The 61,059-nt window shown below is 33.4% G+C and overlaps 6 protein-coding genes and 1 long non-coding RNA gene across 8 annotated transcripts; 2 read left to right on the top strand and 5 right to left on the bottom strand.

Annotated features, from left to right (window-relative positions):
* Window positions 1–9,931: 9,931 nt before the first annotated feature.
* LOC112748663 (uncharacterized) lies at window positions 9,932–12,028 on the bottom strand. Its single transcript, XR_003175033.3, has 2 exons — window positions 10,764–12,028; window positions 9,932–10,148 (listed from the first exon to the last, which is right to left on the bottom strand). It is a non-coding gene; the product is annotated as an uncharacterized lncRNA (long non-coding RNA).
* A 6,875-nt stretch (window positions 12,029–18,903) lies between these two features.
* On the bottom strand, window positions 18,904–19,857 carry LOC112747827 (uncharacterized). Its single transcript, XM_025796025.1, has one exon. The coding sequence runs from the start codon at window positions 19,855–19,857 to the stop codon at window positions 18,904–18,906; it is 954 nt and encodes a 317-aa protein (XP_025651810.1).
* A 5,999-nt stretch (window positions 19,858–25,856) lies between these two features.
* LOC112747826 (uncharacterized) lies at window positions 25,857–26,797 on the bottom strand. The gene is made up of 2 exons (XM_025796024.1): window positions 26,088–26,797; window positions 25,857–25,893 (listed from the first exon to the last, which is right to left on the bottom strand). Exons 1-2 carry the CDS (start codon window positions 26,795–26,797, stop codon window positions 25,857–25,859), a joined length of 747 nt encoding a protein of 248 aa, XP_025651809.1.
* Window positions 26,798–26,893: 96 nt separating this feature from the next.
* LOC140179087 (uncharacterized mitochondrial protein AtMg00310-like) lies at window positions 26,894–28,218 on the bottom strand. Its single transcript, XM_072217695.1, has 3 exons — window positions 27,939–28,218; window positions 27,393–27,748; window positions 26,894–26,935 (listed from the first exon to the last, which is right to left on the bottom strand). Exons 1-3 carry the CDS (start codon window positions 28,216–28,218, stop codon window positions 26,894–26,896), a joined length of 678 nt encoding a protein of 225 aa, XP_072073796.1.
* A 4,811-nt stretch (window positions 28,219–33,029) lies between these two features.
* On the bottom strand, window positions 33,030–34,939 carry LOC112748660 (uncharacterized). The gene is made up of 2 exons (XM_025796899.2): window positions 34,019–34,939; window positions 33,030–33,652 (listed from the first exon to the last, which is right to left on the bottom strand). Exons 1-2 carry the CDS (start codon window positions 34,539–34,541, stop codon window positions 33,570–33,572), a joined length of 606 nt encoding a protein of 201 aa, XP_025652684.1. The 5' UTR covers window positions 34,542–34,939; the 3' UTR covers window positions 33,030–33,569.
* A 6,817-nt stretch (window positions 34,940–41,756) lies between these two features.
* On the top strand, window positions 41,757–46,312 carry LOC112748657 (uncharacterized). Of its 2 annotated transcripts, none has more exons than XR_011873115.1 (13): window positions 41,757–42,173; window positions 42,668–42,706; window positions 42,811–42,953; window positions 43,175–43,250; window positions 43,467–43,761; window positions 43,859–43,968; window positions 44,083–44,130; window positions 44,248–44,457; window positions 44,724–44,825; window positions 45,085–45,212; window positions 45,383–45,521; window positions 45,788–46,002; window positions 46,103–46,312. XR_011873115.1 is itself a non-coding variant. In XM_025796893.3 (13 exons), exons 1-13 carry the CDS (start codon window positions 41,977–41,979, stop codon window positions 46,125–46,127), a joined length of 1,668 nt encoding a protein of 555 aa, XP_025652678.1. In that variant the 5' UTR covers window positions 41,757–41,976; the 3' UTR covers window positions 46,128–46,312. The 2 variants fall into 2 exon arrangements, 1 of the variants encoding a protein (XP_025652678.1); XM_025796893.3 differs by having other exon boundaries at window positions 45,847–46,002.
* An 8,597-nt stretch (window positions 46,313–54,909) lies between these two features.
* LOC112748655 (uncharacterized) lies at window positions 54,910–56,889 on the top strand. The gene has a single exon (XM_025796891.3). It carries the CDS (start codon window positions 55,439–55,441, stop codon window positions 56,633–56,635), a length of 1,197 nt encoding a protein of 398 aa, XP_025652676.1. The 5' UTR covers window positions 54,910–55,438; the 3' UTR covers window positions 56,636–56,889.
* Window positions 56,890–61,059: the final 4,170 nt, after the last annotated feature.

The raw sequence follows: 61,059 nt of genomic DNA, 5'->3' as shown, positions 1-61,059 counted from the left end.
AATTAATTGAAACTCATATAATAAGTCGTAGACCGCTCATCAGCAAATCTCTTCTTATTGGCCTTCAACGTATGGGTATACCCGAAGGTCTCCGCTAATGTCGCCTCACGATTCAACGATTTAGACTACACATATTGAAACCAACTGATAAAATAAATCAAGTAACAATTAATTCAAGTAATAATTAATAAAGATTAGCAAACTAAATACAAGTATATTCTTCATCTTCATGAAAGTTGCCGACCCATCGGTATAATTCGACGACCTCGGCGAAATCCTGTTAGTTCTGTTTGTCAGACAGTGACGCTTGAACCCCTCATTAGTACTAAAATGGACGTCAAATTCCTTCTTAATATCTGGACAGAGCCAAACCATGAGGTGGTTGCGTCCCTCACGAACGTTCTGCATCATCTGCTGAAGTTGCCTAGCTATCCGGTGGTCGTAGATCTTCCTGATCAAGATATCATGTTTCCTATCTCATATAAATTTCACCTGCACAAAGTAATTCAACAATATTTGATAAAGAAAAAGAGGATAAACAAGAAGATAAAAATTCAAAAATGAATAAAAAGATACATTTAAATTAAAATAGAAAATAAAAGGAATAGAATGAAAGTGATTATAAAGAAAATCATTCTGTTTTTTACCTGATTTCTTGACACAATAAGAAAGGAACTCCTTAGCCTAACTTGTCCTTACAATAGTTTCGGAATTGAATCGAAAGGACTCCTTAACCTTCTACCTAGTTCCTCAATGCAACAAGAGATCGAGGGACTCACTCAACCTCACTTGTCCACACCATAGTTTCATCACAAAACCAAAAGGGAGGATTTCACCCCTATAATCACGAAATTATGACTATTATAATTTATGAGGTATTTATAACCTCTTTTTAGGTTAAAAAAAAGAAAAATCATAGACCCATAACATAAAGTCTAATTTAGTAAATAATTAAATAAAACCAAAATACATCAAACTAAATTGAATATTCTAAAAATATAAACTAATAACCTCTAAATAATACTTTATCGTTTCATATTACGAACATTTGAAGTACGTATTAACACTAGTTAGTCGAAATAAAATACAGTTAATTCAATAACATTGGGTTCTTATCGCCTACTTCTGAAACCACCGCTCTCTGGTCTCAACAGGTATTTTCGTGTAGTTTGACCATGGGTTGTCGTACATGGACGTAATCACATTGGAGATCAACTATGTATATGCATTGTTGTTTGGTGCAAACCTATCAATGAAAAACTTAAGATTAGCAAACACATAAAAACACATAAAACTTAACAAATTCGAAATAGATTGCAGATAAAAGACATTAGAATAGTACTCATGCCTGCATGCCATCAGGTCAAATCCTCATCGTATGACGGTGGTGGTGGAGGGGCATCTGCCTGGAACGCATTAAAGGAATCACCCACCACTGTCTCTGCGTTGGAGTTGGAGGGGGCGTAGCAAAAGGAGATACGTAGTTGGGGTTCAGAACCATGATGAACTACTGGTCCGATGGACCTGCCTGTGACGTCATAGGGGTAGACGGAGTTGTCGGGGTAGAGGGCGATAACTGAAAAGTCCCTGAGGGTATTGGTGAAAACCCTCCCTCTACCTGTCGTCATGTCTGCAAAGAGAATACCAATTAACACTAATCTGTATATATACACCACAAATCCTTTAACATTAAAAATTTTGACATAACATCCCCTAAAATTGGACATATATCCACTTTTACGATTCTCACAAATCCAACCAATCTCAATCCATAACCTCATTCATGCAAAACTCAATTAAATTCACAACATTTCAAGTAGAATATATTAATTTATTTATATTATTGTATACATTTATAAAGGCATCATATATATTGATATTTAAATCTCATTATATGTAACGTTAATCATTATACATTTATTTGAAAATATAGAAAATTAAGTTAAATTTCACTAAGATTTAAAAAATGAGTATTAATGGTTGCCTTAAAATAAATGATTTCTTCAATAACTATAGTATGAATTAGAATAATTCTACAAATAATGCACTTATATTGACATAGTAAATTAGTACAACCTAATACTTTAAATCTAACATATCTTAACAACTTAAATCCTCTAGCTAAAACTAAAACACAAATTAGACATAGAGGTATATAATCGAGCACTTGGTATACAAAAGCATCAAACAACAAGAAATAGCACAACCAAGTATTCCTTCAACATTAATTCATACAAATCAGCATCAATGATACAATAATCAGCAACACTTTACAAAAATTCAACAGAAAATCAATCAATCCAGTCCAAACAAATTCAAATTCAAATTCAAGAAATATAACAACATGTTGAACTATATATAAACTAACAGCAGTTCTAATAAAAAAAATCCTAATCCTAATTTAAATCATCTAACCAACAGAAATAATGATAACCATTTCCATTTACTAACTAGAAATTAACATATAATTAAATCATAAGTTAACTTAAATATAGAAAAAGAATGATCATGAAATCTGAGCTTCGAATAGAAGAAGAACTCAGGACATGGAGATGCAGTAGCAACGATAGTCGCTGCTGGTGGAGCGTCGTGGCGGTGCTGGACGGTGAGACGAACAGAGAGAAAGAGAAGGAATCACGGCTGGTGCTGGATTGTGAAGGGAAAAAAATGAAAGAAGGGACTGGTTTCAGTGAGGGGGAGAGAAAGCAGCGAAAGGAGGCTGCAGAGGCTTTGCCACTGGCAGCAGGGCTAACGGAGCAGCGGAAAGAGGAGAGGGTTAGAGAGAATATGGCAGAAGAGAAATTAGAGAGAGAGAGAGGAGAATTCGAAATGAAGGGAGAGATGGTTCGCGCTTCGAATTTTAGGGCTCGTTACCGTCAGATTTACTGGCGGATAAATTCGACGGTAATGCATTGTAGGTCACAAAAATGCAGCATTTCACTAATTGAGTTTACCGGCAAAATTTGTTGCTAGTAAATCCCATGCTATATTTCATGCTTATTTTTCTTGTTTTTTCTTCAATTATTACTGGCAGATTAGCAAATTTACTGTTGGAAACAGAAATTCGCCAGTAATGATTTAACCTGACGAATTCGACACCTAAATCGTTGATAAATCTACCGATAAAATCGACACTAATATACATGCTAAATCTAACAATAAATTTAATGATATTCAACATTTTTTTTTATAGTGATAGTTAGTATAAAGAAAAATATTTATACAACTATCTAGCTACTAATAATAATACCTTAACTTTAAGTGGCAAAATATCAAATTATTTTAATTACTTTCAATTATCAATATTAGAGTAGTTTGCATAAATAAAGATCGGATTTGATTGCTCTTTGCAATCTAAGCAAGGTTGTAGATCACTTAAAGTCAAAGTTGAATTTGTTGTTCTTATTTCCCGACAATGTATATTGAATATTTTTATATTAGTTTAGGTGGTTATTAAGAAAAGTATTATTGTAAAAGCTCAAAATTGATGTATAACATGCATGAGTTGATGTATAATTAATATTACAAAGTCTTGAAAATGTCCAAAATGATCCTTATTCCATATTGTTTACTAGAGCATTAAAATGGGATAAGTCTATCAGACTAATTCGTTTATCTATTTAAATAAGTATATTTTATTTTTAACATTAAGTCTATTTAAATTTTAGATTAAATATGTTAAATCTGATTAATTCCAAAAAAATAATGGATTAAACAGATTAATTTACATACTAAACAGTCGTTTAATTTTTTTATATTTAAAAAAATATTTGTTGACCTAATAATATAGACTAAATGACTAAAAAATCTAACCCATCAACAAACAAAATAATGTTTACGACTTTACGCCGAAAAAGGCGTGTTTAAATTTATTTTTGAAGAAAGTATTGAATTTTTTATTATTGTTTTTATAAGATCGGAAAATTTAATTTTATGTTTGATAGGAAATATAAAAAGTAAATATTCCTCTAATAGATATTTAAAAAAATGGTATCTAAATACATATATAATTATATAAAAAATATTTTATGTATATTTGTTCCAAAATATTATTTAATAATAGATGGTGTTTTGAGCTTGAATTTATCCAAATGTTTTTTGGGTTTTTTACTTAAATAAATTAAATGCATTTCAAAATTACCCAATTTTCTTGAATCAGATTTTGCAACGTGATTATTTTTTTTGTATTATTATATAAATCGTTCCAGGGTTCAAAGGATTATATAACACGTAAATCATCTCACCCTAGGACGATTAATGAATGAATTTGTGATGCAAAATAAGAGTAAATCGTGGCAGGACTTCTTGGGTTAGTAGTTGAGCATAAATCGTCCCAGGGTAGTAGGTTTTACGAGTTAATGGGCTAAACCAAACTGGGCTGCCACGATTTATGTGTTTTTTCGGACCCTCAGGACCCTGGGACGATTTATGTGTTACTCTGTAACACTCAAAGGGCTGGGACGATTTATGGCCAAGTAATAACCCTAAGGACTCAAGCACGAGTCATCTTTGTTGTTGCTGCGGCGTAAAGGGTTGAGGGAGGTCTTGGAGCCACCATTGTTGACCGGAGAGAGTTTGGGTGGAGAAGTGTTTTTGGATGTGGGACCAGCCGGTGGCGGAGGTGCAACTGGTGGTGGGCAGAGGCGTCTGAGTGGCACCGGGGGTGGTGGCAGCGGGCCGCAGGTGGTCGGCAGGAGGAGTTGGGGGATCTCTCCGGCGGTGGTAATGGCCGCGAACCAAGGAGATATGTACCGCCTGAACGGCGTTGCGCATGTTGCCGGATTTATCGATCAAGAGGTAATCTTATAAATTTTGTAATGGTTTTAAATTTTGGATGATATAGTATGTTGGATGATATTGTATAGGGTGAATATGCATCTTAGAATATTTTTTTATTAAGATGTTGCCGGATATCATGTATAGTGATTTAGTTAGTTTTTTGGTTTAGTAGAAGACGTTAGAAATCAGTGGTCTTATAAGATCATGGAATTCACTCATCATAGGGTGATGGTTCTGACGGTAGAATCCCATGGAATTTGCTGATTTTACTATAGACTTCGGGCCGGCTCGAACCGGACCGAACCGAACCGGACAGGTTCGGACCGGACCGAAACGAAGCGGTTCGAGGGTTAAACCGGCCAATGGGATCCTGAACCGGGCCAGTCTGATGATATGACCAGATGAGGGAACGAACCGGTTCGGTGTGGTCATACCCGGAATGAAATGGTTTAAACTGATATCAGTTAGTAAGACCGGGTCGACCGAACCGGTTGAGTTTCAAATTTTTTTTAAAAATGTTGTAGAGATATTAATAGTGAAAATATGTATTTAAATTTTATTTTTGAAAATTATTAATATGTTTTATTTTTTAAATATATAGGACGAGGTCAATCTGTTCAACCGGTCAATTTCCGGTTGAACCGTTAACCCGTTGAAATGATCGGTTCGGTTGTGACTTTTATGGTTCTTACATTGTATTGGTAATGTCGATTTGAACATGAGATGTTATTATGAACATATCCATTTTGATGGCATCTGTGAGTTGGATATCTGTCATGGCATAAGTTATTTTCTATGTGTGTGTGTATAAGTACCCGAAATAATGATGTGGTTATTCTTGCATATTTTCAGCCTACACGGTGCGTTAGGAGCGTGCATCGGCAACAGAAGATGATACTGCATGATCGTATACTCCCGTACTTAGATCGTGCGAACCTATTACATGTTGCTCGGTTGAATGATTACTGGTTCAAGCTTGATGAGCCACTGATCAGTGCTTTTGTGGAGAGATGGCGTCCCGAAACACATACCTTCCACATGCCATTTGGGGAGTGTACCGTAACACTACAAGATGTGGCATACCAGTTTGGCCTTCCAATTGACGGTCATGCAGTGAGTGGGTGCCTCAGTGACTTCGAGCAGTTGATGGAGGGTGGCAAGCCTGCATGGGTGTGGTTTGGAGAGCTATTCGGCGCAAGTTCCTCAACGACAAACTCGGAGTTTCCCCTGTCATATAGATCCACCCGCATATTCCTTGAGGCTTGTAGATTCCTCTCGATCGCCTTCACAAGGGTCTGACAGAATTCTTGATTTGCTCCGACTTGGCCATAAATCGTCCCAGCCCTTTGAGTGTTACAGAGTAACACATAAATCGTCCCAGGGTCCTGAGGGTCCGAAAAAACACATAAATCGTGGCAGCCCAGTTTGGTTTAGCCCATTAACTCGTAAAACCTACTACCCTGGGACGATTTATGCTCAACTACTAACCCAAGAAGCCCTGCCACGATTTACTCTTATTTTGCATCACAAATTCATTCATTAATCGTCCTAGGGTGAGATGATTTACGTGTTATATAATCCTTTGAACCCTGGGACGATTTATATAATAATACGAAAAAGATAATCACATTGCAGAATCTGATTCAGGGGAATTGGATAATTTTAAAATGCATTTAATTTATTTAAGTAAAAACCCATGTTTTTTGGTAAGGATTCTGACTCTTTTGTTAAGACTTTTTTTTAACGTTTTTATTTAGACAGTGATAAAAATACCGATAAAGAACTATAATATTTAAGTTGATAAAAATTTTACAGACCTAAAATAAAAAAATATAAATTTTTTTTTTTTTCAAAATAGCAATCCAAACAAACTTTGTATTTATGAGATAGTTACGTGTTGACATTGTCTAACCTCCTTTAAATTTGTGAATATAGAATATAGTTTCATAAATCTTTCCTTTTCTTGTTAAACTGTTACGAACTTTCGGTTGCTTTCTTATTTTTCTTTTAAAATATAAAATTTATTTATTTTGTATCTTAAAATTATATAAATTAAATTTTTTTATTAAAAATACATAAAATTTAAATTTTAATATTTTATTTTATATTTATTAAATAAAAAAATTTTAAATTTTTTTATTAATAATAAATTTATTATGTATAAGATACATATTGGCTAAACCCAAAAATATATCCTATATTTTCGAATGTGTTCCGGGACATTCCAATTAGCTAGGTTGTAGCACTGAAAACTTTTTAATCCATAAATGGATCGTAGCTGACTAGCTGTGTTACTAAAAGAAAGTCAGCAAGAAATTCTGATATAGTCTTCTAAAATATACTTTATTATATATAATCTATAAAAAATATTTTATTAACTTCGAGAGTTAAACTAATAATTTTTTTTATTGTAATGTAACATAATTATCATCTTATCTAATATCGTATTTGTTATTATTATTCATATTTATAAAAAAAGTAAATTTTATTATTATTATTATTATTATTATTGTTATTGATATTGATAGACACGTTGGTCGTTGGTATCTATTAATGCATTAGTAATTTAATATGAAAAGTCTAGAGACCAGTAATTTTGTTAAATTCTGACCAGTATGTAACCAACAAAAAAAAGTGAGTTATTAGATAAAATCTCACACCAATCTCATACCATTAAAATTATTATTGATGACTATTTAATGACTACAAATCATAAAAGTTGCTGGCCTTAACATTCCTTGTTTAGTATATATGAAGATATTTGAAGACAAAAGAATCATTCACCAAATTAAACTCTTTCCCGTCCTAGTAGATTTTGATGGAGACATAGTGGAGTAAATATCGATCCACCATTTATCTTCAAGAATCCATATCCTTACACTTGGAAAAACTCTAGTACCGTATGCAATGTAACGAAAGAAAAATCAATGCAACATGGCATCGGTGCTATATTTATGGGATCGCAGACTCGGAAACCCAAATCCATCGAAACCGTTTAATTTTCCATTCTTCTGATGCCACATGCTATTCATATATCATTTATCATGGTACATATTCAACATGAGTAATAATTAGGAGTTTAATTTTCTTTTTAATATTTAACTGAGTAAAATTTTAAATATGCATGTTATCTTTAGAAAATCAAAAGAATAAAAAATAAAAAATTCTTTTATTTGATAATTAAGAAATAATTAGAAAAATAAATCAGAATTCTAATTTTTTTTTCATTCAACATTACTTAGTGTTTACTTTAAATTAAATCATACAAATATTTGTTTTGACAGAGTCATTGGTCATTGGTCATTACTCACTAGTCATAATTACTAGCAAGCTAGACGTAAACCACTCGCAGATTACAATGGGGACACTCTATGCTGTTCTCATCTTCTTTCTCATTTGTTCTACATCCTTAATTAAAAGAATTTGACTTCAAAAATGTTTTATTTTATTAATTGCACTCTGGATGTATTAAATTGGTGGTCGATGGAGCAAGAAGTCACTACCTAAATATAATTAAAGTTGATTTATTTTAAAAATGTAAGAGACACTTTCAATGTACAGAGAGCGTTTGTCAACTATTGATTTATGAATTTAACTAATATATGTACCTTTAATCAACTCTAAAAATTTGCTACTTTAGTTAAGACGTGTTACGGTTATTATAATTAGAAAATTTTCAATTTTTTTAAAATAAATATTCATAACAAATACATTAAAAATCTAAACTTAATATATTTTTCATAAAAAAGTCAATTAATACTTTTAAAGAAGGCATATTAACTAAATTCGTTAGCACACATAATATATACATATAAAACGTATAATCATTTGAATTGCTTACCTTTTTCATCATTCATAAAATCACTTCTATCTTTTTTGTGAATTTTTTTTTCGATTTAGGCATATTTAGAGAGATAAATTTTATTTTGGTCCTTAAATTTGTAAGTTGTATTGATTTAATCTTTAAAATTTTAATTATTTTAATTTAATCTCCTAAATTTAAAAAAATGCATCACATTAGTCCCTCATTTATTTTCTGTCATTGAGACAATAATACTGTAAGTGTCGTGTTTTACTCCTTGTCATTGGTTAGCTAAGCTGGCGAATAAAAAAAATTGCACCAATTTAATCATTTTTCCTTTTATAACCTAAACCAAAGAACAATGTTATCTTCTTCTTCATGTATGTGTATCTGTTCTGCCACCCCAAAGTTCCTTTCTCTGCTCATTATCACTACAAAAAAATGCCTATGGCCATGGTAAAAAATCGTGACCATAGCTAGTAAAAAAGGTGACCATAGATCTATGGTCACGGTTTTGGACCTATGGTCATGATTTTTTACCATGGTCAATTCTCTCATGGCCATAGGTCTATGGTCACGGTTTTTTGAGCTATGGTCACGGTTTTTATGGTCACGATTTCAATTTTCAAAATCTGACACTTTAGGCCACGTTTTTTACCGTGACCATAAGTTAATCTATAGTCACGGATTCACCGATGGTCACGGTTTTTTACCGTGACCATAGCCTCTATGGTCACCCCTCCTTAAAACCGTGACCATAGATAAGGCTATGGTCACGGTTTTCACAGTGGCCATAGCCTCTATGGTCGCCCTTCCTTAAAACCGTGACCATAGCCCTATCTATGGTCACGGTTTTCACCGTGGCTATAGACTCTATGGTCACCCCACCTAAAACCGTGACCATAGCCCTATCTATGGTCACGGTTTTTCACCGTGGCCATAGACTCTATGGTCACCCTCCTTAAAACCGTGACCATAGCCCTATCTATGGTCACGGTTTTTCACCGTGGCCATAACCTCTATTAAAACCGTGACCATAGCCCTATCTATGGTCACGGTTTTTCACCATGGTCATAGACTCTATGGTCACCCTCCTTAAAATCGTGACTATAGCCCTATCTATGGTCACGGTTTTTCACCGTGGCCATAGACTCTATGGTCACCCCTCCTTAAAACCGTGACCATAGCCTTATCTATGGTCAGAATTTTTCACGATGGCCATAGCCTCTATGGTCACGGTTTTTTAAAACGGTGACTATAGCCTGTTGTTGTTTATGAGATTCAATTTTTTAAAATTATAATCACATCCCAAAATGATAATAATCACAAAATAAATCTAAAAATAAGAAATTCAAGAAATCTAAATCATAAAAGTTTCATTATAAGATAGATATGTTTAATTTTTAGTCTAAACAACACAAATCAAAATAGAGTGGAATTTTTCCAATTACATGTAATACCTCAAAAAGTACATAACACATCAAAATATTACATTTACATAACTAAGGTGGTAAGACCCATCTCATGTGATATTTGTATGGAACATATTTTCTTCATCACATCATGTCTTCGTGCACGTAAAAGAAATAAACATGTTAGATATCTTGCAAAAATGCTTTTGATGATGCAATACATATGCAGCAAAAGAAGGGAAACATTCATTCACAGCAACACTCAAAAATTATTCACAACCATCATTCACTTCAAACAGCAGCTATTGCAAGAATGCAGCAGTAGTGATAGCTTAGACTCAGAAATTCATCAAAGTTATCACTACTGCACAAATAATTCAGAATTTGTTCATTCCAATAGCAGCCAACACAAGAATAAGGCAGCAATAATACTATGTAGCAGCATCGTATAAACCAGTTTAGCACAAAAGTAAAACAATGAAACAGCAACATAGGATCAATAACAGTTTAAACCTAATCAACAGCACCAAACAAACTAATTTAGCACAGGACAGATCAATGAAGCAGCAGCAGGAAACTAAATTAGAACATGGCAAGTAATTACGAGCACAGGAAAACCAATTTCAGATAGAATAAACATCAGAGTTCAAACCTAAATCCACTACAAAATCAATTGACTACCTAACCACCTAATTCAACTAAGTTAACCTAATCAAACAGCAACCAAAAGCATACTATTAATTTAACTAGAAGTTTCGAATAGTACTTACTTCCATATCATTTGATACATGGTTCGATCCAAGTGAAGGAGGAATGCTTCGCGGCGCATCATTTGGTGCACTACTCGCGTCAGGCAGAGATTGTTGGGTAGCTTCTATCATTACTTGCACTTGTTCTGCACTTATACCAGGATTGACTTGTTGCAACAACGTTTTAATCAAGTTTGTTAAACCATCCAACTTGGAAGTTAAGTTATTTTGATTTTTCTCCATAGTTGAAACCACTTCATTATGTTGTTGCTGCATTTGTCGAATTTTTTTCTCCTTTTTAAGAGAGGATTTTGTGATTGATCGACCATAATAGAATATTGGGTCCTAAAAGGAGAAACGAAGAATCTGCATTGTAATGTGCAAAATACTCTCTTTCTCTTTTTCTCAGTACACAGAACCCTATCTATCTTTTCAAAAGAACAAAAATGGACTACGTACAACTCTTTAGCTCTCTCTCTTTAAGAATACAAAACCAAGAAGGGTTGTGCAGTGATGAGAAACAAGTTAGAAAAAACAAAATAAAGATAAAAAAGAGGTGGCAGCACTTAATCCAAAAGGGAACCAAATCAACATGGAAGAATGAGAAGCCAGAATCTTAGTCAAATAAAGTAGTCATATATCAAAGGCAACAAAACAAAGCCTTTCCTTTAACACCAGCCAACGCAAACAAACAAACAAACAAACACAATCTAACATATATCATATTTAAACACCCTTCCTTGTCAGAAAAATTCAAAAGGGAAACAAAAACTGCATATGTTATGTTATTTTCATGTTAAGCACTAAGCAGTAACTGAGAGTAATAATAATAAAGTTATGAGTTTTTGTTTTGATGTTTGCATATTTTTGTGCCCATTTCACAATAAAAACAAAGAGATTTCCAATGATATCTTCCACCGAGTGTATAGGAAACACACATAATCACACCCAACACCAAACCATAGAAACCTGAGCTCCAAAAACCTTTCTTTTCTTTAATTTCATTGCTTTTTGCTGCTTCTTTCAGCTACCCTTTTTTCCATTATATAAACCCATCAATCTCCATCAACCTTTCCCTCACAAATTCATCATTTGCAAAATTAACTTAAAAAAGAAAAAAAAAAAAACTCTTTTTTCATTCTTCATTTTTTCCCTTTTTCCAAATCAGCTCCATCTTTGGCCAGATATATGCACATGCAAAATTTATGTAGTTTACATACAAAGGCTTCTGGTAGTTTACATAACCCATACATTAACTAATCCGTTCTGTGATGATTAAATCTGTCCTTTATGTAAACTATATATAAAATTGATCGATAGAATCAATCAAGGAGTGTGTGTGATTGAATGTTACCCAGAGGAAGCTCGTGGTGAAACTGAATGGGGCACAGCTCAACGGCGGACTCCACCCGTGGTAGCGACGGTGAAGGCAGTGGAGGCGGTGAGACGCGACAGAGGAGCTTGGCGACGCTAGGGTTTCTGCCTTCGTCGATCTTGGGGGCTGTGACGAAGTAGGGGCTGGGAGGAAGGTGAACGACAATGGTAGGGGGTTGGGAGGAGCACGGTGAAGGTGGGGGCTGGCTCGAAGGAAAACGGTGAGAATGGGGCTGTGACGAAGTGATAGGGTTTTTTTTGGTTCTAAGTTATTAATTAGGATGAAGGAATGGGAATTTTGTTGGGAGGGAGGGGAAATTTTGGGATTTTTGGGGGGGGGGGGGGGACGACGCCGTTTATGGGGAGGGATAGTTAAAAAAATAAAAAAATCAATTTAAAAAAAAACTGTGACCATAGACCACCTTAGGCCACCTCTAATAACCGTGACCATAGAGTATCTATGGTCACATCCCAAAACCGTGACCACAGACCCTTTTGGCCACTGTAAAAAACCGTGACCATAGACCCTTTAGGTCACTCCTAAAACCGTGACCATAGACACTTTTAGGTCACCCACCAAACCGTGACCAAAGACCACTTTAGGTCACCCCCCAAAACTGTGACCATAGACCCTTTAGGTCACTCTTTTTTGAAAAACCGTGACCATAGACCCTTTTTGGTCACCGTAAAAAACTGTAGCCATAGACCCCTTTAGGTCACCACTAAAACCGTGACTATAGACCCTTTTAGGCCACCCCCCAAAACCGTGACCATAGACCACTTTAGGTCACCCCCAAAAACGTGACCATAAGTATCCTATGATCACCCTTTTTGTAAAAACCGTGACCATAGACCCTTTTTGGTTACTGTATAAAACCGTGACCATAGATCCCTTTAGGTCACCCCCCAAAACCGTGACCATAGACCCTTTTAGGCCACCCTTTTTTAGAAAACCGTGACCATAGGTACCCTATGGTCACCCTTTTTGTAAAAACCGTGACCAAAAAAACCGTGGCCATAGACCCAAAATGTTGTAGTGTTATTACTGTCACCTCCTCTTTCTCTCTGCAAACTTCCGCTACTTTTTCACTCCCACTTCATCTTTCACGTGCATCCACTCCTCTCAAACTCAAACCCTCCCAGCACCATCACCATCACCATCCATAACCACAACATAAAAACAGTACCAGCAACAACGAACAACGTTTTAAGCCGTAGTAGCATTTTCTCCTCTTTCTTCCATCACCTTTCCTTCCTCATCTCTCATCTTACTTCTGTTGGATACCTCCACCGCCTGTATTTGGAACCTCAAAACCTTCGCGCCGCCCCTAAGTTGTCGCTCCAATTCAATGCCGAAGTTGCCACTTGCTTTGTCTTCGTCGTTGATAGACCATGCGGTTCGTGTTTTCTTCCGTTCTCAATCCAATTATTTGCTTTCGATTATTGACAAATATTGAATTGAACTAAATAATTGTATGCTTAACAACTCATTCAACATCACAAAAAGCATATGCACATGCATGAAGACAATCCAAAGTAGGATCTAGAAAGGGAAAAAAAGGTCTATGATTTGTATTATAAAAAAAACAAAGATCGAATTACTGCAATTACATTAGCTGTTTGTAAGGAGTAAGTCACGCCACTCAGAATGACTGTTCTAGTGACGAAAAATAGTTATGGGATTAACGTGGTGTACCTTTTTGAATTTAGGATTCTAAATTAGAGTAATCGAAATTTTAAATACTAAATCAGTGTAATGTACGAATCTCAAAAATTAAAGTGAGATTTAATTCCATAGTTAAACGGTTAGAATACAAAATTTATTCTTGTCGTGCATGAAAATATCTATGATTACAGTTTGTTTATCTTAACAAATATAATGCACTATGTACACTATGTACCCCAAAATAACATGTCATTTTGCAATTTAGTTTTGTATTTTTTTATTTAAAATAAATAAGCAGCTTTATTGGTGCACTATATACAGAGGATGGATACTGTTATTGTAAGAAATTATATTATTATATGTTGTCTTATGTGTGTGATGTGTTTTATTTTATTAGTTTAATAAATATTTAATTAAATAAAAGAAGTTGTATGATTATTTTTAAAATGTAACCAACTTGATGGAAGTTGGTTTTATAAAAAAAATAGAATTCAGTTCTCTCTTTCTACCAATGAAGTCTTTCTTCTTCACTTACCATCAATAGCTAAATTGAAAAAAGAATTAAGAAGGTAAAAGAATAGAAAAAGTTAATTTTTCTTAATATTATTATCATCATGGATCAAAGTTAGTAACTATTCTTATTTTTATTTGTGATAATAATGAATTTCAAGATCTTTTATGTGAATGATAATTTTATAATGTATATTAAAAATCATATTAAGTTTTACATGTGGTATCAGAGTTTTAGATTGTGAAATTTATTATTATCCATACAAATGAAATTTCTACTGCATAATTGATATAGCATGAGATTTGTAGTTATGAAAACTTGTAAATATAATTTCACTTCATGTGGTTTCGTACATGATTGTTTAATATAATGGATAACCATGGTTGTACGCAGGGACGGATCCAGAAATATTATCATGGGGCCAATAACATATATAATATTAAAAAATTATGCAAAAAATTATATAATGTAAAATGTATTACAAAAATATACTGATAGAGAATATATTTTAAAATACAAAAAAATATGTATGTATTTTTTATTAACAAAGTGGTCGATTTTTCGTATCATAAAATTCATGGATAATAGAATCTGTGTCAAATTTTTCAGCAATTTTTTTTTAACATAATTAAAAGACAATTAGCAAGAAATTTATCTTTTATTTTATTTCTGAGTTATTCTTCACAACATTCATAGTTGAAAAAGATCTCTCAGTTGTAGTAGTTGAAACATAGAGAATTAATACTAAATGAATCAAGAAGGACGCTCACAAGAAGGGAAAAAAATTCACTTTATGAGATTTGAAAAAATTTATTTAATTTAAAAATATTAGTAATAATATCTTTTCAGATTTTTTTAATATTGTTGCTTACTTTTTAGATATTAGAAATCATTAATATTTAAGTTAGATTAAACTTTCATTTATATTAAACTAAATACTAAATAAATTTTTTAAAAAATTAAATTATACTTAATAACTTATTACTATTAATCTTTTTTTAAAAAAATTGGGGGCCGAGGCCTCCGCTCGCCCCCCGTATGTCCGTCCCTGCTTGTACGTATAATGATTAAGAATGTGCTATCATGCTGTGCTATTATGTTGTGCCCATATCGATATTGGTTTTGTGAAGTTATGCATTGTGCTGCTTGCATATTCATAAACAGTAATTTTTTTTCTTTTTCTCTTTTATTTTGTAACAACAAAAGAAATTTTTGTACTAAAATTTTGAGATTTGTTAATCACTCAAGTGATCAAATCTAAATTTTTTTTAGTTAATTCCATGTTTATAATTTTGTATCAATTACATATAAAAAAGATGCTAAATGATAATTATTTATATATTAATTAAAGTTCATTGTTATAAGACATTTAGGTAGCGTTTGTTTTCGAAGATAGGACACAGAGACATGTACAACGAATGATTAAAACGTGTTTGGAGGTAGAGACATGGACATATAACATTGTCTCCAGGACACTATTTTATATTTTTATGTCCACTCTTTTACGAAGGACAATGATGGACACGGTGTTGGAAAATAAAAGAACAAGGCACACACACTCACGAAGAATATAAAATGAAGAGGAATGTATTGAATGTATTTGTGTGTTGTTATTTATGAAATAATTACATATGTATTTATACTTTTCTTTGATGTCTAAACTTAATACATTCTAATAAATAAATGGTTTAAATTAAAACTAAATATAGACAACTTATTCAAACTATGGTTTCTATTCATTCTTAAATTCTAACCATCAAGTTTATTTTTAACATTCTCCCTTAAACTTGATAATTTTTTGACTCCAATCATAATCCTTAACTTTTGAAAAGCATCATATTTCAGAGGTTTTGTGAAAATGTCAGCAACTTGATCAAGTGATTTCACATACTCAACCTCCACATGCATGTTCTCAATACATTGTCGAATAAAATGATACTTTGTTTCTATGTGTTTGCTTCTGTCATAAAACACTGGATTCTTTGCTAGGGCAATCGCTGACCTATTGTCCATAATGATCTTGGTGGATTAAGCTTGCTCAAAATGAAGTTCCTTCAGTAGTATCTTCAGCCAAATTGCATGACATGCACAGGCAGTGGCAGCAACATATTCAACTTCACAAGTTGAAAGAGTGACTATAGGTGATTTCTTTGAACACCAAGAAATTGCATTATTTCCTAAAAAGAAAACAAAGCCAGTAGTACTCTTTCTGTCGTCAATATCCCCAGCATAATCACTATCACAATAGCCCATTAATTTGAATTCATCTGAAGCTGAATAAAACATGCCATACTCAAGAGTGCCTCTAAGATAGCGAAGAATTCTCTTAGCTGCGTTCATATGAATTTCTGTTGGATTCTCCATGTAACGACTAACTAACCCAACTGAAAATAAAATGTCAAGTCTGGTACAGATCAAATACCTTAAACTCCCCACGAGACTTCTGAATAATGTTTGATCAACTTTTCTTACACCTTCTTTCTCTTTGGAAAGTCTGACTCCACACTCCATAGGTGTATTGGTAGGATTGCAATCTAGCATATTGAGTTTCTTTAATAGCTCTCTTGCATAAGCCTGTTGTGAGATGAAAATTCCATCCTCCATTTGTTTCACTTCAATTCCCAGATAATAAGACATTAGTCCCATATCACTCATCTCAAATTCTTGAGCCATTACATTCTTAAATTCTTCAAACATTATTTGATTGTTTTCTGTGAATATAAGGTCATCCACATAGACACAAACAAATAACAAATTTCCTCTTTCTTCTTTCACATAGAGTGCATATTCATGAATGCACCTAGTGAAACCATTATCTTGAAAATGCGTATCAAGACGATCATTCCAAGCTCTTGGAGCTTGCTTCAGTCCATATAAGGCCTTTTTAAGCCTTAAAACTTTATCTTCACAACCCTCAATAACAAAACCCAAAGGTTGTTCAATATAAACTTCTTCCAGAAGATTATCGTTCAGAAAAGTAGACTTCACATCCATTTGGTGGATTTTCCAGTTGTTCTTTGCTGCAAGTGACAACAATAGCCTTATCGTCTCCAAGCGAGCAACTAGAGCAAACACCTCATCATAATCTATTCCTTGCTTCTGCTTATACCCTTTTGCAACGAGTCTTGCCTTATACCTTTCTACATCACCTTTAGAGTTTTTCTTAACTCTGTAAACCCATTTGACTCCAATAGCCTGATGACCACTTGGAAGTGATGCAAGTTCCCAAGTGTTGTTCTTCTCAATTGTTTGAATTTCTTCCTCCATAGTTTGTATCCATTTCTCATCTTTGACAGCTTCTTTAAAATTTAAAGGCTCATCATTGGAGAGTAAACACAATAAATTTTCATCCTCTAGCTTTTCTGTTTGCTTATAAAGATCAGGGAGACTTCGATATCTATGAGGGCCTTCGCTTGAACTAGAGGATGGAGAAGATGATGATGATGCTAGTGGGGTTAATGCCGGTGTTGAAGGATCGATTTTGCCTTACACTTCTTACATCGGGGCTTCTTTTTCCTCAAAGTAAGGCAGAAAATCATAAGTGACTTCATTTTGTGTACTCCAGTCCCACTTTGCATTTTCTTCAAACTCAACATCTCTGCTTATTATTACTTTATTATTGATGGGATTGAAGAATTTGTAGCCTTTAGTATTCTCCTCATAACCAATATATACAAGCTTTTGGCTCCTATCATCAAGTTTTGTCTTTCTTGCTCAGGAATTTGGACATATGCAATAGATCCAAATACCCTTAAATGTGATACATTAGGCTTCAAACCACTCCATGCTTCTTGAGGTGTTATATCTCTCAAACTCTTGGTAGGTGAGCGGTTTGAGAGATAAACTACACATGCAACTGCTTCTCCCCATAACTCTTTTGGTAATGACTTACTTTTTAACATCGTTCTTGCCATATTTAGAATTGTCCTATTCTTTCTTTCAACAACCCCATTTTGTTGAGGCGATCTAGGAACAGTTAGGGGACGTCGAATACCATGATTTTCACAAAATATCTTGAATTCATTTGAAGTGAATTCTCCACCTCTGTCAGTTCTGAGAGCTTTTATCTCATAGCCACCTTCTTTTTCAACGAGAGCTTTAAACTTCTTGAATGCTTCAAATGCTTCGCTCTTTTGCTTCAAGAAATGAACCCATATTTTTCTTGAATAATCATCAATGAAAAGCAAAAAATAGGCGCTCTTACCAAGTGACAAAGGCTTGATAGGTCCACAAACATCCGCATGGATAAGCTAAAGTGGCTTGGTAGCTCTTGATTTGGACTGCTTTGAAAAACTATTTCTTGAATGTTTTCCAAGTAAGCAAGCTTCACATAACTGATAAGGATGATCAGTTGTTGGAATTTCTTTTACCATCTTTTTTGTTCCTAATTCTTTGAGCCCACCAAAATTTAAATGTCCATATCTCATATGCCAAATCTATGGTGGATCTTCAATAAATGACTTCAAACATGTAGCTCCACCGCTTCTCATGTTTAACAAGAATATACGATTTCTTGTCATAGAAACCTTAGTAATAAGATTTTCATTTTTATCTCTAAGCCAAAGATAGCGATCTTCCATGACTATCTTGCAACCATTCTCCATAAGTTGTCAAATACTCAAGATATTATTCTTCATCTTTGGGATGTAATAAACATTGGTAAGAATCTTATGACTTCCATTCTTCATCTCGAATAGAATCGTCCCTTTGCCATTGATCTCTACTTTTGATTCATCACCAAAACGGACGTGTCCTTTTACGTTGGTGTCGAGTGCTACAGATTTACTCCTATCACATGTCATATGGTTTTTAGCTCCATTGTCAAGATACCACGTACTATCTTCAGAATTTTGATCTTCCTTGAGCGTAAGGAATAATGTTGGTTTTTCAACATCTTCACTGTGCACAACAAGTTTATTTTTTTCTTCTTTGGATGTCTGACACTCCCAAAAATAATGTCCATTCTTTCCACATGAATAGCATTCAATGTGTCTTTTGTCAATTGTTCTTCCTCTTCCAAGATCTCGAGAAAAATTTTGATTTCTTTTCTCTTGAGAATAATTTTTCTCATCTCTTCCTCTTCTGTAACCACGTCCTCGTCCTCGTCCACGGCCTCGATCTCGTCCTTGTCTTCCACTTTTGTTGGTTTCTCCTCTAGCATTCCACGAAAGTTTTGCTTGCAAGACATGCTCCACACGTTCTTGCTTACCTTTATCCATTCTTTCTTCATGGGCCCGTAAAGAACCATTCAACTGATCAATTGACATCGTATCCAAATTTTTGGACTCCTCAATGGCTACCACCACATGGTAAAATTTTGAATTGAGAGAACGAAGAATTTTCTCAACAACACAAACATCTTCTAATTTTTCTCCAAGCCTTTTCATTTGGTGCACTATCGTCAAAAATTTGGTGAAATAATCCGAAATGGATTCAGTCTCCTTCATCATTAGAGACTCAAACTCAGCCCTTAGAGTCTTCACCTTTTCAACTCCTATGATGGAATTTTGAAGAGTATCCCAAGCTTTCTTTGCATTGGTTATATTAGCAATCTTCTCAAACATATAAACATCCAAGCCTTGATGAATAATAGTAAGTGCACATTGATCTTTCTTTCTTTTATTTTCTAATTCTTCCTTCTGAACTTCTGTTAGCTTGTCCACATTCTTTGGTTCTACATAGCCTTTCTCAACCATCTTTCATACTCCTTGAGCACCGAGAATTGCTTTCATTCAGGCTGTCCAATTGTCATAGTTGAGCTTAGATAATTGTAGGTATTGAAAAGATAAAGTAGTTTCTTTTGACGAAGATATTTTATAAGTGGCTCTGATACCACTTTGTTGGAAAATAAAAGAGCAAGGCACACACACTCACGAAGAATATAAAATGAAGAGGAATGTATTGAATGTATTTGTGTGTTGTTATTTATGAAATAATTACATATGTATTTATACTTTTCTTTGACGTCTAAACTTAATACATCCTAATAAATAAATGGTTTAAATTAAAACTAAATATAGACAACTTATTCAAACTGTGGTTTCTATTCATTCTTAAATTCTAACCATCAAGTTTATTTTTAACACACGGGATTTAAAAAGGTGGACACCGACTTTTTTATCAAAATTTTTTCCCTTTCTATCCATAGATATTTTTTATTATTCTACTATTATCTCTTCTTATTTTTCCTAATTTTAGCTTCTTCTCTACATCGTAGTTCTTCTTTCTCTCCGTTCCTTTTTTTCAGATACTCTCTTTCTTTGGTAGAATTTTTTACTTGACTGGATAATTAATTTATTTCTTTTTATCGTTCACTCTCTTCTCTATGGCATGCTGTATTAATAGAGACTTAATTCACTTTTCTACTTTATGTTACTTTATTTATTCTTAATTTTGTTATTTTAATACCATTGGTTCATAGACCAATTCTTCTTGTAATTTTCTATACTCCTACATACTCTTATTTTTTATTAAATTAATTTGTACTTGATGTAAAAAATTTGAAATCACATGGCTATTTTAGTCATTTCGCATAATATCTTAATTTTGTCCATGTCTATCCAAACATAATACAGGACATTAAATTAATGTCTTGTCCATCGTATCCAAACACAATACACAAAAAATAATTTTTACTGTCTCCGTTCTATTGTCTTTGTCTTAGTGTCATGTCCTATCCTGTCTCCGAAAATAAAAGCAGCCTTAAGGATCACCCAAAGGTTGATTAGTTGATCTTATAATTAATGAACATGATTGTTAGCATATATATATATATATATATATATATATATATATATATATATATATATATATATATATATATATATATATATATTATTACTAGTATTTAAATATCCAAAGATATTAAATATTTTTTATTGGTGCATGTATCTTTACTAAATAAAGTTAAGTTTATTAGCATCATTGTGTTATTGTATATTGATATATCACCCAAAAGAGAATATTAATATACTCTGAATGTTTCTATGAATGCTCTTTGAATTTGAATAATGTGTTATCTTATGACTTTAAGTGTTAATATTAAGTATGGGTTAATTGCAGCAATTCTTCCAGTCGCATTGCATTCGCATGCTATTCTGTTCCAATGTTTAATGGGCTGAATTTTTCATTTTTTATGATTGTGTAAGTCTAATTTCACCTTAGTGTCTTGGATCTTGATTTGGCACTTCAAGTTCAGAAACCTGTTGTTATTACTGTTCTTAGTAGCAATGAAGAAAAAGTTCATTATAAATCTTGAAAAAAGTCAAACAGACTTAGTCTTATGTTCATGCGGATGAGCATAGCAAACTGCATCAAGTCAGCTCTTTCTATAATGCTAAAGAATTTATGAAGCTTGTGGAAGAGCGCTCCCAAATTATTGATAAGTCTCTTGCTGGGACATTAATGGGTACTTTGACCACCATAAAATTTGATAGTTCTCATACTATGCATGAGCATGTCATTGAAATGACAAATATTGCAACAAGACTTAAGTCATTGGGAATGGAGGTGGATGAAAATTTTATTGTGCAGTTTATTTTAAACTCATTACCATTTGAGTATGGTCCTTTCCAAATGATAATACCATGAAAAATAAATGGAATGTGCATAAGTTGCATATAAATTAAGCTATGCAAGTAATTGCTTAGAAATGCGCATTATGATAAATATTTTTTTAAACCAATGATTAAAATAACAACACATGAACCAAGTGGGAGAATGTAAGAAATTATATTATTATATAATGTCTCATGTGTGTGATGTATCTTATTTTATTGGTTTAATAAATATTTAATTAAATAAAAAATTGTACGGTTATTTTTGAAATGTAACCAACTTGATGGAAGTTGGTTTTATGAAAAGAAATAACTAATTGAAGAAAAAATTAAGAAGGCAAAAGAATAGACAAAGTGAATTCTTACTAATATTATTATAATCATGAATCAAGTTAGTAACTATTCTTATTTCTATTTGTGATAATCATGAATTTTAAAATCTTTAATGTGAATGATAATTTTATAATGTATATTAGAAATTATATTAAGTTTTACGGTTACTCCCTTTCTTACAATGTAATTCTCTATATTAAAAGTTAAGTATTTTTTTGTTCCGAATTTTTTGGGTCAAAATCAAAATCGTCTCTGATTTTTTTTTCATTAATATCATCCTCAATGTTAAAAATCATTTTAAAGTAATCCTTTTGTTAAAAAAATTGGACAAATTTATCCTTTATAAAAATTAATATTTACCATTTAAAAAAAAAAAATACATCATCGTCATCATCCAAACCTTTCCACTGTCACCACAACCCTTCCATCAAATCCACCCACTAGCACCTTCATCCCACTATCAATCCTTCACCAGCAGGTGCTACACTCAAACTACCTCTTATGCTTTACCACCACCACCAATAGCAACAACAGAAGAAAAGTGAAAAAGGAAAAAACCGATGAAGAGGGCGTCGCCACAAATTGCCTCCCGGTGTCGCCCTTCTTAATGAGTCGCTTCCTAGGCTTCAACTTCGGCATCGACATCGACTACCCTCCCGAAGTCTACGAGCGCTCGCGGCGTCGCCAAATGGTCACCGTCCCCTCATCCTTGTAATAATCGAGGAGCGCATCATCGTAGTCCGTCAGGGGTTCTCCATTTTAACAATAGATTGTGATACTTTGTTTGAAGAGCGCATCCATCATTGTCTATCAAGATTTCTCCATATCGAAGAGCGCATAATCATCAAGGGTTCTTTTTCGTAATCTTTTGTTTTGCGAAAAGGCGAAGTCTATGGTATAGATGCCAAAAGACATCTATACATGTAGAAACAACGTGTTTTGGTTTTATGAGTGACACTTGGTGTCTACAACTTGTGCTGTCTTTTATACTGTGCAGTAAACATACTGTAATATTCAGAATTTGTCTGTTTAAATGTAACATTAATTATGTTATTAAAATTTTAATGACATTTAGATTTTGGTATATATTGGGCCAAATAGAATCATTCAGTTGGGCCTATTAAGTTTTTTCTTGATTTCTTTTTCTAAACGATGGAATATTTTTTTTTCTGCTCAATGCTATAATTTCTAATCCTATTGCTATACAAATATATATTTATTAATTTGGTGAGTAATTAAGATATATGATTTATATAGTTAGAACATTAAGTTTTACAAAATATATATAGTTTGTAAATATCCTTTTATTTTACTTTTACACGAAAAAAATTAATTTTATTTAAGGTTAAAATATATTTGGTAATTTAATCAATATTTATATATTAACTAATATTTATATTATTATTATACAATTTTATTAGTATTCAATTCTAAAGAATTAAGAGTATATTACTTTAGGATAAAGCTCAAATTTAAAATACGATAAAATATTTAACCATTAAACCTATATTATGAAATAGGTCTATTGATACAGAACAAAACTCAAAATAAACAAAAGACAAGAATTGAAATTGAATAAAAAGATACATTAAAATTGAAATAGAAAATAAAAAATAGGTTAAAATTGAATACAAAGAGAATCACTTGACTTTTAATTCAATTTCTTAATGTAACAAAAAAGAGACTTACTCAACCTAACTTGTTCACACTATACTTTGAGAATTGAATTGAAGAAACACACTCAACCTTCTGCCCAATTTTTTGAAACAATAAGAGAAATTTATTCAAATTATTTGTCTACACCTTGATTTTATCATAAAATCAAAAGAGATTTTTCACGCCTCTAATCACTCAATATGACAATTACAATAGTTTAAGAGGTATTTATAATATTTTTTTAGGTTAAAATAAAAAAAATATAAGCCTATAAATATAAAGTCCAATCTAATAACTAAATAAATAAAATGAAAATACATCAAATTAAATTAAATATTTTAAAAATATAAACTAATAACTTTTAAATAATACTTGAACTCTTTAAATTATAAATATTTGAAGCACGTATCACCTAGTTAATATTTGAATATAATATAAGCTTTTGTAAGTATGATTAGAAAAATAAAATTATTTATCTGTAAAATTTAATAACTTTATGATCATTTTATATTTCTTGAAAGGAGTCATGACATTATAAAGTCTACTTTTATAATCAGAAAAATAATTATTAGATGAGTAAATTTGATAAAGGAACCAAATAATATGTTGCATCATTTTATTTTGCACTTTATTCTGTTACTGTGCATAGTTAGAAAAAAGAAAAACAGAGAAAGCTATGCTTGAACAGATTTATCAGCCCAACTGAATGCATTGTTTAATTTTTTATTAGCCCAACTGAATGCATTGTTCAATTTTTTATTCGGCCTATTATGTGACAAAAAAATAAATGTCATTAAAATTTAATAATATAATTAATATTATATTTAAATAGACAAAAGCTGAAAGTGGCAGTATTCTCACTGCACATTCTGAAAGAGAACACCCATTGCAGACATCAAATCTCACTAGTCCCAAAAAAAGATGCCAAATGTCGCTCAGAAAAACAAAACACGTTACTTCTACATGTGTAGATGTCTTTTGGCATCTACACCATAAACTTCGCCTTTTTTTTTTAATTAATTTTGTAATAGATTGCGATGCTTTGCGTGTCGCGTGATACATGTTCAATAATTTTCTGTATTGGTTCAAGTTTGCAAAGTATTTATGGAGGTTTGGTCTTGCTGCAGTAGATTGGTGGGAGTGAAGTTGGGATTAGAGTTGTCGGTCGTGGTCTTGGTGGTTGAATTGGAAGGAGAGAAGAATTGAATTCTATGTGAAGAGTGATAGTGGTGGTGATTAAAGAGTGGATAGAGGGGTTTTTTTTATTAGGGTGTTAGTTTTTTTATTTTGTTTTATTAGGAACAATTTGGTCTAAAAATTAAAAAGGATGATTTTAATACTAAGTTTAATGTTAAGAATGATATTAATAAGAAAAAAAGGTTGGAGGTTAGGGACGAAAAAATATTTAATTTCTATATTAAATTTCAAAAGTTGATTTTGGAATTTTTTTTTTAGTTTTTAATATCTTTTATTTATTTTTTTGGACAGTGCCAAGGCCCACCAAGGGCCCAAAGCACAGTAAGAGGATGGACCCCCAAGACCCACCCAACCCAGAATCAAACTCCATCAGATTGCTTGTGCCATTCTTCCTAAGGTTGCCAACGAAGCCAAACCCTCTCCACTGTCCTCTCCCACTTGCAGACGCCTGAATCCCATTCCAGATCAGTGCAACATCGCCGTAGGGACTAAGAGACTTGTGCGCCATGAGGTTCAGCTCGGATCTCAGAGCTTCCACTTCCAAATCAATAGTTTGAGAGCTAAGTGGCTTCATGCAAATCTACCACTACACAGGTCTTATTAGAAGCCATCATTAGTTGAATAAAAACCATAAACCAGAGCTAGGTAAGAAGTGAAGCATCGGAGAGCTCTTGTTAGGCTCGAGAATGTTGTCCTATGTTTTATCATGGTACTGATTAAGCTTCCCTTTCTTTTCTTTTTTTTTTAGGGGTTGGGACCAGAATTGTACTTCATTTGGCACCCCACACCACATCCTTCCAATTACATACCTTCCCTTTAGATTAGTCGTCGGCAGATGCACCCGCCATAGCCCTCCAACTACAAGTCACATGAAAACCATAGATCAAGGTGAAGAAGCTCACCGTAGCTAGTTCTTCTGGCAATGCAGCACCTCCAATCTCTGCGTTAGCAGTCAACACTTACTCCTGGAGCATCGAGATATCCACCGGAGCAGCCTCAACCCCCTGTCTTCCCAAAAAGCTCCTGCCTTCAGTCAAGAATTGTTTTCCAACCTTGAGACGGCCAAATTATCCTTGCGGAGGACGTTCCTGATGGAAATTGGCTTATGCATGACCCAATTTTGGTGAAGAGTTCCCTGATATGTGAGTCTCGCCACTTCATGCGCTAATGAGTTTGCTTCTCTGGGCACCCAGGTAAAACCACAACTTGGAATGCCTCTTGCTAAATGTCGAATATCATCTAATACAACTTGAATTTCTGCAACTGATGCATGTGACTTTAGTGCTTGAATGAGAATCTGATTGTCTGATTCTATGATAACCTTCTGCATTAGCAAATTCTGTGACATAATTAATGCTGCCCTAACCGCTAATGCTTCCGCAGCCAATGACGAGGCTGCAACTATGGTGGAGTTAATTCCTGAGAGGAGGGTTCCATTATGATCTCTGAATACTACAGCCGTAGCACCCACAGACTGAGCTCCAGTGAAAGCTGCATCAACGTTGCATTTGATCCAACCTTGCAGCGGCGGTCTCCAGGTAACCCTGCTACCTAATCTTGTTATAGTAGTTGCATGCTTTACTGGTTCTTCAATCATTTCCGCAAATTCCAGCTCCATTAGTTTAGCTTTGTGAATCACCATTATAGGATTAGGATTGATCTTCTGATATATTGCTAGATTCCTCGCTTTCCACACCTCCCAAACTAGAAACCCAACCTTACTGCTGCAAAGATCATAATTAGCCCCTGCATTCAACCTCATTTTTTCTAGAAGTTCCATCATCCACTTCCCAAAAGAAGAAACTGTTAGGGCCGTAGGACAGCATTGAATTTGTGCTCCAAACCAAGCCGCTCTAGTCTAGGGACATAGTAGCAATGCATGCTCAATGGTCTCTGGTTCCTGCAAACAAATAGGGCACATATGGGTATTAGTGATTCTTTTATCAAAAAGATTTCCAAAGACAGGAAGAATGTTATGCGAAGCCCGCCATAAAAAGGTTCTGATTTTTTGAGAAACTCTTAAATTCCAGATCTCTTGCCATAAGAATTTTAAGTCTACACTGGTGGATGGATTATTGTTCTGTAAGCTCCTTTCATTCCGAGCAACATGATATCCCATTTTGATGGTGTAAATGCCATCCGATCTGAAAGGCCAACAAAACCTATCCTCCCTACCGAAAAGACTTACTGAGGTTCTAAAGATTTTATCAACTGAAGCTCCATTAAAATACAACTTTAACTTATCCATATTCCACCCCTCTCCTTGAATAATTAGATCCTTCACAAACTCAATATCAAGATTTCTAACAGTAAGATCCTATCTAAGTCATTATCCACTTATCCTCCAGAATTCTTACTCGCTCTCCGTTCCCAATCAGCCATCTACCATTTCTCAAAAGAAAATTCCTACCATGAATAAAACTTTTCCACATCCAAGATGCTGCCCTTCCCACCTTAGCGTCTTTAAAGTCATCCATTGGGAAGTAAATAGCTTTTAGCACCTGTACCCAAATCGCTTTAGGATTTTCGAAAATTCTCCATGCTTGTTTAGCTAAATGTGCTATATTCTGACAATATAAGTCCTTAAATCCAAAACCTCCATCCTTTTTACTGGCACATAATTTCTCCCAACTCTTCCCATGAATACCTCTTTCCTTACCCGAGGACGCCCACCTAAATTTGGCAATTTTCTTACTAAGCCGTTCACAAAAACCTTTAGAAAAAAGAACCATATTCATAGTATAGGCAGGTAACGCTTGAACAATTGATTTGATGAGGACCTCCTTCCCAGCTTGATTAAGAAGTTTTTGTTTCCACCCTCCTAGCTTATCCACCACTCTGTCCTCAACTAAGAGCACTATTCTTAGATCTTCACCAGTGAGCAAGGATCCCAAGATACTTACCTGGATTATCCCAAGCTGACAAGTCCAAAATCTCTTCTATTTCTACTCTAGTTCTGATAGGAATTAGGTTTTCAAACGTGATCCCAGACTTGTCCAAATTGATTCTCTGTCCTGAGGCTTCGGTGTACAAATTCAAGATGGTAATGAGCTGGTAAATTTTCTCCTCACTGTCTTTTGAGAAGATTATGCAGTCATCCGCAAAGAGAAGGTGTGAGATGGCTGGTGCCGTAGGGGCGATTTTAACTCCCGAGATTCTGCCCTCTTCTTTAGCCTTATCCATAAGAATGGTAAAAACCTCATCTGCTATTATAAAAAGGTACGGTGATAGGGGATCCCCTTGCTTAAGACCCCTCCCCGGCTCAAAAGTCGTCGATAACAATCCATTAATCTTAATCTTATAACTTACTTGGCTCACACACTTCATCAACAACTTTATTCAATGCGGGTTAAACCCAAAAGCCCTCAAGGTTGCTTCTAGGAAAGACCACTCCACCCTATCATAAGCTTTGTTCATATCAATCTTAATAGTTAAGTTCCCGGAAGCATTTGTCCCTTTTCTATTCAGATCATGAAACATTTTCTGAACTATAACCAAGTTATCTTGGATCAGGCGGCCACCCACAAAAGCACTCTGGATGGGGGAAATGATCTTATCTATTATTTTCCTAAGCATAATAACCAACATTCTAGAAATAATCTTATATATAAAGTTGCAGCAACTAATCGGTCTTAGCTGATTGAGGATTTCCGGGTGATTAATCTTAGGAGCCAAGACTATAAAGGTTTTTCCAACACTGCTTGGTAGATTACTGTCATGAAAAAATTTCTTAACAACATCACAGACTTCTTTACCAATAATTGTTCAGTACTTCTGATAAAAAAGACCATTGAGACCGTCCGGACTTGGCGTCTTAAGACTTTCTAGGCTGAAAGTAGCATCTTTGATTTCCTGATCAGTAACCTCCTTCATGAGCTCTGCATTCATATCTTCAGTCACTCTAACAGGAATATGATGAATGCAAACAGACATATCCAAGTTCTCTGAGACCTTAAACAGATTCTGAAAGTGCTCTACTGCTAGCTTGAGAATATCTCTTTCCCCACACACCCAATTGCATGTAGAATCCTTTAAACTCTCTATTCGATTCTTAATATCTTTTAATTTGATAGGGTAAGGCACAATCATGACATGAAGTTGGTTTGATTTGGTGATTTTAAGTTAACGTGTAGTGCGGCCCAAATGGAAGAATCAAATAAATGTGGCCAATTTGAAGGGAGACAGAGCCCAATCGGTAATATTTTTTGCTTTGTCGATTCTATAATAGTGTTTTATTTTTTGGTAAAACGTTTCTACAATAGTGTTATTCATTCGTGAACCCTCTAAGGCTCTAACCACTGACCCAAAAAAAAAGGTCCAACCAAAATTTAAAAATATATGGCCCGGAACAGATAGCAAGGGTCATCCGGTAAGACCAAAACCGAAAAGTGCAAAGCCCCTCAAATATGGGGAAAGTTGGAACGAGAAAGAAAAATTGGAAGGGAGAGGACAAAAAGTCAAAAACGGATGAGTGGTAGGTTGACTTTGTTCTAACTTCTAACCATAAAGAGAAGCTATGATGATAACTAAGATATATAATGATTAATAAACGTGATGAAATTATATGGCTTTTATACATAAATAAATTAAAAAATTTTAAATTACCAAAATCTCTTAAAACGGAATTAATTACACAAATATTTTCTTTTTAATATTATATAAATTCACCCAAATTTATACATAAATAATTTAAAAAAAAAAGCAGTTTATAAGTTAAATTAAAATTTCAAATCATTTAACACATAAACCATCTTAAAATATGATTATTTAGGATTGTATATAAATAGTCCAAGAATGTCATAATTTATGTACTAAATTTTTAATTTATTTTACACGTGTCTTAGAATATAACTACTTATATTCAGACATAAATAGTTTTAACTTGCCACAATTTATGTATTAAAATTTTTAAATTCATCAATTTTGATATATAACAAAAAATAAATAAAAAAGGATTGTGATTATTTTTTTACATATCTCATTATCTTTATTTTTTTCATATTTTTCCAATTTTATTTAATTTTAATTTTAAAATTTTAATGAAAATTAAAAATAAATTAAAGAGGATAACTTGGTTTTTTTGAGGATGCTATCAAAATTATACTGCATTTCATACAAAAAATTATATATGTAAAAATGATGATCCTAATGTTGTATTTTTAAACAGAATTAATAGAAAAAATATATATTATAATTACTCGCAGTATTTTTAATATTAAATAAAATAATAAGTTCATACAACTTTTAGAATGTATGAATATGTATAATAACAGTAAAAAATAATCCAGTCAAATTAAAAATAATAATAATAACAAGTTACGACTTAATTATAAATTTTAAATTGTACATTTTTTTAAATGTAAAATTTTGATGAAATATAAAGTAATTTAATTTGATCTAATCATTTAAAACTTTTGTCATATATGCTAAAATATTCTTTTATACTACTATATTTCAAGACAAGTGAACGAAACGAAAAAACAAGAAAATTTTCTAATACTTGTTATTTTCTTCAAACGAAAATTTTTTAGTACGTTACATTTTACTAGTGTCGTAAAGCCATATGCCACAGCCACATGCTCTCCCCTTATTTAAACCATTTCAATTTTAGATACACAAATCGTGGTGGGTGTTCAAAGGAGCTTTTTCTTCATTAATCATCTCAAGTTGATTAACTTATATTTATACATATTTATATCCAGCCTACTATTTAGCCAAACTTAAAAATAAATAAATTCCAATCAACAAATATCAACTAAACTAATATTTATTATCTGATTTCATAGAGGTCGGACACAACGACGCTATTCTAGTCATATTTATCTAAATTAATAACTAATTCTTACAATCTTTTTTATTCATTAAGGAAAAAAATCTTAACAATTTTTCGACCAAAACAGAGTAACAAACCCACTATTAAAAGTGAAGCTATTCAAAAAGTAATTATTGGCTCTATCTATTTATAAATAGAATAAAGGACCATTTGTACCCATAAAAAATGAAAACACTGACATATGTATCCACGCTAGATCAAAATTAAACTTGTACCCATGTAAGATGTTCTCCGTGTGACAAAAGTACCCTGTCTTTGGAGGGTTGGAGTGCCACGTAGGATATTTTTGTCACACGGAGAACATCTTGTATGGGTACAAGTTTAGTTTCGATCTAGTATAGATATATATGTCAGCATTTTCATCTTTTATGGATACAAATAGTCATTTATTCTTTATAAATACTCTGACATTTTTAGATATTTAATTTTCAAACTTCAATCTACTAAAAACTTAAGCATCGGCGTCATTCAACTATTCCAACCTACTAAAATTCATAAAATTCTTGCTAATTTAAGCATGGAGTCTCAAACTCTTTCATTCCTACCGAAAAAGACGTCGGATCTTTCACCTAATAAAAGTATCTAGACTTTACGTTTAGACCCAAATCATTCTAATTCTATGTAATTCCTGAAACAATACATAAATTATTTTAGTGTGATGTATTTAAATATTTACTCTTTCATTCCTACCGAAAAAGACGTCGGATCTTTCACCTAATAAAAGTATCTAGACTTTACGTTTAGGCCCAAATCATTCTAATTCTATGTAATTCCTGAAACAATACATAAATTATTTTAGTGTGATGTATTTAAATATTTACACATAATTAATTAGTCCTGGGCCATTGAATTTTAACATTTTACACATAAATAGTCTATGATGATTCATATTTTTTTCTAAGACGACACACTATCCTAGACTATTAACTTATAGAAAAGTTTTCAAGTATATCGGTATACTGGTATTTCAATAATTTTTAATTGTTGATCTTAATTATATATATTATATATACTTTTAAAAATAAAAATCAACGATTAAAAATTACTGAAACACTGGTATACCAGTACACTTGAAAATTTTTCAAACTTGTATATCTAGATATTAAATATAACATAAATTATCCCAGAATATGATGATTTATACTTTAAAATTAAATGTTTAAAGTTAGGTGTCCTGATAAACGATTTATATAAATGATGAAAGAGAAGATTTGTGTCTTCAGATTTTATTTAGGAAATTCATATAATTTTAAGGACTCTTTATCGGGGAGCGGGTGATGGATGGGTAGTGGGGTTCACACTTCACATACACTACGCTAAGGATTCATTTAACCACTAATCAGATTATTCCTAGTCCTTGAACTATCATAAAGCAACCATGTTATCACTCGTTCCAGAACTATATAATATGAACATACAGTTTGAAAATGGTGTAATAAAGAGAAGTTTCTTCTATTTAAATCCCTTATCTCCCCCCAAAAGGAAGATTTTAGCTCTTTCAGAATAATGGATGAGTACGAAGTGGTTGGGTTTGTCTTTTGGTGCTCTTTCTAGTCTCCACATGTTCATGCTGCAGGGATATTCAGATAGCTGATGACTCGCACTTGTGTTTTCGTTTTCCAAAATGTTGATTTCATGTGTTCGATGTTTACACTTTATATAAAGAAATGTATTATACAATTGGTGACGCCTGCTTCTAATAAATTATGAAAGTTGTATAGCCTTAAAAGTAGATTCTTATTGACAGGTGTCAACCTAACTCATCTAAAAATAGAATACAAGAATTGAAATCCTAAACACGAACCGGGATGTAGCAGGAACAGAATCTCTGTTTGGGTCTATCAATAATTGGCTTCAAGAGCATTGAGCCGCTATGTTAGAACAAAGTAAAGTTGAAAGTCAACACGTCCCATTACGCCTCTTCCTGCTGTCTCGGGAAATTTGGTAATGACAGCCTAGAAACTACGACTTATCACAAAGCCAACAAGCAAATAAGGTTCTCTTCATTCCAAGACCCAAGTTGAAACCCCAAGTTTCAGCGAGCTCACTACTTTCCACGCAAAGGCCCCATGTTAGAATAATGAACACAAGCTGTACCCCGTCCCTTTTTGTTTGTTGTTTTTGTCAGAGTATTACAAGGTTGTCACTTGTCACATTCTTCTTTCTTCCAATTCCAAGCACCAAGCCCAACAAGCTAAGGCAATATATATATACAGTACATTACAATTACACACGTTTTGGCCAATATTTTCACACGGGGATTGGTTCTGACACAATTAAAACAAACCTATAGTAATTAACTAGCACTAGCAGCTAGCTAGCATACCCATAACAAAACAAGTAATATAAATGTGAACAAAGCAGGATAGTATATATAATGGACATAGATCTAGCCTTAATTAAGTGATGAAAATGGAGAAGCACAATACAAAAGGGGGAGCTGCCGACAGCAACATTATAATAATAGGCAAGGAACTAACAAGTTTGGTTCCGAGACAATTGGGGTTTGGTTAATAGGGGGGCCCCGGGGGTATTTAGTAGGGTTCGTCAATTCGGTGGTGAATCCCTGTCATCGTCATATTAATAATAATTTCGCACACGTCACACTGTGTGGTTAACTTTGCTAACCCTGGTTTAGTTCCTGGGTTAATCGCCAATTAACGGAACAAGCAATCATCATCATCATCGTTAATTCTTCTTCTCAGCCTGAGTTTTGCCGCACCGCACAAGCCACAACCTGAGCCCACTGCCTTAGCCTTGTCTTCACCGTCTGCGGATTATCACCTTCACAACAATACTCACAAATTAACATTAACATCTAACACCAAATTATACATCTCAAGACAAAAAAAAAAAAATTCTCTTTAATAAATACATTAATGCAAAAAAGTAAAATATTTTTCATCCACACAAAATTTGAGACACCGTATTTAGCGGATAAGTTTGGTATTTTAGATTGATCTCGTGCATTAAAATAGTTCTAGATTCTAATTAAACTAATTATGTATATGAAATTGACAAAAATATATCATTTTACTCCTTCACACTTTTCTGCCAAAAGACTCAAACCATGTAATTCTAACGATCTCAAAAGACCGGTTTCGAATTTAAGTCCTGTATAAATTAGGTTGCGAGAATTTGAATAATTACCGGTGGTGAAGATGGTGTGGGGACTGCCATGGGAAGAAGACGTGCTCTCGCAGTCGTCGGAGGCAGCGGAAGAATACGGCGGCGTTGAGGAGGCGGTGATAGTGACGGGGGCGGGGGGCCTGGAGAGGAGAGAATTGTTGTAGGTCTTGTTGACGGCGTAGTAGAGCTCTAGCGCCGGTAATGTATCGGAGAGGCGCTGATCAGGTTCCACCTCCGGCGAAGACTCGAATCCAAAGCCTAACTCGATGCAGGCCTTGAGCTCGTTGACGTCCTCGTCCGTCACGCTACGGCTGCGGCGGTTCTTCCAGTTGCCTTTGCGGCGGAGCCACGCCTCGTCGCGGTACGCATCCGGCGACCAGGAACGCTGCTTGTAAAGCGGCGCCATGGCGGTAGCAGGCTGCAGCAGGGGCGGGCGCTGGAAAAGGAAAGCCGGCGGAGGAGAGGAGGGCGGGGCGTCGAATTCGTGGTCTTCGGAGGGAGTGGTGGCGGTGGGGGAACGTGGCCCCTCCTCCTCGTCCTCCATGGTGGCTAATTAGGTTTTGAATGTTAATTTGTAATGAATGGGGGGGTGTGTGTGGTGTGGACAGAAGCTTTGGCTTTAAGGGTCTTGGGTGAGCTGGTGGATCAACTCCCAGTTATGACCTCTCTTTCATTGGTCCACGCAATCATGACCTGTCTTTTATCTTTTCCTCTTTCTTTATTTATTACTACTATCCTCTTTAATCAGGAATCATTCTAAACGAATCTAATCAACTAAGGAAGCCCACTAAAATAGGTAAAGTATCCCTTCCAATTTTTGGATCACTGTTTCTTTGTTTTCTGTTTTGAATTGGTTTCACTCCATTTAAATTAAACAAAGAAACAATATATTGTTTACCAAATCAACAAGATTTTATATAATAATTATGATATAATTACTAATCGGCAATTGTGATTATTATATTGTTATAAATAAACAAATTTTATTATGATATATTTGATTTTTTTTTAGTAATTTATTATTTAATTAAAAGACATACAAATATAAATATATAATAATGAATTTGATGACTAATTGTGTTAGTATATATGAAATATTTTTATTTACGCAATAGATGACTTCTACAACATCAAAAGATAAATCTATAAGAGATTAATTGGGTGAATAATTTTCTTTAAATTAATTTTATCAAAATTTTAAACAGATAATTAAAATACTAACTACCTGAAGTATGATTTGATAAAGCTCTTATTTTTGAAAATAACGTATCAAATTAATTTTGAAAGATAATTTTTTTAAAGTTATAGCATTTATGTTCAGTAAATTAAATTAAAAATAATTTTTAATAAAAATAAATAATAATAAATATCATAATAATATAAATATATAAATAAATTTAAATATTTATTAATATACAAAATTATATTAATTTTCAATTTTAATAAATAAAATTAATTCTAAAAAATATTTAAATATTTTTAAAAACACTTTTAATTTTTTTAAAAAAAAATAAGTATAAGCATATAATTTTTTTATTTGTCAAATACAAAACAAGATAGTTGTGTTTTTGAAAAACACAATAACCTATCTAAAACATACATATGTTTCTTTCCTTTTTCTGAAGAAGAAAAAAGAAAATTGTTGACTACATATTTAACAAACAACTGATAATCATGAGATTGAGTTTCTCATGGAAAATGCATTTGCAAGAAAGTTTAATTTTATCTTGTTTGGCTGCTTGCTTGGCTTGGAAACATTCGCATCTTCTTATTTTATTAGCAACTTGTATAAGCCAGCCAATTGGAGTCTCTCTCACGTATGAAAATCTGCATTAAGTTATATGATTTACCTTGTCCACGAGGAGTACCATATAAGAACTTATATTAGTATTGTGCATGAAGCTAATCAGATGTACTTATTCATAAGGTCTTAAAAGAAAGTCATTTAAATATTTTAGTCCTACTATATATTTAAATATTTTTTTAAATTAAGTCTAACTAATTAAATTAACCCAAATTTAATCAAATTTGTTCACACATTTACACGTAAATCATACTTCTTTTTCTTTACATAAAAAATAACACTAAAATTTTTTATTTTTGACATACAAATTTTTTAAGATTCTGATTTTGATGTTCCAGTTTTTTTCTTTTTTTTTTCTATAATTTTTGTGTTTTTATTTATAAAATTAGGTTTTTTTTTCAATTTTTTTTATTTATTGGCAATAAAGATAAATAAAAAAAGAAATAAAAAATTATATAATTATTTATTTTATTCTTTTTTTTTCTTTTTTTCTTTTTAATTTTATTCTTTTTTAGAGGATAACATAAAAAAATATGAGAGTATGAAATAAGAACTATAAAAATAAAAGAAAAAGAGGAGGAGTTATTTGAAAAAAAAATATAAAATAAAAAAATAAAGCTAAAGTTTTTTAACCGCAACATAAAATTTTTTTTAACTTTGACACCGAAATTTCTTAATTAAAAATTTTTAAAATTCTGGATTTCATGTAACAATTTATTAATAATAACTTATTTGACTTCTTTTTATTCCTTTTTTGTTTTTATTTTTTTTGTTATGTTTATTTTTATTTTTGTCTTTGTTTTTTTTTTTTTTTTGAGAAAGACAAATAAAAAGCTGAATAAAAAAAAAGATAATGATATTGATGATGTGGAAGAAGAGAAAGAAAGAAGAAAAAAAAAATAAAACAAGGGAAAAAAACCATAGGGTGTATATGTGTACGTATATCTGAGATATATATTATTATTTCAACTTAGTTAACCTTTTAGTTAAGTAAAAACTTTGGATGTATTGCTATAAATATTTATAAACGACATCTAATTAGAAAATGCACAGATAACCAAAAGTTTTATTATTTAAAAGACTATATTAGGATTCAAGAACTTACACAATATATATGGGTGTTCGAGTTTTATTTTATTTGTTTAAACAAATAAATGTCATGAACCATAAAAAAATCGTCATTCACATAAAAATATTTTTATATAAAATTCATAATTAAAACATCAACATATATTATATTAAATAATTTAATTAAATATATTAAATTATATAACAAATTTTAGCTATATTCATATAAAAGGAGTGTCATTGAAAAACGCTCATGAATCAAATCGATTTAAGTTCGTCTAATGATTAATTTATTAGGATACTTAAATAAGTACTATAAAAAAATAGAACATTTGTAATAAAAATTTTATAATAAATTTAAAATTATTATAAAAAATAATTTTTTTGTAACAAAAATTAGTAATCGTTATATAATAATAATGTTTTGTAACAACAATACAATTTGTTACAAATATTTGTAACAACTTGATTTTTTTTGTTACAAATTATATTAGCTTTTGTAACGAACCAGTGTTTTATTACAAAATTTTAAAATATTTTGTAACAAAAAATGAAGTTGTTGTAAAAATTTAAAATATTTTTTAATAAAATATCTATTTATTTAAAAAACTCCAATTATTTTGTAATAAAAAATTAATTTGTCACAAAATTCAATATTATTTGTAACAAGTTATTTGTTTGTCACAAAATACAAGAATTTTTGTAACTAAAAAAGATTATTTTAAAATATTAAAATCTTTAAGATAATTCTATTTTATTTTAAAAAATGGTATATATTATTTTATATTTTTTATAAAATTAATATATAATTTTACTAATAATTAAGTTTTAAATGTTGATTAAAAATTAATTTTTAAATTAAAAAAATAATTGTTAAACATAAATAAAAATAGTTAAAATTTAAAAATAAAAACAATTATAAAAAGTAAAAATTATATTTGTAACCCTCACCTTTATTTTTTATTCTGCTGTTTGCCGTTTTTGTCCATTTAAATAAAATTTTGAAAAATTTCCTTAAGAATAAAATATAGAGCTCTAATTTTTTTTTCTCTCTACTAGTTCTAAATCCACCATAAAAAGAATAGAAAGTTTAAGACTTAAATGTCAGAAATTTAAATCCATCTTATACAATATTATCCAAAATTACATTGAAATTAGAAACTACTAAAAAAGAATGGAAAGTTCAAGACTAAGTGATAACTAACATACCATTTTTCAATTAAAAAAAATCAAAATAAATAATTAAGATCTTAATATAACTATTTTAATGTAATTCTGAAAAAGCAACAAATTATTGCTTTCACCAGAAATACCTTTAAAACAAAATTCAATCCACATTAAAATAACCAAATATTATCTAAACACAATTACATTCATTCGAGTCAATCTATCTTAACTTATGTTAGGAAATGACCAATGATAATAAATTAAATCAAACACACATAATTATTTACCTATTCAACTAGGACTCGGAGATATCATGAGAAACCATAACTGTCATGAATCACGAGGAGTTTCCTCTCCTTATTAACTATAAACTAAACGTCAATCATAATAATAGCGTAAATATATATTAAACAACGATTCATTAATTTGGTCAGATTGGTTTAGTAAGACCTTTGAATTTGTAATTGTTATAACAACTTAGACATACCATAATAATTTTCATGACGTTTGCTACTTTTCGTTCATAAATTCGTACATGAATTATAGTTAATTACTTAATTGAAATACACCTATATATTAATTATTTGAGGAGTGGTAGGGGCGAGTAACTTTTGTGATTTATAGCCATTAAACAACCATTAATGATGATTTTAATGGTGTGAGATTTCATCCAATGACTCACTTTTCTTTGCAGGTTATATGTTGGCCAGAATTCAATGAAATTGCTGGTCCCCTACACTTTTTCTAATTGTTATTCTCTAACTTATCCACGGTTTAATTTGCGAAATAAGTAATGTAATTTATAAAGACATTTTATAAATATATTACATAAAAAATTAAAATTTAATAAGAGAATAAACGATCACTTAGATATGTAAATAGTACATGGACTTTAATTAGGTTTTGTGGTGTGCAGCGTGGTAGGTTAAGAGGCACATCACAAAATTATGAAGACACTTGAAATCATCTGGATTTGGACCTACATGCACAATCTTTTTCCTTCTACTAGTACTGATTAATTAAGCATATACGTACGGATATGCTGTATAGATGCCATGCCAAAAACATTATACGTTTATTTAATTTCAGCTACATATATATAGTACCCAGTCATGCATGCAAAACCCATTAAATTTTAGAGTGGGGGCAATTATTATACGTACATAATCCTGTCAATATGCAAGATAAGTTGATTAAGTTCGCTGCACAATATTTTAAATAATTCAATGATTAGAAAGTAAACATTTTTGTGGGATTACACGTAAGCAACTCTTAATATAAAACAATAAAAACAATGACATAGGACCTGGTGAGTGGTGGTGGCACCTCTATATGTAAAATATAAAACAAGTTGTCAAGTAAAGTAAGAAAAGGGATCGATGTTCTGCTTAAGTGGCCAAAATAATAAGCCTAGGGAATATTATACTGGCAAGGAAAATTTCGAGGGATTATTATTATAAAGGATAGGATAATACATATACACTTGTATAATTTGCATTGATTGTTCGTAATTGCTACTTCTGGACATTAGCTAGCAAGTTAAATGGGTCGGCCTACAAATAATTCATTTTCAAAATCAATAGTTTAATTTTAATTCATCATAGTCTATATGTTGCAAGTGTGATGAGTGATAAAGTTAGTCCTATATAAAAAAATAATAATAAAAAATAAGAAATTTATAAGATAAGAGATTTATTAATTTATTATCTTAAAGTTTTGAATTAAATATGATATTTTTTCATTTTATATTCTCTCACTTGATTTTTCCTAAAGTCTTTCCAATAATTGAGAGCTTTCCATAATAACCCAACAAGTGATATCAGAACCGTGTATAGGTTTCCTTGTATTATGCTTCTCGCCATGAACTAAATTTTTGTATTATTTGTTATTACATATATTAGCTTATGTATTAAATTTGTTTATACAGCGATTTCACACTACTTTTAAAGTTTCCAAAAGATTATTATATACTCCGAATTAAAAAATCTTAAACGTTTTGGTGGATGTCTATTTAATCCTACTAATTGAACGTATTCATAGTTTCATACATATAAATATGTATTAATGTATATTATTTATTTATTTAATTTATACATATATACATACCCATGGACTTTTGGAAATTGAATTTAGTTTGATCATTAGAAAAATGAACTGAAAATTGATATAATATAAGGGTATTTTTTAAGAAAAAAGTTATAATTTATTCTTTTTGGTCACACTTTTAGTTATTAGTCTAATTTTTTTAATCTATTAATCTAATAATATATTTTTAGTATATACTTTTAAATATTATTAAATAATAATTATTAGTCGAAAATAATAAATTCTATTGGAACTATAGTATTTCTTATTCTTTTTTTAATTGAGGTAAATGGAATAGAATATTGTAATGGATGTCATCGTCACTAGCTAGTCAATGCTTGGAGTTTGTATCATTTTAGCAATTACATTAAAAGAAATATATAGTAAAAATAAGATATACGTCACACAATGAATAGCAAAGTTGTTTTGACAAGTTACACTATAATATCAAGTGAAAATTGTCAGGATTTTGCTAGAGAATTAATTTGGTGTGTAGTCAATTATAGCCAATTCGCGAAAAATAAGTTAGTTATATAAAAAAAAATAAAACAACTTTTCACTATCTTAATTTTTTAAATTTTAAAATTAAAAACAAAAAAGAGTTAACTGAGTTGTTTATTATGCTATATTTGGTTCCAATAATTTCTCAAATTGCCTTTCAGATCAGTCAACAGTGTTCACGAAAATTAAAATAGCTAGGTCCCAAAGGAGTAAAATGAAGAAATTAAATTAAAATATCCTGCCCTAGCTAGATGATTATGCCTTAGGGCACATGCAACCCACCTCACCAGACTTGAGTGGTAGCAAATAGCAATGCATCATCAACCCCTCATGATGATGGAAATATATAACCACCATCAACTTTGTGGACCAGATAACATCTCTCATACAGATATTTTTCTTAAAAAACATATGTACATATATCTGAATTCAATTGCATTACATTGATATTGATATATAAGATGATGACTATTATTGCTGAAACTGTGATAAAGTTAATAATATCTAGAAAACCACACATTGGTCTAGTTGTCCATTGTATATTCCATGAAAAATAAATGACTAATTTGTTGCGGATGGTAGCTCTAGAATTTGAAGTTGGCCAATAAATTGCTATATATAGTAGGCGGAATTTGAACTCTTAACATTTACTTTAGTAAGTGAAGTAATTTCTCGATCAATCTAAGTTTATTAGTAGGTATTTTAATTATTAATGCAACTAGGTATCCTTTAAATATTGTCCTTTATTCAACCTTTAAAAGAGAGAAAAAATAAAAAATAAGTAGCTCCCCTTATTTTTTGAATAACTAATACGTAAAAATAAATATTTAAATTAATTAAATAATAATAAATTCTTAAAAAAATTGACTAAAGGATGAGAGTTAAAGGATAACTATTATTTCTGTTCAACTATCTATCATTTTCATGGCATTTTTATTTAAATACTCACCTTTTTCTTTTTGTACATACCATTTTTGTTGGTTAACAACAAAAATTGGGAAAGACATTAGTGTTTTTTTAACATGAAAAGACATTAGGTTTATATGCGAACAAAAATTGAGTCGTTTGGTCTTGATGGGCTAAGGCCCAAGAAGACTCCTACTGCCGTAAAAAAGGAGTTTGAATGGGTTGGGCCTGAAGAAATAGAAGGAGGGAGGTGGGGTTAGGGAGGAAGCGCCACGTAGAAGGAGGGAGGGAAGAAGGAAGAAGGGAGAAGCATGTGGAATTGGGAATCAACATTCTTCTCCCAATCAAAAGCCTCAATTCATTCTGGTGAGTGGTGACTGGTGTGTAATAATTCAAGCAAATTAGGGTTTGCAGTTGGGACTCTCGCTCCCATTATTTGGCGCCAAAGATGTGGCACGAGGCTCGGAGGTCGGAGAAGAAGGTGCACGACATGATGGACGCCGCTCGAAAGAGGGCGCAGAGGCGAGCCGTTTACCTTGCCAAGCGGCGCGGCGATCCTCACCAATCCATTCAGCTCCTTGGATTTCGCTGCCGAACCTATCGAGACGACGCTCTTTACCAAGCCACCCAGGATCAACAGGGCCTGTTAGTTTTCATTTTTCCCCCGATTCCTTCTCTTTCATTCAAATTAAAACCCATTTTCGTTATACATTAATCGCTGTTATGTTGTTCATCCCTATTAGCTGTATTTGGGTTTTGTAAATTGTAATATGAAAGCTGGAGCTTGAGCCATTTAAGATCACGGCAGAATTTATGGTGTTCATTGATTTGAATGTTGTAATTTACATGTCTACCTTACTAGGTGGGATCATTCTCCATTGGGCCACATTTATTTTATCAGAACAAAACTCTGCTTGCATATCGAATAATTTTATTATTTCCAATTCTGCATTTTTCAGAATCTTCTCCAAATGGTATACAACTATTTAAGATATAATGTTGTCAGTATAAACACATTGTTCTTCCTAATTAAATGCAAACACAAACCCTCCTCATGATTGTCTGTTTATATTTACTGAGTTTATTTTTTGTAGAACATTTACTGTTGTGCGCTGATTGATTATTTAATTTTGTCTCAGGATACCTTGGAATGGGAAACAGGATGTTTTGATTGACAGGTGAACAATTTCTCTACCCACCTTGATGGTTTCGGAGCTTTGATTGTAAGTGCATTTCTGTATATTTACAACGTGGGATTGACGGCAGTCGCTTGTCTTCACAGATTCGATGGACGTGCTCTCCTTGATTTCATCCGTGATACTGGACATAGGCGTATCCAGGAAAAGTCTGAAGAAGAAGAAGAATTAGAAGAGTTTGTTAATTTTGAGCGTTATCGGGATTTAATAAAGCATCGGCGTAGAGGATGTCGGTACTTTTTTATTTCTCGATGATGTGTTTGCTTCTAATGACCTTTAATAGTACATTTTTTGTTGTCGTTTTCTGTAACTTTTCTATTCCTTCAACATTCTTTATTCATGATAAAGAAATAAAAGATAAAAGGTTTCTTTTTTCATATGTGAAGCTGATTTGACTTATAGGGATCAATTTTGTAGTTGAATTTACAAACTAGGTTTTAATTTTGATAGATACTGATGAGGAGGCTCTGCAACATGTAAATCAAGAGATGGAGGCCAAGGCTGCTGCTCCATTTGCATCAGACAGGTCAAAAGAGATTCCTTTTGTTCTATATAATTTGTTCTTTCCTTGTTTTGATGCTCATCAAACAGAAGCTTTAGGCATTTATCCATAGAAATTGTTTCCAAACATGTAAAGCTAATTCTTTGTGGTTACTAACAGCATTTATCTGCAACATTGTTCTGTTATTGTTGTATTTCATCACAGTTGATCTTCTTTATTTATATTCATGCAAACTTGTAGAGCTAACACGTCACAACCTGCTGCAAACAAGGGATCGTACTCTCAGGTGGGATTTTCTTATGAAGGGAATGGAAAGGATGAATCCCAGATTTCAGATGATGAGGATGATAATGAGGAGGATGAAGATGATGAGGATGATGAGGATTTTAACAGTGATGATAGCAATGATGAAGGAATGGAAGTAATAGCTAAAGAATATGGGGTTAAAAGGTATGGTTGGCTTGTTTACATGGATAAGAAAGCTAAGGAGGAAGAAAAAAGGCAAAAAGAGGTGATCAAAGGTGACCCTGCAATTGTAAGTAAAAATCTGCATGTGATTATAAATATTATTTGGTTGTGTATGTTTCAAGATGAATATTTTGATATTGTTGTATATATTATGAATTTTGTAGAGGAAGCTGAGTCGTAAGGAAAGGAGGAAAGCTTCTCAGATTGAAAGGGAGAGAGAAAGAGAAGCAATGCGGATATCTGGAACGCGTGTGCAGCATCACGACCCATACCGGTATAAAATATTGATATTTGTGTTTTTCAGAATGAGCAAAGAGAATATGAACTCCTGCTCAACAGATTGCTCCTGTATACCTGTCTTAGTGTTGCATTCAATATTTACATGCAGGGAATCTAGACAAAGTCCCACGTATGAAGCTTATTCTCGATCTAGGAGGTATGTCTCTGTTTTCATACATCTGTTTGAGTGATATAATTTACGTTCGTTTTCTATCTCACTAGTACTCATCAGGCAAATCTTACTGGAGTGATGTTGTCTTTTGTCCTTTTAAAGGTCAAGGTCTAGATCACGGTCCTACTCTCCATCGTACTCAAGGCGCTACTCCCGTAGCGGTCATGCTGATGATATCCACCGAAGCAAACCGCGAACACCTAAAATAGAATACATTACTGAATTTGGGGGCTCTGGAGAAGCAAATGAACCCAGGCGGGAAGGATTTTCTCCACCACGATCTCCTCCATCTCAAGTTGATTCGTTAAACCGGTCGGAGCACTGGACCTTTAATTCTTGCCAAGATAGATTGGACAGTCTTTTGTCTGCTGCAGCATATCACCGTATTATTGCCTGAGGCAATTTTTTATGGTTTAGAATAGATCAGGGCTAGGATTGTCGGGGTAACTGCCAAGAGGAGGAGGGCGGAGGCTTCCTATATGAAGCTCATTGTTCCCTAAAATGAATTTTGCATAACTACTTGTCAGTTGCCTGAAAATATTGCAGTTGTTTTATCTGATACCTGAACTGTCTTGCAGGTCATCTTCTGGTTTCATACTGGAGGCTTTGCATGTTGATCCTGCTTCTGGTGTATCTATTGAAAAGGATAAGGGTGCTAAAGTCTCAAAGCCATCTGTAAGGTATGGCATCCCCTGCAATGTGTATCCCCCCCCTCCCCCAACCACAAAAAACAACACACACACACAAATAAATAAATATATGTGTGAAGGGAGATATATGATATGCTCTGTTATGGTTCTTGACCTGCTGGCTAAGGATACTGCAGAAAGTTTTTTCTAATTATACTTTTGTTTCTTCACCGTTGACGCCTCCTCTTTTCTTTTAAATGAGTTATGTGGATCTCTGTTCATTTTGTTATTGTTATTCTCTTCTCCACAGCACATCTTCAGCGCTAGCAAAATTGAAGGCAAGTGGTTCTGGAGGGTCTTTAAAACAACAAGGGGAGAAGAAAGAAACTCCACAAGAAAGGCTTAAAAGGATCATGAACAGACAACTGAACAAACAAAGTATGGTGGTTTGAGTGATTTGCTTTATTTGTACAAATGAAGAAATCTTCATCATCTGTGATATGGTGTATTCTTATTCATTTGCATTCTCTAATAATTCTCAGAAAAATGAGTAAGCATTCGATTTGTGTAAATCTGAAGCAGTTCCTAATGTGTGTTTGTATGTGCAGTTAAAAAGGATACAGCTGCAGAACTAGCTAAGAAAAGGGAGCAGGAGCGGCAGAGGCAGGAAAAGCTTGCTGAAACAAGCCGTTTGAATCGCTATAGGCGGCGTAGCCGCAGCAGAAGTTATAGCCGCTCTCCTCCAAGGTAGTCTTTGTACATGTAATGCGTATGTGTACTTAATGGAATCACAGGTTAAACAGTAAACTTTGATTTACTACTGTGGTTTTGCATTAAACTTTGATCAGTATGACCCAAGTTTGGTCTAGTTGAAATTCCTTGAGGAACATTAGTCTTTTATAGTCAAAGGCTTTTGTAATTGGTGTAACATTAGCATAAGATAATTAACGATAACTTTTGGGATTAATGACCATTTGAATAGGCTCTAGTTAATAAAATCATTGTTATTTCAGCAAATAAAGTCTGCTATTTTCAACCCTTTGGTTAAACACTACTATGCGAATAACTGCAGAAGATACAGGCATAGTAGAAGTCGTAGTAGGAGCAGCAGGGGTTCTAGGAGATATTATTCCGGTTCTCGCTCCAGGTCTCGGTCCCATTCTCGCACCATATCACGTTCGCGGTCCCGTTCCCGCTCTCGCTCTCCTTCGTATTCCCGCTCACCCAGGTACTGCTTTTATTTTCACTTGCCCTTGCCTTGAAATTTATGCTGCTGCATACTGGCATCATCTCAATCATGAAAGACTGATACAGAGTTGACATTTCAGAATGAGAAACCGATCGAGGCACTGATGGATGAATGCTGTGTGCATGTAGAAAGTCGGAGGAAGATTTGTGTGCGATTTATTTGTATATGATTTTCCTGCTCCCAAGTGTTCTACCGATGTGGTTAGTTGAGTTGTGCTGTTATTGTTAGGCAATATTTCTAAATCTGACAGTTAACCAGTTTGTTAATGTATATTCAACAATTGAGAACTTGTACGTTTATTTCCTTAGTCGTATAGGCACAAATTTATCATCGGCGAGAATCTCCGTTCTTAAAAATTAAAATTTAGAACTTAGTTTTATCAAACGAAATATGTTCTTTTTTTTTGGACAATCTCCAATCCTAGGTACCTCAATGGATTGGACAATCTCCAATCTTAGGTACACAAAATACCCACACACTCCTTATATTTTTACCATATTTTTTCCTAAATTGCAATCCTTAAAGTTTGAATCCTAGACCTTTGAGGTGGGGAGTGGAAAATATGCCATGTGAGCTAAAAGCTCATTGGCATCAAACGAAATATGTTCGACTATGGTTTTTCAATTAGTAGAAGTGCAACGATTTAATGGCAAGTCATGAGCTAATCAAAATATTATCCTGGTAAGTGGTAAGCCATGAACGCTGATCTTGGCAACCATTCATGCAAACCACATGGGTCATTCATGCGCCTCTTTGGGCCTTGTCATCGGTCACACTATATATAGAAATCTGTCAATTATGTGGACGTGAATATGGGAATGCTTGATAAGTTGATATTGATATTGCAGTTTAGAATTTTTATGCCTTTCCGGTTATCACTTTTCAAGCAGCAAAATAATAATGAAAATGTATTTCACTATTGTCTTAAGGCCCTTTTTATTTTTAAAACAACGGATTTTTGGCCAGTCCTACATATAATGGAGTATTACTATCTTATAAGTGGAGTATGCAAAATTGAACAACCTAAATCTTTCCAAAGGGACCAGTTTGACTATTAAACGACTTATAGTTAAGAAGAAAAATATTATCATAAATCTCAATAAGTCACGGATTTGAAGTTGTTTTGGAGCAGAGCCTATGCTATAATATAAGCTTCGAAGTTCTAACTTTAAAAAATAAAAGTAAAGTTTTGAAAATAGATGGAGGTGGGCAGAGTGAGACAGTGAGTGATGTGAATTATTATCAAGTGATAGAGTATGATGATAACGTGAAGACTCGTATTTTGTGGGTGGGTTGACGGTTGACCCTCGCCGCCCACACATCAATAATGCAAACACATTATTACCATTACCTTAATAAATGCTACCAAGATTTGCCTCCATGTGTTGCTCTGCTCTGTTACTACACATTACTATTATGTTTTCTAATCAAAGTTATTCTCAAAAGTAATAAACAAACAAAACTACCACTTAAAAGGAACCAAAATTCATGAGATTTCTCTGAGGCGGCTTTTTTATTCTTGATCTGTGCCACCGATGCCCTCAAAACAAGGCAAGTTAGTACTTATCCCTAACAATATCAATATCAATATCTGTGATTTCAGTTTAGATTCCACTGCTCACTGCTATGCTTCAAATTTCTTATTAAGGAGTATATGCAGTTTGCTTGGAATATTGAACAATCTCAATCAAACTAAAAACTATTTTCTTATCTTATCTATATAGTAATTGATGTTATGATACTGAGAAGAAAACCAATTGCAGAGGAAATAAGTGGGTGCTTTATCTGTGAGGGTCCACCTTCAGGGATAAGAGCCGATAGTTCTCATTAGTTGAGGTGTCCTTTCCCTATATACCATGGCCTAATCAATTCAGTTTAATTCTCGATCTTTATTTTTCTCTCTACAAATTAATTTGATTTTGACTATACCTTTCATGTTATGTGATTATGTAAGGAAGCACTCAACCCTATCATTATAATTTTTCTTTTGGTAGCTACAAATTAGATAAAATTATATACTTTAACAAGGATATATAAGACTCTTTCGCACCTTACATATCTTCTGATAATAAAGATGATTGTTACTAATTATCATGCAAAAACGAGTAAAATTCCAAGCTCAATAAAACAAATAAGATAAGCCAATAAAAATTATGACATCCAACCTCACAAAAAGCATTCCAAAGTCAAAAACCACCGCACACAAAAAACACACGACCAATTTTTACATTCTTATAAAAAAATTATAAAAAGTCGTTACACTATAGTCTCATTATTTCGAGCATAAAAAGAACAAGACACGTTGTCATGGCGTATATAACGGAGTACTAGTAAGATATTTACTATGATGTACGGACACTAACATAGATACAGGACATGACACATACGCCGACACACAAATTTTAAAATTTTACATGATACAGAGACACGCATACATATAAAATATAAAGTATTTTTTAGATAAACCGTAATGATATTTTAATATTTTATTGATATTAAAATATAAATTAATTTTTTTAATTATTTTTAATGTCTTATTTTAATTATATCAAGTCTTTAAAATATTTTTTGTTTTAATAAATAATAATATATACTATATCTAAATTTATTTTAAGAATATATATTAAGAATAAGACCGGATACGCTGACACGTGATGGTATTTAGGTGTGTTCAAATGTGTTCGGAGAAAAATTTTTTATTTTATGTTGAGACACGGTTTAGACACAGCAGATACGCGTGCGGACAAGTGTCGGTGAGTGTCGTATCTAAAATGTGTTCGACACGTAGACACGGCAACTCAGCAAAATGTATGTACTTCATAGGATATTCATATATATATTTGTTCCTCTTATTCTTATCTAAGATATCTCTATAAATAATATGGAAAATACTAAATGGATTACCGAAAGATAGGTGTGAGCGTGAAACACATAATTGGGTTTGCAAATTGGCAATAAGGTACATGGCTTCTTTTCGTGACACTCTTGTTATCTTTTTGTCTTTTGCATTTCTTGAACAACACGGGATTTTTCTAGTATCCGAATGGTAAATAAAGCTATGCCATCAAACCTCACTTCTAAAACTTCACTTTATTCCATCTTTTTCGCACCGCACGCGTTCTTCTTCTGATCTTCACTTGTGAAAGTGACTCATTCATCACTCATCGCCATCCGTCTTCGTTATTCTTAGCTTTACTTGATAGTTGATACCCTTAATCCCATAAAAGCATTCATATTTGGAATATATAACAATATCTTTACAGTCACACGAGGGGACCCTAACTAATATTCTTGTTTAACACTCAAATATGTAATCTAGTAACCTGTGATTTGACATCACATTTAGCTATCTAGCTCTAGGGAAGAAGAATTAACAATTGGGTAGTAATTGGTACGCATTAGGCGACAATAATCTAAGTCCCTATGTCTATATCTCTCATGCTAGCTTTTAACGTTTTTGTTGGACTAGGTCTAGGAGATCCTTTTTTTTTAATATCATATTAATTAATTGGATACTAATTGATGTGAGGTTCTATAAGATTTATTTATGTTAAGAATGGAAATGATAAATAGTAGGAATGAATTGGCAAATTGCTAATTTGCCATTTATAAATAATTATGTTATTTATAAATCATTTCATACTAGCACTGCTGAATTGAAAATTTTATGTCATTTTAATATTTTCATTTAGGGTAATGCTAGAAAGAAAAAAAAAATAGTCAAAATTTACCTTATTTAACATTTATTAATTGTCACAACAATTAATGAATGCTAAATAAAATAAATTATTTCTGTTTTCGACTAATTTTCTTTTGTTATCAAATATTTTCGTCCATTTATTTGTATTTCCTTTTCCCTTGTCCTAGCTAGCTAGTGTGTAGCTAAGGAAACTAGATATGGAATGTCCTAATTCCTAATGCAAGTAGTTGGAGATATGTCACTTAGGTTAAAATTAATGTACATATATATTTATCTCTTTATATTCTTTTATACGATGTCTAAGAATGTGCTTAATCATAGCATAAAATAATGCCAGCTATTATTATTTTTTTCCCTCCTTTTCCTTTCTTGCGGTTGAAATGATTAGGCCTCTTTTTGGGTTGTAGGTAAGCAACTAATCACAGTTCACTAATAGCTGAAATACTTTGAAATTGTGTTTCGTTTTGCAGACTTTTCGTTAGCTTGACCCACTTAATTAAAATAAGCTAGCTAGCCACAAAGTTATATATAGATATATAATAAAGTATAGCACATGGCGTGACATATCTTTTCTTGGACAGCTTAATTAATCTATTTCTTACGTACCAATTAATATATAATGATATATATACATTATTAACAATAGTGATACTTATTATTAGTAGGTAAAGCTCGTTACCCTACATATAATTTATTTTCCTAGGCATGCATTATATCTCGCCTGCTATCACATGCATGTCCTAATAAATATAATCACATAAGTATGTAAACAATGCCAATTAGAACGGTCTGTGCTTTCCCCTTTTATTTATTTGGTCTTTTTGGGGTGTTTATAAAGAGAGATTTCGGACCTCTCAAAATTTTAATTCTTTATTTTAAATCATGTCATCATGCTGTCATTTTTTTCCTCCTACTTTTGGTAATTTTGTATCATTTAAAAAAAAAAAAAATAGAAAAATTCATATAGAGAAAATAATGTATTTTAGTATTTCACAGATATATGGTTCAATGTAAAAATCATCCCTAACAATTTTATTTTGTCAACTTTTTTTTTGATAAACACAAACAATTTTTGTTTCTTAATTTTTTTTCACAAACTCAGATCGTCTATCTTTTTTGAAAAGTAAAAAAAAAAATAAAAAATCAATGAGTGGCAAGATGCTCTAGGGATTTGCTTAACGAAAAAAATAATAAAAGAATTAAGGAATATGGAAAAAACTCCCGTCCTGATTTTGACTTTATTTTTTAAATAAAAGACTATCTGATAAAAAAAAAGAAAAAAAAAAGAAAAACAGAGATTGCCTTATCCATTTTACTATTTTACATTTGTTCCCTTATTCTAGTAAAACTCAAAAAAAAAAATTCTGAAGTTTACCAAAAGATCTCGTGGAAACTCAGGTGCAGTCGACTTCACATGAAATTGATACCTAAGAGCCGTTAGAGGATTTGACTGATTTGACTAGATTTTCATCTAACGACTTTCAGATATCAACTTCACGTGAAGTCGACTTTTTTCACCAAAGTATAATCATAAACTATTTATAATAGAATATATTTTTTTTTTGACTTGGTCAAAATGATTCTAATGTTAATCATATGTCATTTCTTCCTTAATCAAATCATACGACAGTATATATGTGACAATATTATTCTTGCCCTGATTCGTGTGAATTAGCCTAGCCTCATTGTGAATGTGCGTGATTGAGACGTAGAACACTCAGCAAATGAAAAAACATACAGGTTTCAGAGGATATGGCCTATATATGTACAATTCAGAAGTAGCGCATGAACATGAAGAACCATGCACCCCTTCAATCGACCACATACAAGGGTCTTGTCTCTCCGTTGCTGCTTAATTGCAAACCAAATCACACTCAGAAATAGTAACAATTAATTGTCTTTAATCAATAATGTCCCTTATTCTCCCGACCCAGCAATGTCCAATGTGGTTACATGTCACGGTTAATCAATCAAGTATCACGTACCCTATACCCTATATTTATATATTTGAAAGAGCCACTGGAAGTTGGAACATATATATCTTGGAATGTTACACTGAAAATGGTCTGGAGGATTTGTTTGTTGAAAAATCAGTAGTTAATTAACAATATATAAAATTTTCAATTTTCTTTTGTAACGAAATTATGTATAATTTGAGAAAGACAAGCTATCTAGCCCACAACCTCCATTTTGTAAACATGATTAACATTTAGTTGATTGTGTTGTTCCACTTGGATCCCCACATTATATATATTGGCTACTAATAAGTCCACACAACAAGTTATGGAGAATCCCCAAACGGTTTCTCATTTGTATACACATTAAATAACCGTAACATTATTGTTGACCTTTTATTCTATATATATATATATATATATATAACATTATTTCTTCTTTTGTAGCTTACGATAAGGTTATAGAATCATAATACTCCCATCTAATCCGAACCTTTGTAGCTACGGTAAAGTACTATGTTTAAAATGAAAAAGCAGCGAACTTGTTGGTCAAGAACAACCACCCCACTTGTTAATTCAATATTTAGGTTACTACTTAATTCTTCTTCTTCTTCTTCTTATTATTATTATATATAAATTAAAGTCTTGGTATGAAGAAAAGCATAATGAGAAAACAAAACTTGTGAAAGGATGAGGGTTTTAATTTGTTGAGAAAGCAAGTGGGAGAAATGGGAAATGGGCCATGTTAAACACCCAAAAGTCCAGCAAAGTCAAGATTCTTCAAATTGGATGAGTGGCATTCAAGTTGCTTCCAAACTAAGACGGTTAATTTGTTAACGAGCTATAACTTAAATGTATAATTTTTTAAAATCTCCTAATTGTTGCTGCAACTTAAAATTAAGATCGTTTCAAGTGGTTTTGTTTACTTAATTAAGTCAAATTCATTTTCTACACTCTGAATGTGGAGATTATTTTGGGTTATTACACTAATTGCATTCGAAAAAAAAAAAAGGATTTGTGTATTTGACACAGTAATCATCATTTACTAACACAAAGGCCCGTTGACCCAATTCTAAATGATGATACAAAACCATAAAATCCACTATTAATTTAATTAATTTGTTTCACGAAAAAAAGTCCAAGTTTTAATAGACCAATTTCATATGACAGCTGTTCTTTTTTTAATCCTTGCCTAATTCTCGCACTTTGAGTCAATGTTTTTTAAAGGCTCATTAGATGTAGTGTTAGTACGGTATCCAGATTATTATCAATAAGGTTAGTTGCAATTTAAGCTAGCTGCATCTTAAAAACAGCGAAACAGGACAATTCAAATGCTAAAAATAATTATTTTTTAAAAGAAGTACATTGTTATAACTTATAATGCCGAATATGAAATGAAATATAACTGGAATAGAAAAGTAGAAGGTAAAACCCCAAGTTTAAAATAACCGTCCTCTAACACTATGCGCACAGTTATCAAGAGAAAGTATTAATAAAAAATTTAAAATCATGTTCAAACACATAATGTCACAATAATACATACTGTGTAAGGGAAATTTATATATGTAGAAATCATAGAATAATGTAGGAACAAATTATACTGTTTGGTCACGTGGTTCTGGTCAGAAGGTGACCGTTAGTGTGCAATTTGACATGTTATTTGACGCGAGTTTATGTTCACCCACAAATATGTTTTATAATAAAAAATTAATTATAAGGATCAATGGCAAAACATGAGGAAATTGAACATGATCATGCATGCAGCATGTGAATAGGGCTTTGATATATTAACCTACCCTTCCTCTCATGTATCTATCTTTGTAGGTACAAATTAAAGAAAACAAAACCTTGAATCATCCGAGTCTTAATATGTGAACACGTGTCCTAGTTTGACCAGTGAGTGCAAATGTCAAAATCAACGGTAGTAATGGGGGGCGGCAATGCAGTAATCATAATCATGTAGTGAATAATGTAGGATGCCACCATGTGCATGAATCCAATGTTAACAAAAATAAATATCAAGTGCCGGCTTATCTTACTTTTCAGTTTTCACATATACGCGGTGTAAAAATAATCCCTCTATATTTATATATTTCTTGGATTCCTTCAACTCTTTTATTGAATAATGTCAATTTTTCGCATGTTTGATAATGTTTAGTCCACTGTGCATAACAAACTTTTCATAGTTTTTGTAACATCGTTTGCTTGCTGTTTTCTTTGTCATCTTATCTTACAGGTTTGTTCTGTATTAAAAATAATGTGGATCAAAATCTCGACAAGAAAGAAAAAATATCTCAAAGACTAATAACACATGATTCACACTTCACACCACGCCCCCTCATATATACATATAAATTTCAACTTTAAACTTAACAAGTATCAATAGCTAAATCTATATACTATAATTAATAAGTAATTTCAATAATGTTGGTAAGACAGAGTATAGATTGGCAAAGTGTTGTTTTTTTATTACCAAATTGTGATCATTTATTAGTTTGGTGGAGACTTTGGAGATAAAAGTAGGACACGTGAGTGCAGCGATGGTAGAGTGTGTGAGTTTGCGATAGTTATGATTGAGGTTACTGCTACTCCTAACCTCCAAGTGAAAACTCTTGTTACTTGTAGTAAGGGCGAACCATCATCACATTAATAAGGAGGGTGGCTGATGGTAACTTGTCACCCATGCTTTTTAAATTACTAGCTAGCTTGAGATCTTACTTCTTTTTCTTTTGAAGAGGCAATAAGCGAATATGTTATATTGGCCCATAGCACTATTTGGACTACATTAGTGGTAGCAGCATGGGAGTTACCAATGTAGCTAGTAATTCCATCATGTGTTAACATTGATATTGGTACTTGGGATGGGACGCCAATTAATTGCAAAATTAACCATGCCTTCTTGTTGAGAGACACCTTCTCGTTAGTTCTTCTTGACACTATATGGCGGAAAGGTGGAAAAATTGAAAAGAAAAAGGGGGTAGACTGGTAGATTAGATTAAGGTTGGAGTATAAGAAGAATGTGGTATTATGATTGTGTGCTTAGCTTTTAGATTCCCCGCCAAGCAAAATCATGATTACCGGTGGGCCACTTGATTGGTCATGTATAGTGTATATACTAAGCTGCACAAATAAGCTAACAGTAAATATCTTAGGTTAATTAATACGTATCCAATGTGTAGGCAATAAAATATTATTGATTATGAGATTAAGCGGTCCGCATGGAAGCTTTTTTATGGCAAAATATGTCACTCCCGTTAATAAAGGGACAACCTCCCAACAAAAAGACACCCACAATAGCCGTTGGCCCGTTGCTCAACAGCTATCATGCCATAATATCATGCATTACAATTTACCCGCTATAGTGCAAACTGGCTTATAAGTTATTTTCACCATAAATGTTCAGCTCAAATAATTTAACTCGATAAGCTAAAATAGAAAGAAAATTCAATCCATCGCTTTCAAGTCATACAAAAAAATTAGAAAAAAAAAAAAATGAATCGGAAGTGGGGTCCAGTATTTTGGTGCTATAAATTAGGGAGCTTTCTCAAACATGCCAAAGTCCTCTACTCTGGGCTTGAAAAAAGCATCCCACTGCCTTCTTCTCCAACTCCAACTGTAACGCTCTTTTCAATCACATTCACTTCACTTGTTTCTCTCTTCTCTTTTTCTTTCATGAAATACCCAAAACAAACTACATAACGGAATCGCGACCCCAAAACCCACAAAAAACATACATACCCACTTCACCAAACACACCATAATGGTGGACGTGGACCGGAGGATGACCGGTCTAAACCCGGCCCACATAGCGGGCTTGCGTCGCCTATCGGCCCGGGCCGCATCCGTTCCAACCACTTCCGCACCGTCCTCGCTCCCTGTAAGAAACGGCCTCCTTTCATTTTCCTCGCTCGTCGATAAAGTCATAAACCATCTCCGCAACTCGGGCATTCAGGTCCAATCGGGTCTCTCCGACGCTGAGTTCGCACGCGCCGAGGCAGAGTTCGGTTTCGCTTTCCCGCCGGACCTCCGTGCCGTACTCGCCGCCGGGCTTCCCGTGGGCCCTGGCTTCCCCGATTGGCGCTCCGCTGGTGCTCGCCTCCACCTTCGTGCCTCTCTCGACCTCCCTATCGCGGCAATTTCGTTCCAGATCGCGAGGAACGCTCTCTGGTCCAAGTCTTGGGGCCCAAGGCCAACGGAACCGGAGAAGGCTCTCCGCGTGGCGAGGAACGCGCTGAAGAGGGCGCCGCTTCTGATTCCGATATTTAACCATTGCTACATTCCCTGCAACCCTTCCCTCGCGGGGAACCCTATCTTCTACGTGGACGAGAATCGGATCTTCTGCTGCGGCTTGGATCTCTCGGATTTCTTCGAGCGAGAGAGCTTGTTTCGGAGCTCCGAATCGGATCCTCAGGTGTTGAAGAAGCAGAGATCCGTCAGCGAGAAATCCGCAGGCTCTTCCACGGTTTTCTCGCGGCGGAGCCTGGACGCCGGCGGGAGGACGCCACGGTGGGTGGAGTTCTGGACGGAGGCTGCGACGGATCGCCGGAGGAGGAACTCATCGTCGTCAGCTTCGTCTTCGCCGGAGAGATTCTTCGAGATGCCTGGAAGGTCAAAAGTACCGGGTTGGGTGGACGAGTACATAGGGCAAATCGGGTCGGTTTTGAAGGCGGGTGGGTGGAGCGAATCAGATGTATCAGAAATGGTGCAGGTTTCGGCGTCGGGTTTCTTCGAAGGGGAGATGGTGGTTTTGGATAACCAAGCGCTATTCGATGCTCTGCTCTTGAAAGCGGATCGGTTCTCGGACTCGCTCCGGAAAGCAGGGTGGAGCTCCGAAGAGGTTTCCGAAGCTTTGGGATTTGATTTCCGACCGGAGAAGGAGCGGAAACTGCCTAAGAAGCTTTCTCCGCAGCTCGTTGAGAGAATCGGGAAACTTGCACAGTCAGTTTCCCACTCATGATACTCCAAACTCTGATTAACATTTTCTTTTTTTTTTTTTTTCTTCAAACAAATTTTACTCTTTTTTTTTTTTTTTACCTTTAAAAAAATGGGGGAAATTACTATTTGACGATTGGGGAACCGCGTTGTAGTATGAAAGAATGTGCACAAAATAGATGTTCTAAACAGGGATCAAAATTACATGTTGATGACCAGCTTATGATTTAGTATACATAAATAATAAATAATTAAATATGATAATTTCATAATGAATAATCCGCGGCTAAAATATTGCTGTGACAGTGAAGTGTCTCTCTTTCAAATTCGTATCTATTTCCCTGTTTAGTTTATCCGTTAATCCCTCTTTCAGATTTGTATTATAATCGTATGAAATTTGATTGAGGAGTGCACGTGTGTATGATGATATACAATTATACATAGTGCTGTATGTATTTGTAAAGTATTTGATAGAAAAGTGAGGCTCACTCCAATCAGACAGAACATGCGGGTGGTAAGTGGTGAGAGGTGGGAGACAGCAAAATCATGAAATCATAACCGTCCATATAAATTACTAGCTGTGAGTGCGTATATGACAGCAAATGTAGCTCTCGTCGTTTGCTACCAAAATCGTTTGAAAATCGTATCGCTTTGGCACGGGGTGTGTGGAAGGAGAGAAAATACACTGAAAAAGGGGGCTATGCCAATGCGAGGGAGTAAGCTCAAAGGTCTCTTCTTTTCAGTGTAATTTCAATCTCAAAACCTTTTGACAGAGATACCATGCTCTGTTTTTTTGTTCTTTTTATTTTTCCTTTTTTAAGCCTCGATTTTCTTGGAATTTGAAAAAGAATGTACATGCATGGATTCGCAAGCAGGTATAACTGACACAATCCCCCCTCTCAGCTTTTTCCTTTCCATATTTCATTATCCACTTAATTTTTGTGAGTAAACAATTATTTCTCATAAAAGTGATCATAAAAAATTAAAATTAAAGTTACATTCATATAAAAAAAAATTTGTTTAAAGAAAAAAAATTAATTGTTAAATTTTTGTTGATAATTTTATAAATATTTTTTTAATTTTTTCTTTTTTTTTATTTTTTTTTATAACCACTATCATTTTCATTGTAAAATTTTATGTCTCAATAGATCTACTTCTTTATTTTTACTTGTGCCAGACAATTGCATGACAATTGCATCTTGTCATTAGGAGTGTGCATGGGCCATGTGAAATTGAGTTTGATGTGATCTAAATTCGATCCAAAATATATACCGAGCCTATTTATTAGACCCGAATCCGGTCCTAGACCTGATGAAACATATACACTTTTGGGCCACGATTATACCGGGTAAAAACCGGGCCGTTAACATTACATTACCTTAATACCTTCTTATAAGCTGACATGTGAAAATATCCAAATTTTCAAGAATCTAACCATTATTTGACATGGTGAAATTCGAGTTAATACTCAAAATGGCCCTTGAAATTTGGAGACAGATTCAATTTGACCCCCAAAATTTCAATTGACTCAATTTGAACTCCCCAAATTTGAATAAGTAACTCACGTTAGCCCTTCTGTTAATCTCCATTAATGGCACGCTTACCTGGAACGTTAAGTGACACGTGGGCTTGACATGTGATCTTATTAAACGACGTCGTTTTCTCCTTAGCGCGTAATCTCTCTTCAAACGACAGCGTTTTCCATTCTGAGGTTAAAATTCAATAACACCAATGATCAAACCACTCAAAACAGGAAAACTCTTCTTCTTCTTCATTCTCTCGCATGCACCATACTGTGGAAGATTAATGTCGCTGCTAGTGTAGGGCGCCGGCAAAACTTGTCGCACGCGTTCTCGTTTGCTAGCACGAGGAAGAAGAAGCTGCGCACCACTGTTTCTCCAAAAAAGGTTAGTAACGCAAGCATTCTATGTTTGGGTTCAATGTTTTGTTTTGTGTGTTCTCTTGGTTGGGGTTTACAGGCCATTAATTTGTGCTCTATTTGATGCTCAAATGGATTGGGTCCATTGTGAAAGAAGATAGTTTTAGTTATTGATCCTCTTCTGTTAGGATTTTTTTTAGAAAAAGACTAATTATGATTAACGTTAACTGTGTTACAGAGAAGAAAGCACATCTAAATTAATGAAGTCTACCACTTCTTTATGTACCAGTTTCTGTCTATAGATGATTTCAATAGCTGAGCTTTTTTTCTGAAAATATAAAATGAGAAATTCATGAATGAGTAAATAGATTATGCTTGTCAATGTGATAATGCAGAGCTGTTAATTATGGATAACAAAAAATTGTGTAGCTGTTGTTACACGGATAAATTTTATATATGAATTTTTATATTTTCTGTTCTGAAAAAATATTGATTAACATGTTAATATAGAATCATCTAATGCATGATATGAAAGGTCTTGGATGTTGAAGTTAATTTGTTAATTGTTTGAATTATATTTGTAGATGGGTGATTTGATAACCATTATCTATCATCACGAAGGCAGCTTTGTTACAAAAAATGATAGCAGTGTATTTTACGAAACAGACAATACGGATGAATTAACTGGACTAAATGAAGATAGATTGGATGTATTTTTACTGAAGGATTACTATAAAGAGCTCGGTTATGCTGACATTGTTGAATGTTGGTGGCTTATTCCTGGGAGACCTTTAAAGAATGGACTGAGAGCACTTTCACATGACAAGCAATTGTTAGAGATGTGCTATCTTGCAAGAATGAACCAAGGAAGAGTCCACTTATATTTTGAGCATGGAGTTTTCCAACCTCATGATAATGAAGTACCTGAGTTAATAGAGTTTACTCTCATTGCTCCTGAAGAAGACAAAGATGCACCTATCACCATACCAAATCTAACAGGAAGCTCAAATAATGTCTCAACTACAAAGTCCAATGAAGAACCAGCAGTCCAGACCCAACCTAAAGTACTAGTCCGGGACCAAGAAGATCCACTAGCCCAGGCCCAACCCGAGTCACCAACCCAGGCCCAACCCAAATCACCAACTCAGGCCCAACCTAATCCACTAGCCAAGCACAACTTATCTAAACCCAAGCCCACCTCAACCAAATCCACCACCACCAACAACATCAAACCCAAACCCAAGGCCAAACCCAAACCCAAACCTAAACCCAAACTCACAACATCCAACATTGCCAAGACCAACCACACATCATCTAAATCTGCAAGCAAACCCAAAACCAAGAACAAACCCTTATCATCTAAAGTCACAATCACTAAGCCTACAAACAAGCCTTAACCCAAATCCACCTCAGTAAATTCTGCCAAGACCAAACCTATTACCAGATCATCTGCTAGATCAACAAGTAAAATAGTGAAAAGTCAGGATGGTGGAGACCGAACCAGCAGTAGTAATGACTCATATGATTCTGTAGAAGATAGCCTATATAGGCCTGACTCATTTGAAAGCTCAAGTGACTCTAATATTGATGGTGAAATTTCTGAAGCAAGAAAAAGGGATTTGAAGTTCAAGCATGCACCAGGGTCTTCCTGGAAAAAGGGGAAAGAAAAAGTGTTAGTGGAAGATGATGGAATTGTAGTAGAGAATTCTGATGAGTAGGTGGACTGGTTACAAGTGTTAGGGAAGAATCATGGTTCACATTATGATGCTTATGATCCAATGCATGATGACTCTGATGGAAAAGACTCTTGGCAATCAGAAGAGTTAAAAACCCCCCAGATACTGAAGATGAACTTAGTGATGAAGAAAGTGATGACATGTTTCTAATATTCTCACAAGGTGCTCGGTTTGGACAGCTGATGCTCCAAGTTGGAATGAAATTTAACACTAAACAAGAATTTATGGAAGCTGTGAGGGACTTTACCAATCAAGAGGGGAGGCAAATAAAATTCAGAAGAAATGAAAGCTACAGGGTGAGGGCAGTTTGCAAGTGGAAGAATGAAGAAGTTAAATGTCCATGGTTGCATATGCATCTAAGGACCATGAGGAGACATGCTGGCAGTTAAAGACGTTCAATAATAAGCATGTATGTCCTAGAATGAACAAAAACAGGACAGCAAATAGGAAGTAGCTTGCTCAGAACTTAGTCAAGAAGTTAAGGAAATACCCTAACTTGAAGCATTGTGAGGCAGCAGCTTATTTCAAGAGGAGATGTGACCTGAATTTGAACAAATCCTCCTTGACTAGAGCTTTAACAGATGCAAGGAATGCAGTGTATGTTGATGCAGTCGCAGAGTATGGTAGACTTAGAGACTATAGTGAGACATTGCTTAAGAGCAATCCAGGGTCAACAGTTAAAATTGGAGTGATTCCACAGATTGAAGGCGACCCAATATTTCAAAGAATGTATATTTGTCTGGATGGTTACAAAAAGGGGTTCAAGACTGGATATCGGCCATTGATTGGTTTAGATGGAGCTTTCTTAAAGACGCATTTCGGGGGACAAATACT

Source organism: Arachis hypogaea, chromosome 15, assembly GCF_003086295.3.
Source record: "Arachis hypogaea cultivar Tifrunner chromosome 15, arahy.Tifrunner.gnm2.J5K5, whole genome shotgun sequence".
Classification (NCBI taxonomy): domain Eukaryota; kingdom Viridiplantae; phylum Streptophyta; class Magnoliopsida; order Fabales; family Fabaceae; genus Arachis; species Arachis hypogaea.
This window is presented reverse-complemented; position numbering and strand designations above follow the sequence as displayed.

What these genes read in the sequence shown, in the direction of transcription:
- LOC112747827 (XM_025796025.1), bottom strand. Translation starts at nt 19,857, where the DNA reads ATGTTTGAGAAGATTGCTAATATAACCAATGCAAAGAAAGCTTGGGAT.
- LOC112747826 (XM_025796024.1), bottom strand. Translation starts at nt 26,797, where the DNA reads ATGAGGTTGAATGCAGGGGCTAATTATGATCTTTGCAGCAGTAAGGTT. An exon ending in GATAATTTGGCCGTCTCAAG is followed by an intron (nt 25,894 to 26,087) that starts GTTGGAAAACAA and finishes TGTGACTTGTAG; the next exon opens with TTGGAGGGCTATGGCGGGTG.
- LOC140179087 (XM_072217695.1), bottom strand. Translation starts at nt 28,218, where the DNA reads ATGGATAAGGCTAAAGAAGAGGGCAGAATCTCGGGAGTTAAAATCGCC. An exon ending in GTCAGCTTGGGATAATCCAG is followed by an intron (nt 27,749 to 27,938) that starts GTAAGTATCTTG and finishes TTTTTTCTAAAG; the next exon opens with GTTTTTGTGAACGGCTTAGT. An exon ending in TGATTGGGAACGGAGAGCGA is followed by an intron (nt 26,936 to 27,392) that starts GTAAGAATTCTG and finishes ATTTGTTTGCAG; the next exon opens with GAACCAGAGACCATTGAGCA.
- LOC112748660 (XM_025796899.2), bottom strand. Translation starts at nt 34,541, where the DNA reads ATGGAGGACGAGGAGGAGGGGCCACGTTCCCCCACCGCCACCACTCCC. An exon ending in CCACACCATCTTCACCACCG is followed by an intron (nt 33,653 to 34,018) that starts GTAATTATTCAA and finishes ATTGTTGTGAAG; the next exon opens with GTGATAATCCGCAGACGGTG.
- LOC112748657 (XM_025796893.3), top strand. Translation starts at nt 41,977, where the DNA reads ATGTGGCACGAGGCTCGGAGGTCGGAGAAGAAGGTGCACGACATGATG. An exon ending in GCTCCATTTGCATCAGACAG is followed by an intron (nt 43,251 to 43,466) that starts GTCAAAAGAGAT and finishes GCAAACTTGTAG; the next exon opens with AGCTAACACGTCACAACCTG. An exon ending in CAGCATCACGACCCATACCG is followed by an intron (nt 43,969 to 44,082) that starts GTATAAAATATT and finishes ATTTACATGCAG; the next exon opens with GGAATCTAGACAAAGTCCCA.
- LOC112748655 (XM_025796891.3), top strand. Translation starts at nt 55,439, where the DNA reads ATGGTGGACGTGGACCGGAGGATGACCGGTCTAAACCCGGCCCACATA.